We start from the raw sequence: 72089 nt of genomic DNA, 5'->3' as shown, positions 1-72089 counted from the left end.
TGCAGCCTGAGCTCACTGATACGCTTACAGAATCTTTTCTTCTTCCTAGGTGAGTTGGCCTAGCTGTGAGATTTGTTAGGAAGACAAGGTAGGTAGGGCAGTGATTATGGGCTATAAAAATCCACTGTGCCCTGTGCTTGTATTTAATGGATTAGTGTACTCATTTTCACTTCACAATCTATATTTCTTTGTTTTGGCATTATCATCTCTTAGAAATGATATATCCAACATCACTTTCATAAGCTAAAACTCTGGAATTCTGAGGGAAAAAGCTTCCAGAACATCCTTCTCACAAAGACAAGTTAAAGATGTCTCTGAACATTAACCTTCATTATGATAAGGGGTGAGATAATTTGAGGGTGATAAAAGAACTACTGTCTTACAATAATAGTAGGACAATAATTATTATAAGCAAACTACTACCTATCTGCTGAGCCCTACATTGGGCAGTGGAGACTCAAGATAGATATGGTATCTGTGCTTCCAGTTCCTGGTCTAAGCCATTTTGTCTAAAAAAACAAAACAAATTGCAGTCATCCTTCAGATCCACTCTTTCCTTCCCACTGGCCCCAGCCATCAGGCAGTGCAGGTGTGCCTGGCAATCAGGTTCTCTGGCCTTTTAATATTCCTTCATAACATTTGTGATCAGACTTTGTGTGGTTTACGTGTCCTTCAGTATTCATTTGTATTGGATTTGCCACTCAGCTAAATCCCTACAGCTGAGACGGAAATGTGTTTATTCATTTAAATTGCTCTGTGCAAGGATCTGCTCAGCTGAACGCCTGGATGGTATTTTGATAATGATATTGTAGATGCTGAGAAACCTTGGAAATTTGGTAACTCTGTCTATAATAATGTGTCCTGTTTTTAAATAGGAAGCTTGGCTGGAGCCTAATTAAACAGATGAGGTTTCTTTAAAGAAAATGGTAAAAGTATGTCTAAACCACCAGATGAGAGAATGGCCCTTCTTAGCAGTTTTATCTGTGTTTGGTGCTGCCCATGTCACCTCCAGAATGACACAATGTCTCTGCAGGGCCTCATCCCATCAGTTTTTGTCTGTGATTGCCCAGAGCCAATCACTTCTTAAACCCACCCCTCCTGCCTCTCAGGTGAGCCTGGACTTCCCATGCAGCCAGCTGGTAGCAGCCAGGACCCACAGGGCATCTGAGTAGGAGTGTCTCAGAGTGACACTTCATCCTAAGCTTCAGTGCTCATCCAGAATAACCAGAAGGAAGCTGCAGGGTCTGGTTCTGTGCCTAGTCAAAAGCTATTCTGTAGCTGAAGCCATGGCTCAAATGGTAGAGGGCCTGCCTATCAAATATAAGCCCCTCAGTTCAAGCTTCTGTAGCAGCCAAAGGAAAAAGAAAAAAGGTGATAACTTTTTTAATAAAAAGTTGTCCTACAAATTAGCAGTGCAGCTGATGGTAAGAATTGCTTTCAAAGCAAAAAGTAAACCACATTAATACAATCTTAAGATATTCTTCTGGTTAACCTAGATATATCTACCTATGAGAAACAGCATTGATATACTAGAGGATTCCTATGGATGGCTTTGTGACAAGAGGTGATGTTTAGCTGGTTTTCAAGGTAGGGACTTTTTTGGGGAGGGGCGGTCCAGTTGTGGGGCCTGAACTCTGGGCCTGGACGCTGTCCCTTAGCTCTTCAGCTCAAGGCTAGCATTCTACCACTTGAGCCACAGTGCCACTTCCGACATTTTTTCTTTTTGCTTATGTGGTGCTGAGGAATCGAACCCAGAGCCTCATGCAAGCAAGGCAAGCGCTCTACCACTGAGCCATCTTCCCAGCCCCTGGTAGGGACATTTTTTATTGCTAGCCTCTCCTCTCTGAAAGCTCCCTGGAGAGGCTACCAAGAAGTGGTGAGCAGTAACCCTGAACAATTAGTGATGGATATATCTAGATCCCTTTTTTCTTTCCTTTGACTTGTAGAGCAAGCTGCTAGCAAACTCTCAATCTGCCTCAGTGTCTCTAGTGCTAAGTTTACAGGCATATATAGCCATGCCTAGCCTAGATCCACTTTTCATCACAGGACTTCTGATAGCTCTACAGATACCCCAGAAGTTTCTCTGGTCATATCTGTCTCTGACCTGTGATATTACAGATGGACAATATGGTAAAAGGTATTCGGAGAACCTCTGTGTTTCTATGATCTGGAAGGATCGGTCCCTCCTTGATCAGGGAGCTTATTCATGGCAGCCACAACCCTCTGGGACCACTTTTTCTGTAGATATTGCACAGAAAAGGCAAGGAACTCGAAAATTCTGAAAGCTAGGCAGCTAGAAGCAGCAGTGAAGAAGAGCAGCAAAAGGAAAAGGAAATAAAAAGGAGAGAAAAGCAACCAAGACTGACGTATAACAATAGAAGTGATTGACTGGCACTAGTTCCCAAGAGAAGGGTGGGTTATTAAGCACTGGTTCCACCCAGGGCCAAGACCCTGGGGTGGATTGTGAAGATCTGGTGTGCCCAGTATCTTGGGTGTTTTCATTGTCCTTTGATGGGTTTCAACTGTATAAACAGAGGGGAAAAAATGGGGGATGAGAGAGATGGAGAAAGATGTGGATATGAGAAAAAAAACTTCAAATCTAAAGCTTGTTATGAATGTTTTTGATAATTATTTTGGATTTTATTTAAAAGATTACTATATTTTCTCCTTTTTTCTTGAACTTAATTTAAATTTTAATTTGTTGAAATTAGTTTTTAAAGGAGGAATAGGAAGTAATTCAGTGGCAGACCATTTGCCTCACATGTATGAGGCTGAGGTCCTGAATTTCCATCCACAGAAAGGAAGGAACGAAGGGAGAGAGGAAGGGGTAGGGAGGAAGAAAGCTTCCAACTAATGTCTGAGATTTGGGTCAGACAGAGAAACATGAATTTTGCATTAATTTGGGTTGTTAGGGTCTGTAAAAGTCCTACAGGATGGTGTGGCTGTCTTCCTTACCCAGACATGTATTCCACAGTCCTAAGTCACCTACCAACAGTCAGAGGAGCTTGGCTCAGACATGACAACATAACCTGTCTTTAATCCAATTCCTCTTGGATCCCCTGGATATGCTGGAACTAAGCTGACAGTTTCAGAGTGGTTTGCTGGCTGAAGTAGCCAAGGGAATGGAAACTTGAAGAGCAAAGAACCAAACCACAGCAGTCTGCTGGCCATAATGAGCCCCACTGTCAACTAGCTTCTATGTAATTCAAATCATCATTTATTACTAGCTCTTCCCTGCTGACTAGGACGGGTCACCTGCTGACTGTGGCCTGCCATGTCACTAGACTGGTGGGAACAGATGGCCTATTGTGATGAGAGCATCACAGCATCACAGCATTGAGAGACCCAATAGCAGGACTGGAGGTCCCTGGTTCTGTACGTCAGAAGACTGAGGCCTGAGGAGGAAAAGTATATAGATATGGGTTCACATTTCTGCTTTCCCGAATAAATAACAAGGGGTCAAAGACTATGTTTTTCAATCCTAAGTCAAAGTGCTTAGCCTATAAAAGATGTCCAATAGTTGTTTATGAAAGGAAGAAAAAGAGGGAGGGAGGAAAAGAGAGAGAGAGGGAAAAAGGGAGGCAGGGAAGGAGAAGGACTTGTCAAGGTTATATTATGGTTATGCAGAGCTGGCCTCTTTCTGCTACTGTCCCTCTCAGACTAGTCAGCTCTTGTCAATGCTCTTGGTAGGACAGGCTGGTAATCTACATTGTCCACAAAGTGTCCCTGGTGCCACCAGAACCCAAGGTGTCTACTGTTCTGGGCCAGGTTCCAGGGTCCTCCCTGGTTCGTGCTGTGAAGAGCAATAGATGATCCAGTGTCTTTATCCACCTTCCTTGCTGAGAGATAAGCCCTTCTCTCCATCCACAAGGCTGGGTCTGAGGCTAGGAGGTGAGTAGGCTCCTGATCCAGGAAGTGGAGCCAAGTAGGGTCAAAAGTGAAGTCCCACAGGATGCAAGCAGTATGGATCCTTCCAGACTGTCCAGCAAGGCATCCATGCAAAGGGTGGAAAGATTCTAGAGAAGCTGATGAAGCAGGACCTGGGAAGCACGTACAGAAAGCATGGGGGATCTGCTCAACCTTATCTTCTGCCAGAGCCAGAGACAGATTCAAGGCAGGGTCTTGTATCTCCATGGAAGGGAGGGGTGGGCTCTGAGGAAAGGAAGCCCCAGCAATGGAATGCACCCACAAACTCTAAAGGGCTGCCTAGCTGGGATGTGAGATGAGGCACAACATCTAAAATGGACAGCATACACATTTCTTTCTTCTTTCATGTAACCATGCTGGGGAATTCTTATCAGGGAGAAATCTTTTCATTGTCTCAGAGACAAACCATCTCTAGTCACCACCTAGAGAGCTGCTTTGTCAAGCCCTGCTACCCAGAACCATGTTATGTGGTTTGTAAAGGGCCCTCAAATACAGGGTGTCAGTTGATCCAGACAGGTAAGACTTGCTCCAGAGCTGTTGCTAGTCAGCGTGTATTCAACAAACATCCATTTCCACATATGAATTTGTGAAGGAGATTTAGTATTACAACCCAGAGCACCATCTAATGACCTGCTTCCCAGATTCTTCCAACCTTCTACCAGACTCTTCCTCTTAAGGATAAGGATAAAAGTGGATTTTGCCCTGAAAGCAAGTCAATGACTTCATACAGCATGGACACTTCACAGCATCATCCAGGTAAATCTTATGTGAATCATGCTGCAGTTGAGTCACATAGCAGAGGGGTTCTCCAACCTGCAGCAGAAAGACATAGAATTATACAGTGGAGCAGAATCATTTATTGAACTCAGGGCTTCTAAACACGCATAAACCATTCATAAGATGAAAACCTTAGGCCAGGGCTATCACTAAGTGGTAGAGTACTTGCCTGTCTTATGTGAGGCTCTGAGTTTGATCCCCAGCACAAAGAGGCTGAGGCCTCACTTAGCTGCCCTAGTCTGTTTTCTGTTGCTATAACTGAATATCATAGGGTGGGTAATAGGCTGGCAAGTCCAGCACCAAAGGACCATAGCAGAGTTCCCAGAGTGCCACAACAGGGCAAAGCACATCACATAGCTAGACAGAGCTCCTAGCTCAGGTCACTCCTCCTCTTCTTATAAACCTGCTGTCCCACTGAACTAGGAGTCACTTGGATTAAAGGGCTCCATCACCCAAGCAAAAAGAAAGGATCTCATCTGAGAAATTACAATTAATAATATTGCAGCTAAATTCCCCACAAGCCAGTTTCAACTGGCACAGTTAAGTTCCTTATGTCTTAATCCTTTCACAAAAAACAAAAGTATCTAAAGTAACCTGACATTAACCAAAGAGCTATTTTTCTATTGTCTTCATCTCTACGTTACAAGGAAAGTAACATTGAAACGACCATCTGCTTTTTGTTTGTGATTCTGCTTTCTACTATCCTTTTCTGTCTATAAAACCAACCTCCTCTGCTTGGCTCCTTAAAACATTCTATGGAATGAATCTTTGCCTGATTCCAAAATGGAAAATACTGCTGATTAAAATCCTTAAATTGTCTGTAATTTCAGAAACTTGGGAGGCAGAGATTGGGAGGATACTTGTTCAAGGCCAGCCTGGATAAATGAAGGAAGGAAGCAAGAAATGAAGGAAGGAAGAAGGAAGGAAGGAGGGAAGGAAGGAAGATCCTATCTCAATAAAGACGAGAATGGAGGTACGCATCTATGATGCTAACTTTTGCAGGAGGTGGTGATAGGAGATTTGAGATCTGAGGCTGGCTCCAGGGAAAGACACAAGCCCTTATCTGAGAAATAAATCAACTAAATATGATGCTAACTTTTGCAGGAGGTGGTGATAGGAGGTTTGAGATCTGAGGCTGGCTCCAGGGAAAGACACAAGCCCTTATCTGAGAAATAAATCAACTAAATATGATGCTAACTTTTGCAGGAGGTGGTGATAGGAGGTTTGAGATCTGAGGCTGGCTCCAGGGAAAGACACAAGCCCTTTCTGAGAAATAAATCAACTAAAAAAGGGCTGGAGTGGGGGCTGGGAAGGTGGCTCAGTGATAGAGTACTTGCCTTGCCTGCATGAGGCCCTGGGTTCGATTCCTCAGCACCACGAAAGCAGAAAAAGCCGGAAGTAGCCCTGTGGCTCAAGTGGTAGAGAGCTAGCCTTGAGCCGAAGAGCAGAGTTCAGGCCCCAAGACCAACAACAACAAAAAAAAAAACGGGCTGGAGGTATGGCTCAAGCACTAGTGCACCTGCCAAGCAAATGTGATACCCTGAGTTCACTCCTCAGTTCTGTCAAAATAAAGAAGAATAAGTTTCTTAAATGACTGTAATTTTACCCTCAGACAAACTGAAAAGCTTCTCATCTTGTCGTCATTCTTAAATGTTCATCATGGAGGCCAACACAAGCGCCATGTGCAGTGGACTTTTGTTACGGGACTGTGAACACTGGCCAACAAATCAGGCCAACAAGGTAGCCCCTCATTTTCACCCTCTAGAAGGGCTCCATCTTTCCTCAAAACTGCTCCAGCTTCAGCCATTACCAAAAGCTAGGTACAGGAAAACGGCATTTATAAACTGCAGAAGGATTTTCCTTGATGGTCAACTTACCAAAACCTTCAGGAAAACATTTCATTCAATTTCTAAGTTCTTTTTTTTTTTTTAAATTGTGCAAAAACAAATATCTGGCTTATCTGAATGTTCTCTTTCCGGTGAGTCTCTTTGGCATTGCACCATTACAGGCTTCTTTCTAGCTGCTGGTCAGCCCTGTGGCTGTGCTTGTGTTTGTTGCTCTGGAATCAGCTCTGTGGATTCTGTTGATTTCAATTGAAAATGTTCCTTCATCTCACTAGGTAGCTTAGGCTGACCTCAAACTCACTATGTAGTCCCAGCTAACCTTGAACTCATAATCCTCCTGCCTTAGCCCCAATTGCTAAGATTATACCACTCTGTCCTCAAGCTATCTTTTGAGGATCTACTATGTTAGCTATTAGAGTTGAAGATCTTACTCCCATACCCTACGCTGTGAACTTATTAAGAATATTGATCAAAGCCAGGCACTGGTGGCTCACGCTTATAATCCTAGCTACTTAGGAAACTGAAATCTGAGGGTCACAGTTTGAAGAAAGCTTGAGCAGGAAAGTTCATGAGACTCTTACCTCCAATTAATCACCAAAAAGCTGGAAGTGGAGCTGAGGCTCAAGTGGTAGAGTGCTAACCCTGAGCAAAAAAGCTAAGTGATAGCATTCAAGCAGTGAGTTCAAGCCCCAGGACTGGCATGTGCACATACATACACAGAACATTGAGAGTAAAATCAACCTGGCTGAGAAAAAAGACAATCATTAATTGCCTAAATGTGCAATTAGGAATGCAACCTAGGAGAGACAAATTCAAGAAAATGGAAGTCTTACTTGAAACCTAAAAGTTCAAGGGTTACATCATTTGTTAATCAGAAATTATGACAGGTATTGTCTAACTTTGAGCAGAGTTGCATGTGGTGTGTGTCTCTGAGCAGCTTAGGGGAGAGGGTTCCATTGCACAGGTCAGCACACAGTGAAACTGGTTAAATCAGAGCACGGTGGATGTGCCCAAAACCAGATGCAGCAATGTCCTTCTGTTTCCATTTTAAATGCTTTAGACCAAAGCTACTCCATTTTGACTTGTTTTTCCTTGATAGGAAATAGAGCCTTCATAGATGTAATCAAGCTACGAGGAGGTCAGACTAGAGTAGAGTAGTCCTTACAAGAAGAGGAACCAGCACAATGGTGCATGGCTGTAATTCTAGCACTTAGAGGCTGAGGTGGGAGGATTGAGAGATTGAAGCTGACCTGAGCTACATAATGAGTTCCAAACCAGCCTGGGTTACCTTAGTGTGAGACTATCTAAAAACAAACAACAAACCAAAAATCAGAAGGAAAAGGAAGAAAGGCAGAGAAGGAAGAAGAGGAAGAAGGGGAGAAGGAGAAGGAGAAGGAAAGCTATTGGTGAAATGGGGACAATCAGAAAAGGCAAATTCCCAGGGTGAAAGAGGTGAACTCAGAAGTTCTTTTAGGCTGAAGATTCCTGTCTATTCCACTGTGAATTCAATGGCAAGATGGCTTCCAATTAGCATCCTTCACCCTGTCTGGAGGTGAGCTCTTTTAAACCATCAAGGCCAGCCTTTGTTTCAAAAGACTTCTCTCTCTACCCTGGGCTAAGCTGGGCATGGGCCCCTGGGAGGCTAAATCAAGTGCAAATACTGAGAAACTTGCTAAGCCACACTTGGAGAAGGCTGTAGGTAACCTTGGACAGCATTCCCTGGGCTCCAGGCTCCCAGCTGCTTGGCCAATTAAAGGAGAATGCTTTTGTTTTGCACAGTCTCACTTCTACAAAGATCTTGGGCAGAGGGGGGGGTGGGTAATACAAAAAAGAGCCTAAGCTGGGGGCAGGAGCCTCACCCCACACTGCTGACTCAGACATAGCAGCTGTGTGCACTGGCAGTTGTTGGCACAATCAAAGATCAATTAAAACATGCCATTCTGGTTTGCTCTTTCTCCACCAGCTACTCCAGGGCACTTCCTCTCACTTTCAGCTTCCCCCAAGAGATTTTTTTGGTACCTAATTAACTTGGAGCTGAGTGGCCTGAGAAGGAGACAGGCCGTGTAGAGGGAGGAGCACTGCAGCAGGAGTCCAGACCTCAGAACTTGTTTTGGCTTCATAGAAACTCTAGTCAGACTGTTAGCAAGTCATTAACTCCCAGGACCTCCAGTTTCCTGACTGGCCATCTTCCTTCCAAGGTGCTTGAGGTGGGGGTGGGGATCATCTTGAGAATAAAAAGAGAATACAATGACCACCCTCACTTATAATGGCTTCTATGAGATACAGCTATGCTATGTATCATAGCATATATGTAATATTGTGTATTACAATATGACAAAAGCTATCTTATCTGATGATACTGGGATTTGAAGGGCCTCATCCTTGTTAGGCAGATGCTCTACTACATAGGCCACACTTACAGCCTTTTTATTGTTTGTTTTGCTTTAGGTTATCTTTCAGATAAAGGCTTGCCTTCTGCTCAAGACTGGCCTCAGATTGTGATCTTCCTACCTATGGCCTCCCACGTAACTGGCATGACAGCTATGTGCGAGAATCCCCAGATTATTATTACTTTACTGTTGTTGAAATAGGGTCACAGGAACATTTTCCTCTGGGCTCGCCTCAAACTTCAATCCTCCAGATCTCTACCTCCTAAACAGCTAAGATATGAGCCACCATATCCAGCTCAAAACATATATTCTTAACCCTTCTTAAAAGCAACTTTTAAGCCAGGCACCAGTGGGTAAAGTCTGAAGATTAAAGTTCTAAAACAGCCCAGGAAGATAAATCCTTGCAACTTTTTTTTTTTTTGGGTCCGGTCGTGGGGCCTGAACTCTGGGCCTGGGTGCTGTCCCTCAGCTCTTCAGCTCAAGGATAGCGCTCTACCACTTGAGCCACAGCACCACTTCCGGCTTTTTTCTCTTTGCTTATGTGGTACTGAAGAATCAAACCCAGGGCCTCAGGCATGCAAGGCAAGCGCTCTACCACTGAGCCACCTTCCCAGCCCAATCCTTGCAACTTTTATCTCCAATTAAGCAGAGAAAAGCTGAAAGAGGAGACATGGCTCAATGTGTTAACCTATCAGCTGTGAGCACAAAAAGCTGAATAAAAGTGTGAGGCCCTGAGTTCAAGTCCCAGCACCAGCTGCTGGGTATGGTGGTGTACACCTGCAATCCCAGCACTTAGTAGACTGAAGCAGAAGGATTACAAGTTCTAAGCCATCCTGGGCTATACATGGTAAGATTCTGTCTCAGATAAGCATACCACTAAGAAAAGGAATCCCGGGCTGGGAAGGTGGCTCAGTGGTAGAGCGCTTGCCTTGCATGCCTGAGGCCCTGGGTTCAATTCCCCAGCACCACCTAAGCAAAAACAAAAAAAAGCCGGAAGTAGCGCTGTGGCTCAAGTGGCAGAGCACTAGCCTTGAGCTGAAGAGCTGAGGGACAGCGCCCAGGCCCAGAGTTCAGGCCCCACGACCGGACCCAAAAAAAAACAAAAACAAAAAAAAGAAAAGGAATCCCTTGTCAACTATAAATCTGTTTGGAAGAAAGGAATCAACAATCCCTAAAGTGGAGTGTCTTAAAAGTGGTTCTACTTCTGTGGTGCCTCAGTGGCCCTAAAGAGGCAGCTGGGTTTTCTGAGTGACTGCAGCAGAAAGCCCTGTGGGTCCCCAAAAGAGGGTTGTCTCATTCACCAATCACAGCACAGGACAGATAAACAATGAATAGTTTTTAGTGCGAATGTTCAGAATATTGCATAGGACACACCACTGATTTCATTGTTTATTTGAAATTCAAGTATCACTGAGCATCTTATATTTTATCCAGCAACTGTACAGGATACCTAGAACACCAAGCAGCCACTAATTAGCATGGCCCCCAACTCTCTAGGAGAGAGTTCTGCCCTCAGAGTAGCTTCTTCCTGCTCCTCAGCTCTCTGGATTAAGGATTGTCTCTGGTCTGTCCTTACTAACTCACTGTGTCTATCAGAGGGCTGCCTATATGTGAAAGACCATACATAGTCCAAACCTAACTCAGTCTGTTTGCCACACACTTCAACCTCAGAAGAGAGTGGTCTCCTCTGTTAGCCAGAGGGAATCTAAACTCATAGGAGACAAGGGGGAAAAGGGAGAGGCTAGGAGAAGCCAAGGAGGGATCATGGTCTACTGGTTAACCAGTCAGAGACTCAGCCTTTGCATGTCTTGACTTCATCCAGCTCTTTCCTGATCAATCTGTCATGGGCTTTGCACACAAGCTTTTCAGCAAGGTGAAGGAAAGAAGTATGTTGGGGGGTGGGGAGAAAAGAGAAAGAAGTGAGAATAACTCCAGATGGTGACTTACTGAGAGCAGTCCATTTTGTGTCTCTCCACCGTGACTTGTCATTTGCAGCCCCAGTGCATGCAGAGAAGAAGGAAAATTGCCTACTGACCTGCCACATCCCAGATTCTGTAGACGCCTGGCTTGGCCAGGAACACTGTCTCTCTTCTTTTCTCTGCCTGTTCCATGCTGCTGAAACAAAATACCACAGGCTGATAAACAATAGAAGTTTTAACATGATCCATGGTTTTAAAGACTGGAAAGTCTGAGATTTAAGGGCTGAATCTGGTGAGGGCTTTTTTTTTTTTTTTTGATGAATTATAACACCCAAGATGTATCACATGAAGAATGGGAGACAAAGAAGCAGAGACAGACAGATTGAATTCTTCATTCATCAGAAACCCACTTTTGGATAACTAACCCACTCCTGCAATAACTAACCCACTCTTGCTTTAGCACCATTAGTCCACTCATGAGGCCCAAACTCTTGTGACCTTTTCACCTCTTAAAAGTCCCACTTCTCAACACTGTTGCACTGGGGATTAAGTTTCTAACACAAGAACTTTGGGGGCCATTTGCAATCCACAGCATCTGCCTTCCTCCCTCTTCGTTATGTCCTGATCAAGTATCAGGACCAAGCCTTATTTTTGACTTGCAGAAGGCGATCAAACAGAGTCCACCCATACCCAAGGGTGTCTCCATCTTGAGGTAACACAGTCAAAAGGATGATAAAGGCTCGGAAATAATGAGATCGTGTCCAGCTGAGGAATCCTGAAAGACTTCCTGGAAGAAGAGGTCCTTTGTTCTGAGTCTTGAGAAGGATATTTAGTGACAGAGGGGAAGGAAGCATGCCTGACCAACAAAAAAGGGTGAACAAAGGAACAGAGATTGGGAAGCCCAGAATATAGGAGGGAAGTGGAAGTCAGGATGAACTCAGACCATCACAGAAATGCTCAGATAAACATTCTGGCTACTTGTTTGTCTGTTTTTTTTTTTTCTCTTTTCCCTCATTGAGCACATCTTTCTCTGTTGGAGACTTATTTATAACCCAGGCAACCCCCTTCAGAGGGAGCAGGTGTTTCTTTGGGATGAAACACCTTGGGAAGTAGAATGTACAAGTGGGAAAAAAGCATATCACAGCACAGCTGGACAGGAAAAGCCAGGGCAGAGGCAAGGGCAGAGGAAGAAGAGGCTGCGGGCACACGGAGGCAGTAAGAGAGCACCATGCCTTCCCGGATCTCTCCCACGGGGAGGAACAGCCACGGCCTCTCTGCTTTCAGAAAACATCCCCTCCCCAAATATAAGGAGATAAGGTGGGCTTCATACAAGCCCCTCTTCCACTGACTCAGATTGGAGTGCAGCGGTGCCTCCAAGTCACCCCAGTTCATTTTGGGCTGCTTTAGTAGGAGGCATATCCCAGGGGCCCTCAGTAAGCAAATACAATCCCCTCAAAGACAAGGCAGTAAAGGGACCCCTGAGGACCCAGCATTATTAATGGCCTATTCAAGCTGGGGAAATCAATACCTGTTTAAAAGGGCTTTGCAGAAGAGACTAGATTAAGAAAAAAGAAAACAAATACTTGCTCTCCAGGAGGATAGGGAGGTGGGGGTCATGTAAGCCAGGCTTGCCTTCACCCTATAGTGTTTCTATAACCTTTTGATGAGCGTTTGAGCCCCATGACCAACAAAAATAAATAAATAAAAGAAACAAACCTTTTGATGAACACATACCAAGAAGGAAGGTTTCTGTGTGGGAATTTATGACTTGATTAAGTCTTTTGTTGTTTGTTTATTTTTGTTTTTTGCAGTACTAGGGTTTGAATTTAGGACCTCCAGCTTGTTAGGCAAATGATCTATCACTTGGGCCATGCCCCTAACCCTTTCTACTTTACTTATTTTTGAGGTAAGGTCTCATACTTCTTTCTGCCTGAGTGGACCAAAGTCCTATCAGCTAGGTTCATATATATGTATATATATATATATATATTTTTTTTAAATTGATTTCTTAACCTAGGTTTCTCTTACCTATCCAGAGAGCCTAATTCCAAAAGAGAAAATACATGATTTTCTAAAGCAGATCAGTACTTTCTTTCCCAAAGCACTCAGGAAACAGAAACAGGCTTTGAAAGCTCTAGAGAACAGATTTGAAATGCCGTTCCTTTAGTCTGGCAATGAAAATAAAAACAATACTGGTTCCATTTGAATGGTCCAGTGTTTATCAAACACTCTTCTCCAGCTTGGCTAGCTGTAGACACGATCTGTCCTTCCCCCTCCCCCACAAGAGAAGTAGGGGTCAGTGTTATTGGCCCAATTTGGCAGCTAGGGAGGCAAGGCATGTGACAAAGGAATGACCTGTCCAGAAGAACACAGTGACAGTGTGAGGCATAATTGTCACCACTGTCAGTCTTCTTGATTAAGTTGCAGTTTCAGAATAGATACTATTGTAAAGACTCAGGATTAAGCACCATCGTGGCAAATCAGGGGAACAAAAGGGCACTATAGGTCACCCAAGGCCACTCCTTCAGTGTCTAGAAATCGGTTTGTGTTCATTTCCTTTGTCCCCTCCCCCTGCAGAGCTTGAGCTGAGCATTCATGTGTGGCCAGCCCTCCACTGCTCCAGCAATAGCTCCCCTGGGCCTCCAGTACCTTTGTCCCCATTCAGGGGAATTGGCATTTTCCCTAGTGACCTGTGACACTGTGGCTTGTGTCATGACCTAATGATACTTGAGTTCAATTCCCCTTTGTTTTTTTTTGTTGTTGTTGTTTCTTTTTGCTGGTCCTGAGGTTTAAACTCAGGGTCTGGGCACTGTTCCTGAGCCTCTCTGTGCTCAAGGCTAGCGCTCTTCCACTTGAGCCATAGTGCCACTTCTGGCTTTTTCTGTTTATGTGGCACTGAGGAATCAAACCCAGGGCTTCATGCATGCTAGGCAAGCTCTCTACCACAAAGCCACATTCTCAGCCCCAATTCCCTTTTGTTAAGGTCCCTCTATGTGCTAAGTCCTCAGCAGAGTGCTGAGTGGTAAGGTGACTCTACACTTGGCAGAGGCCTAAGGGAGATATGGCCTTCAGTGACAAAGGCAGGTCTGCACAGGGAACTGGAGGACCTGTACCACTCTGTCACTGGGGATCTGGGCCCAGAAACGAGCAGCAGATGGAGGAGAGATGCCTTGGCTTAGTGTCATACCCTAACTCTGTCATTTAAAATAGTTGATCTGATCTGAGAGAATGGGGTTGTTTAATCTTGCTGAACTTGGGCCTAATTCACTTGCAAAATGAAGGTCCTGTTCTCTACCTGGAGGTGGGAGGGGTGGGGGAGGATGTTGAGCTTCACATTAGGTATAAATGGCTGGCACAGAGGTGCTGTTCAGAAATTCTGAGCATCGTCATGACTGGTTTATTCTGAGTTGTTTGGGTGATCCTGTTTCATCAAATGAGAGGCTTGGCTACTCCCGTGGGTTCTCCAGGTCATTCCTGTTCAGGCTTGTAGCTGTCAGGGAGGTCCACAGGTGGAAAGTTACAGGCGTTCCAGAGTGTTCCTCAGAGTACAACCACTGTTTCCAGGAAAGCCAAAAAGTTTCCAGACTAGAAGGCCTGCCCCTGTGTAAAAAGTAATGTGAGGGGTTTGGGGCCAATCTTGTTTTTCTTTGTGGATTTTTCTGAAAATCTGAAATGGGAGAGCCTATTGCTAAGGAGACAAATGTTTTCCATCATTGTCTTCCTGGTCAGATGCTGTCTGTCTGTTGAGCCTGAGTCTGGGGGAAGGGAACCAAATCTTCAGAGATTCTGGGTCTGCTCTCTGATTTCCTAACTGGCTAGAAAGAAATTCCTCTAAGGAAGAGAACAAAATGCCAGGAAGAGGAGAACCACCATGGTTCCTGGAAAAGCTGTCCACTTCCTCCCCAGCCCCACTGCTTCCCACTGTTCCAGCAGCTGCTTTCAGATGCCTGCACAGCTGACCTTGACATTGACAAAGAAGCTCCTCCTTCTCCCTTGGGGCTTATTGAACTGAGCTGCCTATGCCCATTCGATTTGGTGGGGGGACAGGAGGTAGGGGGAAGGGGGAACACAGATGTGTGCAGCTTATGCACTGGAGTTGCGGGGTTACTGTCAGGCAGCTTGATTTTTTGAGGTTGCAAAGACACTGAATATCTTCCTCTCGCAAATTCCATAGCCAAAACTCTTGGCCTGATTGTGAAGGAGAAAGATAGCATCATAGGTAAAGCTCTGGTTTAGCTTCCAATCCCAGCTCTGCATTAAAAATAGCTGTGGATCTCTGACCAATTTACTCACTCTTTTATGAATTTACCTTTCCTGGGGGAAAATAGTGTATCTCTCCTTTTTTTTTTTTTTTGCCAGTCCTGGGGCTTGAACTCTGGCCTGAACACTGTCCCTCAGCTCTTCAGCTCAAGGCTAGTGCTCTACCACTTGAGCTACAGTGCCACTTCTGGTTTTCTGGTGGTTTATTGGAGATAAGAGTTTCATGGACTTTCCTGCCCGGGCTGGCTGTGAACCTCCATCCTCAGATCTCAGCCTCCTGAGTAGCTAGTATTACAGGCGTGAGCCACCGGCGCCCGGCTCTCCCCTAAATTCTTTGTTGAAGTCATAACCCCTAAGACCCCAGGCCCTGTGTGTGGAAACTGGAACATTAAAAAGGTGATATAGGGTAGGCATAGTTCCAACTGGACTAGTGTCTGCAGAAGAGGGAATATGGAGATAGAGAGAGATTCCTAGGGTGTAGAGAGCCAGAGGTGACCTGTCTATAAGTGAAGGAAAGGTGTTCAGAAGAAATCAACCCTGCTGGCACTGAGATCTCAGATTTTCAGCCTCTAGATTTGTGGAAAAAATAAATGCCTGAGCTAGACACAATGGAAAGCAGAGATCAAGAACACTGAGGTTTGAGGTAGCTCAGGCAAAACTTAATAAGACCTCATTTCAACCAATAAAAAACTGAATGTGGATGCCAGGCTCCAGTGGCTCATGTCTATAATCCTAGCTACTCGTGAGGCTGAGATCCAAGGATGTGATTCAAAGCCAGTCCTGGCAAGAAAGTCTATGAGACTCTTATCTGCAATTAACTACCAAAGAAACCCAGAAATGGAACTGTGGATCAAAGTGTTAGAATACTAGCACAAAATCTCAGGGACAGTGCTCAGGCCCTGAGTTCAAACTCCAGGACTAACATGAAAAACAAAACAAAAGAAACAACAAAGAAATAAACATCTGTCATCCCAGCTACTCTGATGTATAAATAGGAGGATCAAGGTCCAGGCAACAAACAAGATCCTATCCAAAATAACTAAAGCAGAAAGGGGTAGTAGAGTACCTGCCTAGCAAGTGTGAGGTCCTGAATTCATCTACCATGTTATGGTAGTCCTAACAGACTAATCCTCATATGTACTCTGTGTGTGTGTATGAACATTAAAAAATTCAGTAGTTTACAAAGAGGTTTCAATTCAACATGTCAGGTAGGTTAGGAGTATAGTACATCTTGATCAGTGTCAGTCCTCCCATCCCCCCATCCTTACCCTTAAGTTACATAGTTCATCTTTTACACAATGTGCATTGAGTATAATGACTGTGTTTGCTCACGCTCCCTCCCTCCATTCATGTGTCCATCCTCTCATTACTCTCAAGCTTTGTTGTTGTTTTTAATTGAACCTTTTTCTTGAGTTTGAGGGACATATTCAAAAGGAGCTTGTTTATTGATCAGTAGAATTTATCAAAAACCACCTCATGTAGCTCTTGACAAATTTGGAAAGGAATAAATGAAGGCCCATGCCCATGTTAGTGTCTTTGTGCTGTGCATCTTAACCATGGAGATTATGGAGAAGATGGATCTACGTGGACAGGCACAAAAGGTCATGAGCTTATGAGATTCATCCTCCAAGCAGTGCCAGCAAAATGAGCGATTACCATGGCAAGTTATTCATCTTAAAATTGATTTATAAGCATCATTAGAGAACTTGGTATTTGTGTCACTGCAAAGACTTTTTTTGATTTAATAAGAAATATGTTTCTGCCAATTGTAATTCTAGTTAACCTAATACAGTGTGTTCTGGGCTTTACTTTTTCCTTCAGTTGCTGATAATTTGATAAACCTTGATACTGATTGTAGTTCTTTCGAGCACTGGAAGATTCTAGAATTTCAGCTAATAACTTTTTTTTCTTTTTCTTTTTGGTACTGGAGACCGAACCTAGGATGTTGCACTTGGTAAGCAAGCACTTTGCCACTGAGCTACATCCTAGCCCATAACTCCCTTACAACAACAGCTCCTTACAAGCCTGTGAGTCAGTAGATGTATTTATCACTAATAACCAGTATTTATGCAGTACTTGATTGTTCTAAAATGGTATTACTAGATATTCATTTTATGTAATTGCCAGGAAAGGTAAATTTAGATGAGTAAAGATACACATAAGTTTCTAGTGTGAAGCTGAGACTGTAACCCAAGTCAGAGCTGTTCTCAAACAAACTGGCTTCACAAACTGGTTGGGAATTCTTGTTATAGAGTTTATATCATTATAGTAACACGGCAGTGTGGGGACTTAATGAGAGACAAAGCAGATCAATTATTCATTCATTCATAAATTCACTTATTCATTTATTTGTTCTTGTGCCAGTACTGAGGCTTCGATTCAAAGCCTTGCACTCTTGTTAGGCTTTTGCACTCTGGATGAGCACTCTACCACTTGAGCCATGCCTATCTTTTTGCTAGTTAACTGGAAATTAAGTGTCTCAGGTTTGTCTGTCTGGTCTGGCTCTGAACCTCAATCATCAGATCTCAGCCTCCTGAGTAGCTAGAATTACTGGCAGGAGCAAAGGTACCAGGCGTCCTTCATTTCTAGAAATTTAATATAGACTTATTTATGTAATAACTTATTGAATTTTTTTGTGTTTTTTGTTTTTGTTTTTTTTTGTCGGTCATGGGGCTTGAACTCTGGCCTGGTGCTATCCCTTAGCTCTTCAGCTCAAGGCTAGTACTCTACCACTTGAGCCACAGCGCCACTTCCAGTTTTCTGGTGGTTTATTGGAGATAAAAGTCTCACAGTCTTTCCTGCCCAAGCTAGCTTTGAATTGCGATCCTCAAATCTCAGCCTCCTGAGTAGCTAGGATTACAGGCGTGAGCCTGGTGCCTGGCTGAATATTGGTTTTTAATACTTCTACAGGTTGTTAGAAAGCAAATTTGTAATCTTACACCAAGAGTAGATGATAATCACAGATTTTTGAGTAGGTCCTACAGTGTGCTGTCATTTATAAGGCAATGTAATAATATGAACACAAATTCCTCAAGTTCCTGCAGTTGCCTACAGATTCTTTAGTATTCAGCCTTATTAAACAGGCACTTTGAAACAGCATGTGAAGAAATGATCCACGTACCTCATATGAAATGGTATATTCTGCTTCATATCAATTTTTAACACCAATAGGATGGGGTGCTCTTTCTAGGAGAAATTGTCCTTATTTGGAAATATATCATTCATGAGGCCCAGTACTAGTCCTGAAGAGAAGCCACCTTAGGCTACAGAAGTGCGCCAGTCTGCCCTTTCTCCTGTTTCTATATCCTTTAGAAGCCAGTCCAGGCAGAAAAATCACAAGACTCCATTTCTAAAATAACTAGCAAATAACTGGGGTAGAAGAGTGGTTCAAATGATAGAACACCACCCATGAGCATGCTGAGTATGAAACCTTGACTTCAAGGTCCAGCACAAGCAAACACAGCAGAACAAACAAACAAAAAAAGCGCTGGTGGCTCATACCTATAATCCTGCTATTCAGGAGGCAGATTAGCTAAGAATCCTGTGTTTGAAGCCAGCCCACGCAGAAAAGTCTATCAACCAGCAAGGGCCAGAAGTAGAGGTTTGGCTCAAGTGGTAGAGTGCCAGCCTTGAGTGAAAAAGCCAACCAGGAGTATGAGGCCCTGAATTCAAGCCTCAGTACCAGCACACACACGCACGCACGCACACACACACACACACACATACACGATAGACACAGACAGACACACACACACACACACACACACACACACAGGGACAAAGTTTCCATCTCCACTCTATAGTCTCTACTCTTACAACTTCGATGCTTTTTCTGTGTTTTGCTCTCCAAGTTAATTCTCTATCTGTGGAAGGAGCATTCATCTTCGTGATACTACTTCTTCATATGTTTTAGAAAGACAAATGTCAAGTGAACAGGAAAGTCATCTTTAATCAAAGCTGTCTGAGAGCCTGGGCTGATCCAGAGGTATAGTGAATTGCAGGTAAATCATCTGACTGTGCCCAGTTGGACTGTTGCCTCACTGTATCCCAAAAGACAACCTGGAACCCAATCACTGCACATGGTATTCCTAGAAACTCTTAACTCATAAGTTCTAAACCAGTTTTTGTAGGTGTCAACTCGGCAGATCTGTCGTTCGAATTTCTTATCTTCTTAAATAATCAGTTTGAAAATGTTATTAGATACCAGAAGTGTCAGAAAATTGCTTTTTTACTTCTCATTATCATTAGCTCAAGAGCATAGCTGTCTAGACAGAACCTAAGGAACGGAATGAAAGAGAGGAGGATCACAGGCAGCTGACCCATTTCGGGAAAGCTTCGCCATGGTCTTGTGCTGCTGCAGTGGCTGTTTGCTATTACTGATCTCCATCTTAGACCCTACCCAAGACTTTCTCTAAACACATGCTGGTCTGTTCCTATTCCTCTTTATCTAGAGTAACCCTGGCATTCCAGACTTGTCCCCTCACTGGGTCCTGTTACCTTACCACCATGCTCTCTCCTCCTCATACTAAAAGGGCAGGATGCCAGTCGACAAGGACCAGTTGCAGGAGTCTTGTTTGCAGGTATCCTGCCCACCCCATGATGTAAAAGTCCTGGGACTTGTTTGTACCCATTGTTTTAGGCTCACTTCAGAGGTTGCCTCTTCTGTACAGGCTCCTCTGCGACCACAAAACTCCTGTCTCCTTCATCTGTAGTCCCAAAGCATGTTATGGGGCCTTTCTCAGAACTCTCAATAGATTGATAAGAGGAGTTCTTCTGATCCCAATGCCTAGCCTTTGAGCCTATGGAGGAGGCTATGAATCACAGAGGCTGATCCAGGGCTGAATGGGAGATTCTCTCTCTTCCCTGACTATACATATCTCACCAGCAGGGACCACATGTGCTTCTCCTCATGGGAGGATGCCATACCTAAACCAACGCCATCTTCCTGCTGCTTGCTAGCTGCATCTTTACTTTGTTGACTTGATCTTTGTATTTTTTTTAGGGAATAACTTTCAGTGGTTCTAATTACTCATGCTACCGCCTATACCTTCCTTCTCTCCTCAGCCCTTGTCCACAAACTTTGACGTAAACTCCCAAAACAAAATGGCCTGCCTAAGGCATCCTTACTGGGCATGGTGGTACACACCTGTAATACCAGCAGAGTCTGTATAGAAGAGGCTGAAGCAGGAGAATCCCCAGTTCAGGGCCATGTTTCCTGAAAAAATAGTAATTCATTAATTTAAAAAAGGGTACTTTCACTGACCTTCGTAGCCATTCTTGGGCCTCTGAGAGATTTACCATGAAGCCAGGCATAGCAAAATAATCACTGGATATATCTCAGAGCTCTGACTACTGGCTAGATAGATACTCTACAAATTTTTTACTCCATTTTTTCCCCAGTTTTTGTTGTTGTTGTTGTTGTTGTTTGTTAGTTTGTTTTTGAGATAGGCAAGGGCTTACTATGTATGGCCCAGTCTGGTTGGAATTCACAATCTTCCTTCCTCAGCCTCCAGGGTGCTAGGATGGCAGGTGTGAGTTACCACACACAATAATTTTTAGCCTCTGCATTTTAAGGATGGCAGAAGGGAACTCACAAGGATCAACTTCAGCTGCTAAGCTTTATCCGTATAGATGTTTTCCATGTCATACCTGAATCTGTGAAGTTGTTAGATCAATAATGAGAATGAACATGCTCAGAAATCTTAACACTCCCAGGACTCAGTCCCCACCCAGATTGGACCCCAGGTCCTTCTCTGTTCCCACCAAAATTCAAACTCTCAATAACTTCTTTGTTAAGAAGAAGGTTTCTTACACCTGCAGGTTTTGCTGCTGGTTCCTGATGCCTAGGCAGACAGCACGCTGTATACCCTTCCTCAGGCAATTCACCCAGAGCAGGGAATGATCTTTTTGGAGTTGAGATTCAATATGTGGTTGCTTTGCTAAAGTGCTTTCTGTCTCTCACAGTCAGAGAAATCTGCTTGCCTTGAGCTAGCCTGGAGTTTCTTGTTAAGGGCTAATTTTAGAGCTAATTTGGGTTCCATTAGTATATGGTTCTTTTGCAAATCTGACATTAACATCGGTGACTTGATGAGTAAGGAAGGCATTGCCTTTTACCCTAAACTGCAGCGAGGCAGGCACATATGGTGTCATTTTTCAAGGAACAGATTTTTGTCTTTCATGCCATTTCAGAGCTGTTTCCCTCTGAAATTGCCAACTCTAATTTAAAACAGAACATGCCTGGATGTCATTGTAGAAATCCAGTTAAACTGAGAGCTGGCAGCTCCCTTCAGTTTGTAGAAACAGTGTTCATTTGCACATACAATGTCTCCCCAGCCGGTGCTCATGGACTGGGAATCAGCCATGAGCAAGTGTGTGTGTGTGTGTGTGTGTGTGTGTGTGTGTGTGTGCATGCACTGGGATGGAGGAAAGCACAGATCCCTTTTGGGCATCTCTTGCTTCTTGCCCTGACTCAGTGTGACCCAGAGCCCAGCCTGACATATGAAGAAGGAAGTACAGGGTCTTCCTTCCTCCTGCTCAGTACTAAATCCCCAGAATAGAAGCCATAAAACTATTTTCTTTCTGAAGCTTGGACTGTGCTTCTATAAACCCCCATGGAGGGATGGACGTCAGGGTGATTCCCTTTTTACTTTGTGGCCAGCTGTCCAGTTGTTTGGAGACAGATGGTTTTAACCGAGACTTGTGATTTCAACTGTGAGTGCGGCAGGGAGGATTTGAGAGTTGCTTGCTAATCTGAACTCTTATCTGTAATTGTCTGGCTGACCCTGTCCCTGGAGCCTCCATTTCCTCATCTGTACAATAAAGGAATTCTGGAAGTCTATTGTAGCTCCATAGTTCATGATAGTAACTTGCTTCTCCCCACCACCCCCACCTCAAACCTTCTACATTTTTTCTGGAGAATGTTGATATTTGCTATGCCCTGAAATCATCATAGCATCGTGTAAGGCATGATTTCTCTGATGCTTGGGAAAGTCTGACTTAGAAAGGTGAGCAAGGAAACCTGTCCAAGGCCCCACAGCTGGTTAGAGGCAGAGCTAGACCAAGGACCAGCTGTTCTCACGGCCAGTTCAAGTCTCTCCAACATTAACATACTAAATCAGAAGCTAAGCTTTAAGACTCTATCTAATCACTGGGCTCTTTGCAGAGGCAAGCATAGCCAACAGGCCTACACTGTTCAAACTTCTCCAAGATGCAAAGATTGAACAATGACTTGGACAACTGTGTTCTTCCTTTGCAACAAGCAGCAGCATAAAGAACTCCAGGAGAAGCTTAGATGTGGTAGGGAAGGCACTGTTGTGGTCTTAGCTCAAATTGTATGACTTTGAAAAAGTCACTTGGTTTCTCCTGGTCTTGGTTCCTAAAAGGAGCAGATAGGCAAGCTGTTCTCCCAAGTAATTTCCTCTGAGTAGGCTTTGGCTGTATAACAACAGGTTCAATGTTCAAACCAAAGAACGCAGTAGCAGGTATAAGACCTTTGCTCAGAGAACAAACCAAAGAACGCAGTAGCAGGTATAAGACCTTTGCTCAGAGAACAACCTCCATGCTTAAGACATTCAAAGTCTCACAAAGCAAAATGCTCCAGGAAGCAGTGGTTGGGGCACTGAAAATGAATGGCTAGTCCAGGTAAAGTTAGAAAGGCTATAGCTAAGAAACAACGTACAGTCTGGGCATTCATACCTATAATCCTAACAACTCAGGAGTCTGAGCTCTGAGGATCTGAGTTTAAAGCTGAAGTTGTCCAAGCAGTCAAATCTGTACAACTCTCTTTCCAATTACTCAGTAAAAACCTGAAAGTGGAGGCTCAAGTGATAGATCACTAGCCTTGAGCAAAAAAGCCAAGGGAACTTGAGACTTGGAGTTCAAGCCCTACCACACACACACACACACACACACACACACACACACACACACACACACACACACACACTACAAACAAAATGACTTGGTGTGTGTTTTAAGTGGTAGAGCATTTATACAGCATATGAGGGGTCCTGGGTTCATTTTCCAGTGCTGGGTTCATTTTCCAGTACAAAGGAGAAAAAGAAAAAAGATCCAGGAAGTAAAAACTACAACTACAATACAAACAGCAACCAAATCAAGTTACTCCTATGAGTGACTAGACAAATTCTAAAACAGATGTCACCAACTCAAGTTACTGTAGTCAGTCCGGTTAGTAATGGAGAGGCAGGCACAGTACAGGGCACAGGTTATGAGCTGATTGTAACTTGGGAAGCACCGCCTAACCAAAGGTGACCGTAACAGCTCAGCTCAGACAGACAAGTGTTGTCAGGCAGCACCGCCAATGCAGTGCCAGTAAGATTCCAACTTTTCAAGAGGACTGGAAATCTGAATATTCATAAGAAGGTTCCTAATTTTTAAACATTAGAAAGAAACCCAAAGACTTACAAACCCTTTCATGCCAAGCAAAAAGTCCCTGCTAGCCATATGCTGCCCCAAAACTTGTTTGCCAAATTCTGTACTAACATGTTCTCGGTTAGTTTGTGCTTGTCTTGCTTTAAACAATTCCAGAAAGCCTGTTTTCTGGCTTTCACAGAGGGATAGTGAAATAGGGACCTGCCTGGACCATTTCAAGTCAATAATATAGTTCATCACCTAAATCTCATTTTCCTATATGTGGTCATAGGGGCTGGATCTCTGATAGGGGTCAACACACATGCCTGATTGCTGCTGCAGTACCTGAACATAACCTTCAGCACAGAAACATACAGAAGAGAAAGGGAAGAATAGTTTGGCCTAGCTTGTTAAAGAATAATTTTTTTCCTGCCTTCATTTCAACCTTATTGGATCCCATCATCATTTTTATTGTTAATTTAGGTACAAATTAATTGCTATACAAATGAACAAAAGCACAGATGAACATCCTTACAGTGACTCGAAACTTAAATGGCAATTACTTGACTTTGTAATCTAATAGAGCAAATATTAGTGAGGCTGTGCTGCGTGCTCCATCCCAGTTCACAGCTAATGGGAAAAGTGGATGTCCCTGGAGATCTCCTAACAACCTGCATGGACCTGTGGGTAGGTACTGCAGCTCCCAGAGCCTGTCTGCCTAGTTCCTCCTTTTAAACTAATGGAAAGATGGGAAAGGATGTACTGCTTTTCTCCCTGAAGATTTCTGTTTTAATATTCTCCCTCACCATCTCCCTTTCCTTCTTCCCTTCCCTTTCATCCTCTTCTCTCTCTCTCCCCCTTTTCCAACTGGTACTAAGTTTAAACTCTGGGCCTTGCATTTGCTAGACAGATGTTCCACCACTCAAACCACATCTCCAGCCCTTTGTATTCTAGCTATTTTTTAGATAAAGCCTGGAATCTATGCCAGCATGGACGACCATCTTCTTATTTACATTTACTACCATAGCTGGATAACATACACGAGCCACTGCACCCAGCTTTTATTGGTTGAAATAAAAACTTTTTTGTTGGGACTTGCCTGGAACTGTGATCCTTCTGGTTTATACCTCATAAGCAGCTTGGATTACAAGCATGAGCCACTGCTGCCCAACACCCCTGAAGGGTTTCTTATCATGCTCTTGTGATTCCATACTTTTTTTTAATCTTCAGAGCCACATGAGAAATATCAGTCCTAGAAGGAACAGTCCAGCGACTCCCATCTTTTTGGTCTAAGCAGCACCCCTGTTGGGTGTGAGTACCTTCCATCCATTCCCACATACTGACTGGATTGGGGGTCCCCATCACACCACGCTTCTCCCAAATGAACTATAAGGCTCTTAAAAAGAGAGACTGCATCTGGTCTAGCTGGTGCCCCTCATCAAGGTATGGCAGCTGCTGGAGGCAGAGGTCACCAAGCTGAGAAACTGAACACAGCAGCTGGCTGAGCTGAGCCACCGCCCAGTGCAGGCTTCACCTTCTCAGTGAATTCTCCACATGGGACATCACGCAAGTAATTTCCTCCTCTGTGTCCCAGGCTTTTGTAATTTCCTGCCTAATTTTGTCCTTCTCCATCTAGCAGTGAAAGCCAGACTATCCATCTAAAAGTATCCCCTTGGTTTCCGCTTACCTGATCAATCCCATTTCTCCCTTACAAATAAAATGTAGTTACTTTTTGATCGAATGAAAAGATATGGTGTGAATAATGGAATTGTACCACATAAGAGTTGTTGTTTTTTTTTTAAAGAAAGGAAGAAAGTCCCTTCGTGAATAACAGCCAATACCAGACTCTAGATTATATCTGACAAATATTTTTCTCTTACCCTTGAGATAGTTACACTGAAACCTGTTTTGAAGTTTCTAAAATGAGATTTTAGATTCTGATCACAAAGAAGTGAATGTAAAATATTCCATTACTAGTTTTCTCTAAACACTCCAGCCATTTGAGGGCCTGATTAGAATTCAGGGAATTTCTGACTCACTAGCAGGACATTTTCTCATTCTGCATATTTTACATTCCAAAAGAACCTTTAACTTTTCTTCAAAAAATGGTCATAAGTCAGTCATAGTGACTTTCTGTAGTTGTTGATTTCCTTATACAGCTTAGTCCTATGAATTTGTATTCAGTGCACTTAAAAATTAATTAAAGGCCAGGCATCGGTTGCTCACATCTGTAATCTTTTTTTCCTTTTTTTGTATATATTTTTTATTGTAAAGATACTGCACAGAGAGGTTACACTTATATGAGTAAGGTAATGAGTACATTTCCTATCAAGCATTGTTACCTCCTCCTTTGTTTTTCCCCTACCATCTCTTCTCCCTCCCCTCCCCCTGAAGTTGTAAAGTTTGTTTTCAACATAGTGTCTTGTACATCTCATTGTTACAATGGGTCAACCTGTATCCTTATTTCAGCATTTTGTTATTTCCCTTCCCCTCTCCAAACTAGAAGTATATACAAGATGCAGGGCACCAACATCAATTACAGTGAAAACAGGGGTTGTACCGTGGGGGAAGAACATACCAGAGAAACAAACAAACAAACAAAAAAATCACATAGTAAATTTTAAATATGTTAAAAACAATAGCAAGAAAGAAAAAACCACTGTGTCCCTATTTTGGGGTCCATTTCACTTAACATCATCTTATATGGTCATATGTACATAGCTTTTGACCTTTTCTGCTTGTCCTAGACATATACTAGTTATTGCAAATAAGGGAAACCATGAGACCTATGTTTCTTTGGGCCTGGCTTACTTCATTTACTATAATTTTTCCAAGACTTTCCATTTCCTAACAAATGGGGTAGTGTCATTCTTTCTGATGGAGGAATAGAATTCCATTATATATATATATATATATATATATATATATATATATACCACATTTTCTTGATCCATTCATCTACTGAGGTACATCTGGGTTGGTTCCATATCTTAGCTATGGTAAATAATGCTGTGATAAACATAGTTATGCTGGTAGCTTTAGTATGGTCTTGTTTGTGATCGTTTGGGTAAATGCCCCAAAGTGGGATTTCTGGGTCATAAGCTCTATGTGTAGACATTTGAGAAACTTCCATATTGCCTTCCAAACATGCCTGTAATCCTAGCTACTCAGGAGGCTGAGATCTAAAGTTCGAGGTTTAAAGACAGGCCGGGCAGGAAACTCAGTGAGACTCTTATCTCCAATAAACCACTCAAATCCAGAAGTGATGCTGTGGCTCAAGTGGTAGAAGGCTCGCCTTGAGCTGAAGAGCTGAGGGATAGTGCCCAGGCCCAGAGTTCAAGTGCCCAGGCCCAGAGTTCAAACCGCATGACCAACAAAAAAATAAATAAATAAATAAAATAAAAATAAATTAAAATCCCAACACAGTGCCTTACATTCAATGAATGAATGAGTGGATAATAAATTAGTGGATAGATGTCTTATGAGGAAGAGTAACAAAGACATTCCCTTGTTCTAGTGGAATTCATTGATCTAGACTAATACAATGTCAAAGATAAAGTAGCCCTGAAATATCTAATCTAGTTCAACCTGCTTTACTTTTCAGGGTTAGAAATCCAAGATTATCTGGAATTCTCAAGGAGAATTTTAGGAAATTGTATCCAATATGAACCCTAAGGTTAGCATATGTTTCTATGGCAACTGAACATGGACTTGTTCTTGATTTTCTATAGTCTTTACTTTCTGAAATCTCTATGTACTAACTAGGGCTCTGGAGTATGGAATGACCAGTTCATCAAGGCCCTTAAAGACTTCCTGGTCTCAGCCTAGTGCCAATGGCTCATGCCTGTAATTGTTGCTACTCAGGAAGCTGAGATGTGAGGATCACAGTTCATAACCAGCCCCGGCAGGAAAGTTTGTGAGGCTCTTTTCTCCCATTAACTACCAGAAAGCTGGAAGTGAAGCTGTGTTTCAAGTGGTACAGTGCCAAAAAATTCTAAGAGACAGAGCAAAAAAAATCTAAGAGATAGCACCCATCTCCTGAGTTCAAACCCCAGGACTACATCTCTCTCTCTCAAAAAAAAAGAGAAGACTTCCTGAGTCTCTTCTTCTGCTAGTTACTTTGGCATGACTTTGAGTCTCAATGGCCTGGAGCTTTCTTGAGGGATTAATTACCAATGCAGAGGGGCAGAAAGAGTTCTGGGTCCCCAGTTAGAGATTGGGCCCTAGTCGCCAGCTTTCCTAGCTCTAGATCCTGTGACAAACCAAGCCCCCCCAGTAGAAATGGTAAAAAGAAAAAAGACTTTTTCCACTGGAGGGGGAGCCAGTGAGGGCATAGTTGTGAAGATGGTTTAGAAGTGGTAAAGTGTGCAAGGCGTTAAGACAATACCTCACATGTCCTTAGGGACAGAGTGAACAACAGATTCTATAGGGGAGGCATGCCAGCAACTCCAGGGGTGCTGAGCCTTACTGCTCAAGAACTTAAGAAATATAGAAATTAACTCTCAGAGAGTCAAACCAGTGGCTCTCAGCTTTTTCTAGTATACATCTTGCTTTTTATTAGAAAAATGTTTCCCACATCTCTCCTACACGATAACTTTTAGACTTTAAAATATTTAGTATTAGATTATGTCTTTGTTGCCTTGTATGTCCCTCCCCCATGGTACAACCCCTGCTTTCACTGTATATGATGTTGGTATATGTGGAGGAGAAGGGAAAAAAATTGTAAAAACAGGGATACAGGAGGACCCATTGCAACAATGAGATGTACAAGTCATTATGTCGAAAAACGAACTTTACAACTTTGGTGGGGGAGGACGGGGTGGAGGGGAAGATACAAAGGGACGGGAAGGGGAAACAAAGCAGGAGGCTACAATGCTTGATAAGAAATGTGCTCATTATCTTACCCCGTAATTGTAACCCCTCTGTACAGTATTTTCACAATAAAAATATATTAAAAAATAAAATAAAATATTTAGTATTGTGAAATATATATTGACAAATTATTATGAATTATGACCATTCCTTAAGTTGATTATATTTTAATAATTGTCACATCATATTAATACCTCTGACAAATATCAATATTAGCTTAGAGCAAACTATGTTAGCTATTTAATCCCCAGACACGCATGAGTTAGATGGCTACTCAGAATTATGCCCTCTGCTCTCAGATCAGGGATTCATCCATTCAACTGCCAAGTGTAAATATAATGGATGAATGAGAGCCAAGAAACGAAATCATCTTGCTTGGACCAGAGTCCAATGACATTGACACATCCCAAGAAAGAATGCACTAGTCATAATAAGGCTTAGATGCCAATGGTAGCTTTGAAGAAATAGATGTACCCAGGTGAGTGTGGGCAGTGCCTGAGGAAGTTGCATGCTGACTAGGGTTCTATCTCAGGCCTGGATATATCCAGACATTGTGTGGCACACCCACATAGCTCCCTGTGTTTCACTGCACACTCGGCTGTGCATCCCTGTTGCCAGCACAGAGCAGACTGACATCCTGATGGCTATATTTCCTAGCAGCCCTGGCTTCAGCATCTGTGATGATTCTGAGACTGGTAAGATGATAGCAGGCTCCAGTGATGGATGGCAGAGCAGATGTCTGGGCTTGACCCTGAAGCCTGTGAGCTAACTTTGAGGCCAGCCACCCTCCTGACCCTCACTAGGAGCACATTTATTTTTGTATCACCATGAAGCATAGTCTTGAGAATTTGTTACCCAGCTAACCTTGAACCACAATCCTTCTGTGCTTAGCGTCCTAAGGAGCTTGGATTCTGGATGTTAGAATTCTTCAAAAATCAATCTTAAGGAGCATGTGATTAATTTAAAAATTCTATCAGGCTCCACCTCACTATAATGCAAACAAAATGGGGATTGTGGCCTTTGACTGAACAGAAACTTCTTTTGATGACCTATTGACCTAGGACCATTATACTGAACATTTGTTGTCTCTGCTACAAAAGTAAAACAGGAAGAAAACAAATGTGTGCTAGGGATGTTGGCACTCACCATCTGTGGACTCTTGGGGAGTCCCTGGAACTGTTGATACTTAGTTATTCTAAAATAAGAAATGATTGATTTTTTAATTCTTCATTATTTACCCATCCTTCTAAAAATAATGCAACAAAGATGTTCTTGTCACTTGAAAGATTCAATTAGTTTTGTGCTCATGAGTTGAGGGTTTATTTTTGGTTTAGGTTTTGTTTTTTGATGAAATGGTTCCAGCTTTTTCTTTTTTCCTTTTTTTTTTTTTTTTGGTAGGTAGTAGGGCTTGAACTCTGGGTCTGGGTGCTGTCCCTCAGCTCTTCAGCTCAAGGTGAGTGCTCTACTGCTTGAGCCACAGCACCACTTCCAGTTTTCTAGTGGCTTTTATTGGAGATAAGAGTCTCATGGACTTTCCTGCCTGGGCTGGCTTTGAACCGCGATCCTCAGATCTCAGCCTCCTGAGTAGCTAAGATTACAGGCATGAGCCACCAGCGCCGGCTGAAATGGTTCCAGTTTTTCCTAAAAGATCCTTTCCTCAGGAATCTCTTCATCTGAGGAGTGCATCCTTCCACAATCAACTCCTCGGCTATGGAGGGTCCATCCTGGTTTCTGGCTTCATTCAGGGGTGTATTCTCTGAAGGCTACCATTTTCTGTTTCAGGTTATGAGTGCCCTAGCACTGTTGCTGGCCAGGGCCACATGTGGGAGTAGGGGTGTGGGGGGAACACAGGTGTCTTTACCTTCTCCTGTGTCTAGTTGCCTGTCCCTGCTTGTCCAAGCCCAGTGTTTTCTAAGTCTTTGGAAGAGGAAAATCTGGTTCTGCAAGCACATTGCCAAGATCTGTGTCCAACCTAGCTCTGTGGTTTCTGTGGGTGCAGCAAGAGAGCAGAGAGACTGGACAACATGGGGACAGGCTATCAGAGACACGCTCCTGTGTGTGTCTTAGCAACTACAGCAGAGCAGACAGAAAAGGGCAACCCTCATGGCAGGAAGCCCCGGATCCTGAGCTGCTGCAGCTCCTGCTGAGGTGCTGTGGCCTCAGGAGCCTGTAACTTCATCTTTTAGATTTTTCATGTTAGAAGAAAGGAAAACTTGCTCTGTGCTGTGTCTGTAATATTAAGAAGAGTCTCACATCTGCTTCTTACCGGTGGTGTTTATTGCCACGACTATTTGGGAACAAGTTCTCAAGCAAGAAAGGTTGATTGAGAACTAGTCGGGGGCATTGATTAAGAAGGGGGGAAGCTGAGGAAATCTTTCCTCCTCTGAATCCCATCGGAGTTTGCGAGGAACCCCGAGATATGCAAACTGGTGCAACCATGGTGCAAAGCAGTTTGGTGATTGCTCAGAGAATTAAACAGAACGACCCTAGGATCCAGTGATGCCACTCGAGCATTTATCTAAAAGATTACAAGTCAGGATACAGTAAGGACACCCATGTTCACTGCCATAGTAGTCACCATAGTCATGTTGTAGAATCAGCCCCAGAGACCCTTCAAGGACAAATGGATCCAGAAAATGATATATGTATATACACACAATGGAATTTTACTCATCTAGCAGGAAGAATTAGATTACGTCATTTGCAGGGAAATGGATGGACCTGGAAAAAAGTTGTGTTTAGCGAAATAAGTCAAGTGCAGAGAGACAAAGAGTGCACATTTTCTCTCATATGTGTGAGAGCTACATCTAAATATAAATATATACATAAATATACATAGGGTCATAGGCATATATACACAAACATGTTAATTAAAGCATGCATATGCAGGGAGGATTTCAGTGATGTAGCTCCTTTGAACAATTAACATTTTTGGGGCTGGGAAGGTGGCTCAGTGGTATGAAGTGCTTGCCTTGCATGCATGAGGCCCTGGGTTCAATTCCTCAGCACCACATAAGCAGAAAAAAGCCAGAAGTGGTGCTGTGGCTCAAGTGGTAGGGTGCTAGCCTTGAAATGAAGAGCTGAGGGACAGTGCCCAAGCCCAAAGTTCAGGCCCCACAACCAGACCCAAAAAACAAAAAACAAAAAAAACTCACAATTAACATTTTAACAAAATGAATACCAGGAAGCTAAAACATATGTGGTTGGTAGGGGAGGGGGGTATGGTGCAGGGGACAGGGGGAAATGAGTAGAGAAAGGGTGGACAAATGTAGACATTCTATTCAATGTACATATGTGAAAATAGAACTAGGTAAGTAGAAGGAATGGATGGGGTTGGGGGAGACGAGGGAGAGCGATGGAAGAGGTGACGTTGATTAAGATGAATTGTACTCACAAATGGACATGTTGACTTGAAACCCCTTTGTTCAATTTCTTATGGAGAATAACAAATTAATGTTTTAAAAAAGAAGTAGGCTGGGTGGTGGCAGCTGGGAAAAAAATCCCAGATTCCCTGAGATAGTAAGACCCCCGAAGAGAGTAAAGGATGGGCCTGGCTGAGTGAGTGGAGTCTCTGTAGGAGGCTTGTGTGCCAGTCTGCCTGGCCAGCATCCTGTCAGAAGCACAAGTATGTAACTCCTGGCTCGGGATGCTGCAGCTGTGCTGGAGATCTGCACAATTAACATTCTCCCAGTGCCAGTGCCCACAGGAATCCAGTCACGTGGGGGGACGAGGTACCAGGGAGCAGGGTCCATGAGCACTCAGACTAAGAGAGTACATTTCAGCCCTCTGAAGCACAGCCTGCTCAGTGGCTTGCTGGCTTGCTGCACAATCTCACTTCCTACAGAGAGCAGGTCTGGGAGTAGCCCAACCTAACCGGTCCTTATTGGTGCCCTCTGCCCTTGATCCCTTCTTCTGTCTACCAAAGGATGTCTTGTCGTCAAGCATGCTAAGACCTGGTTCTGCATAATTTCATGGCTACAGCTTTAGGGAGGTCACTGATGTCCTATACTGCCCGCCTCACTAAGAATATATGATCAATTAAGACGGAAGAAACTTCTATTAGAATTTCCTGAATGAAATCCAAGGCATTGTTATTTCTGTGCTTAGGGGACTGAGGAAGGACCAGGTTCTTCACCTCCTAGCCTCTCACTTGTGTTCACACCTATTGCAATAGGAACTGTGCAGGCTAGGGAAAAGAAATTTATTACTCCGCAGACCTGCAGAGCAGGGAAAAGTAAGTGCTTCAGCCTATCTTTGGCATACTGACATGAGATTTAGGTTTAAATAGAAGAATTAGGGTGGGGAGAGATCTGCCTAATTAGGCAGTCCTGTGCAAAGTGTGGCCTGGCTGATCATTATCTCAGATCCAGTTTCACCAGGGGTTCCAAAGAAACTGTTATGATCGCCACTTAAGGGGAGCAATCTGGTTCCTAAAAGACAATTGCTCCAGTTCCTGGGTTCACCCTCATTATGTATAGGTAGATAGTTGTCTTCAGTCTTTATTTGGAAGGCTGTCTGTCCTGCAAGCTCTGTTGTTCCTTTGCTTGGATGTAGATCTCTTTCTTAAATTTTTGTGTTTTTTTTTTTCCTTCTTTTGTTTTTTCTTTTTTTTACTTAGCCACTCAAGGCTGGCTCTCTACTATTGTAGCACGCCTCCACTTGTCTTTTTGCTAGTTAGTTGGAGATAAGAGTTGGTTGTATTTGTCCTCTCAGGTTGGGTTTTAACTGTGATCCTCAGATCTTAGCCTCCTGAGTAACTGGGATTACAAGCATGAACCACTTGCACCTGGCCAGCTTAGAGGTAGTTTCAAATCCTTGTCATAAAGATGTTCTTGTTCAGTTCTTGCCCTTCCTGGCAGGGATTACAAACTTTTCTCCTATTTTAGTAAATTGTGGGGTCAGCAAGCAGTTGGTACTGCCTAGCAAAAACAGTTTCTATTACGAAGATCCACTCTGCATCCCATTCTGCAAGATGAGATACTGGACCAGGACCATGGCCTATGCAAACCTCTCCTGCCCACCTCAGCCCCTTGCCCTTGTCTTCTCACTGACAAACCTCTTTCCATATCCATACTCAGCCTGATTCCTCCCTGTTGCTCTCTGGTGTGTTCTGTGCTGCCACCTTTGGTTCTTCCAAATAGAAATGCTCATTCCTGTCTATATGCTTCTGTAAGAAGTCACCATTCTATGTAATGTTCTGCCAGAAATCACTCTGCTTTTGGAAATCACTGTCCCAAAAAGAACTCACTACTCATGGTAGAGATCCCAATTCTCTTGTTAGAAATCCGCTTAAAGGAAGCCATCATTTTTGTGTGTGTGTCTAAAATCTGTTTTCCTTCCATAAAGCATTGCTCTCCTGTCACAGACACCATTTCCACGTAGAAGTCATTCGTTTCCCATAGGAAATGTGCTCGTTGCCTGCACCTTCTTTTCACAGGATGTTCAGGGTTATGTGTCATCCTCTGACATGGATGGCTTTCCTGTGACTCTCACTGGGAGAGGAGCAGGGCCGCTGCTAGCCACTACTTGCCATTTACATCTCTTCTGCTGTACCAGGTGCAGTCTTTTGGCCAGGTAAGTCATATCTGCCTGTTGGACCTTTTTCTAAACTCTTTTAGAAGTGACAATGTCCTCTGCTTGCCTGCTTCTCAGTACCATTTAATTGTGACTTATGACAGAAATGATGTTTAGAAGGTTGCTACCCAGTGTTAAGCAAAACAACAACAAAAGCCCCCCTCCCACCCAAAACAAAACAAAAACCACACACACAAAAAGATTTTTTTAAAAACCCTCAAAATCACAATTACAAAAATAACACTTGTGCTGAGCACTGGTGGCTCACACCCGTAATCCTAGCTACTCAGGAGGCTGAGATCTGAGGTTCCTGGTTCAAAGCTAGCCCAGGCAGACAAATCTGAGAGACTCATCTCCAATTAACCAGCAAGAAGCCAGAAGTGGAGGTATGACTCAAGAAGTAGAGCTAGTGTCAGCCTTGAGTAAAAAAAGCCAAGTGAGGACACAAAGCCCTGAGTTCAAGGCACAGAACCAACACACACACACAAACACACACACACACACACACACACACACACACACACACACACACAAACCAACAAAATATTGTTAACTTGTGTTGCCCCACAGAGCAAGTCTAATACTTGTCCTAGAATACAGACCATCAGCCTTTGCCTCTACTGCACGTTTCTCTTATGTCCACATTCACCTATCAGCCCATTATTATATGGTCAGCTGGCTACCCTCCTAACTTCACATTCTAATTTTCCTGGGATTTTCTTAGTGGGTGGTATGAGCAGGACCACCATCTACCTCTTTCTAAGTTGGCCAAGACTGCACAAGCTTTTATATTTCAGATCAAATACGTATTTCCCACACTGAATCTCCCCAGTACTCTACAATCAAGCTACACCTCTAGCCCCTTTGGTTTTTTTCTTTGCAGTGCTAGAGATTCAATCCAGAGCTTTACACCAGCACTTTAGTCCTAATTTTCTTTTGATTAGGTTGTTAATTCCACCATTCTTTATATTTTTGATTCTTCAGAGAATGAGCTCTTTTCTTTTCTTTTCTTTTTTGAGCTCTTTTCTTTCATTGTCTTTCTTCCCAGTCTTCATTACTGGAATCTATCATTGGTGATGATTTAATTTTTTTCTCATAACCTGCTGGACTGACAAGTCATTTCTACTAATTTCTTTAGAGTTCCCTGTGGCTTTCTTGGGGTGCTTACCCACTCTGACTTTCAGAGTCAGGGACCACTTTATAATAAACTATAGCATGTGCCACATTTTCCCCTTGGAAGCATTCAAGAGGGTGACAACCACCCGCTTACAAGGGAGATATGCTGGCTGTACCTTAAAGCATTTATTAGAGACTAAAGAAAAATGGGGTTATACTGTATTATTAGAGGGATGTGAGAACAAGCATTCTTTTTTGTCAAACCAAAGCATCTGCATCTTGTAACCAGTTACCATTTTATTCTTATATTTCCTGGATTTTATTTGCTTTTCAAAAGTCTGTGAACTGTGTTGTTTGTAACCAGCCAGCCATGTCAAGGGCATGTATCCTTACCAAAGGGTTAGAAAAAAACGGATCCCTTTCTCCACTCAGGAAGAATTTTTTCACTGACAGACACTTTCTAGCTTCTTTACTCACTCTATCGCCCTGAAAACTAATCACTAATAGCATGTGAGCCTGACTCCTACTGTGAAGGAGGGACAGCACCAATCCTTGTGTTAGGACCAAAACAGAGTGGTACACTCTGCTTGATGTGCCTGCTTATTTCTGGGTAGAGTGGCTATGCACCCTTCTGTGCAGAAGCAAATTTCCTTGAAGAGATCTCCTTTATCTCTTGTGTGTTCATCTTTTTCTGACACTGAAGGGTTAATTTTTTTTAATTTCTTTTTTATATGTGTTTTTATTGTAAAGATACTGTACAGGGGGTTACAGTTACATGAGTAAGGTAATGAGTACATTTCCTATTGAGCATTGTTATTCCCCCTTTGCTTTTCCCCTATCATCCCTTCCCTCCCTACCTCTCTAACAGCTCCCCCACTCCCAAGTTGTAAAGTCTGTTTTCAACATAGTATCTTGTACATTTCATTGTTACAATGGGTCAACCTGTATCTATTTAAGCATTTTCTTTTTTCCCTTTCCGTCCTCAAATTAGAAAAATGTATATACAAGATGCAGGGCACCAACATCAATTACAGTGAAAACAGGGGTTATACTGTGGGGGAGGAACATACCAGAGAAACAAAAAAAAATCGCATAGTAAATTTTAAATACGTTAAAAACAATAGCAAGAAAGAAAAAACCACTTGTGTCCCTATCTTAGGGTCCATTTCAGTCAACATCATCTTATATGGTCATATGTACATAGCTTTTGACCTTTTCTTCTTGTCCTAGACTTATGAAGGGTTAATTTCTTGAGTATCTCCTTTAAACACTAGTGAGTCATGGACTTCAAACAAAGGATGATCTTTGATTTTGATTTCAAATGCTCTCACTACAAAAATGAGAGAGGTATTTGGGGTGATGCTTCTGTTAACTAGTTTGATTTTGTTATTCCCCATTGCGATCACACCTAACATCACTTTGTAGCTTTTTTTTTTCCCCAGGGCTGAGGACCGAACCCAGGGCCTTGCGCGCGCCGGGCGGGCGCCCTTCCGCTGGGCTTAACCCCCAGCCCCCTAACATCACTTTGTGTGTCAATTCATACAATTACCAATGATCAATTTATAGTGAAAAATAAATCATTCAATAGCTCTGGTACTCCAGCTACTAATAGCAACAGATTACTTTGCACATACTTAAAAAATAAGCAGTGATCACACCAAATACCTAACCTAGAGCTTAAAGCAGACTTTTTAAAAATGGAATTAGACACTTTCAAATAGTTGATTTTAAGGCATTTAAATTATTCTCTCACCTTTCAGAAAAAAAATCTGAAAAAATAAAAAAACAGGAAAATATTTAAAACTAGGCTTGTTTTAGTTCCACCCTGAACATGTCCTGTGGCCTTAAGCAATTTCTTGATTCCTTTGAGTCTCAGTTTATTTCCATGTCAATGAGGTGGTGAATTGCCCTTCCAGTCTTTCTTCTAATAAGCAAAGCAGCCAATCAACATATCCCATTCTCTAGTAGGTGTGGAGGTGTACACCTGTTATCTCATCACTCAGGGTCATGAGTTGGAGGCCAGCCTCAGCTACATAGTGAGTTCCAGGTCAGTCTGGACCACTAAACGAGATCCTGTCTTACACATAGACACACAGACACAGACAGACAGACAGACAGACAGACACACACACACACACACACACACACACACACACACACATTGGTTTCTCCTACATTCAATGACGAGTAGATATGTTCACATGACACAAAGAGGCTCAGTGAGGATTCTTGGGTAAGGCTGAAGTGGATGTTGGGTTAGAAGAGGGCTTTCTCTGAAAGAAGTAAGACTCACAGGAGTCAAACTACTTGGGGTTACCTTCTCCATCACATGGAAGGAAACTGCTGGAAAGTGAATTACTATGCACAGGAGAAAGAGGATTTCATGCAATTTGGCATTTTTCTTTATGTTCACTAACAATTCTTGTGTCTTCTTATGCTTGTTTCACTTTCTGTCATAAGCAATCCAAAGAGGCTTAACACAGCAATCTATTGTATAAAAATCTTGTGAAAATTACTTACAATAATACATGTGAAGCCTAGTGCTCATAGAGTAGGTACTTGAATACAGAAACTTACTATTACCTCCAGTGCAATGGATAGGGACACTCATGTGTTTGCTTTATCTTATTACCTTTTCATAGCACAAATAGTACTAAGGATAAAGTAGGATGTCAGTAGACATATACTTATAGACAGATGGATATATTTTTCCCTTGGTAGACTTTACACATGGATTAACCCGAAATCTTCTCTGCTTTCTACTCTTAGGAGATAGGAATGAGTCTACAAAAAGGAAAATAAAACTATTTCACTAGGAGTCAAGGGCTCAGGGTTGAGGTGAGGATGTAGCACTTCCCTAGTATGTGTGAGATCCTTTAATTGATCCAAGACACCACAAAAATAAATTAAAAAAATAAAAGTCTAGGTGCTGATGGCTCATGCCTGTAATCCTAGCTACATAGGAGGCTGAGCTCTGAGGATGGTGATTCAAAACCAGCGTGGGCACAGAAGTCTGTGAGGCTCTTATCTCCAATTAACCACCAGAAAATTGGAAGTGGCACTGTGGCTCAAAGTGGTAGAGAAATAACCTTGAGCAAAAGATCTCAGGGACAGTATCCAGGCCCTAAGTTCAAGCCCAATAAGAAAGAAAGAAAGAAAGAAAGAAAGAAAGAAAGAAAGAAAGAAAGAAAGAAAGAAAGAAAGAAAGAAAGAAAGAAAGAAAGAAAGAAAGAAAGGAAGGAAGGAAGGAAGAAAGGATGGAAGAAAGAAAGGAAGGAAGAACAGAGAGAAGGGGGATAGAGAGAGAGAGAGAGAGGGGACAGAGAGAGAGAGGTATCAGGGTTCTAATTCTGACAACACTGTTCATATACTTCTCCAGTCTTATTTTTGCTCCAGTTGTCAATTAGGAGAGACAGAGAGACAGAGACAGACAGAGACAGAGACAGACAGACAGAGACAGACAGAGACACAGACACAGAGACAGAGAGACACAGAGAGAGAGAGAGAGAGAGAGAGGTCCTGAGGCTGGAGGTGTGCTTCAAGTGGTAAAACACCTGCCTGGCAAATTCAAGGCCCTGAATTCAATCTTCACTACCATACACAAGAGAGAGTGGGTGGGAGAGAAGGAGAGAAAGAGAGACAGAGAGACAGACAGAGAGAGAGACAGAGAAAGACAGAGAGAAAGAGAGATATCATGTTTTGTGGGAGTTAAGACATATCCAGTCATATATTCCTCTTGCTTCTGCCCTACAGCCTACCACCATGAGCTGTGATCAGTGATGGCTCCCTTAGGAAAATGCAAGCAAGTTCCACACTCCACTTAAAAGTGATACTGAGTATGTTTTAGGATGGCTTTCAACCACAGGGTCTAAAATATAATTTAATATGTGGAAAAATCAGTTGAAGCCAATGCCTTGTTTGTCATTCATCACACATTCATTAAGGGTGCTCTAGGAACACACTGTGCTGGGTAGTAGGGAAATAGGGATCTAAAGCCCTGCCCCCAGGTCAAGGAGAACACTGCCCTGCAAGAACTGTTTCTGGAATATCTTGTTCATCAACATTTCACTGGAGTTGAGATTCCAACAGAGATTTTACAAACCTTATTAGGAACACACTATATATTAGGCACTAGGTAGACAAGTTCATTGACATTGTTTGAACACTTGGCTATAACTTTCTGAACTTCCTATTCCCAGGGGTCCCCTATTGGCTGACACACAAAGGCACAAGCCTCTGTCCACTGATTCTCTCTCACTGAAGCCTTGGCCTTACAGTCTTGTACTCTTTCCTTCTTGCTGTCTCATCATAAGTTACTGTGTCATGACCCTAAGCTGTGGTGTGTGAGGGCATCTGAAGGCCCAGTATTGTGGAAGACATGAGACATTGATTGTTTAATTCAAGCATTTGGATAAAATCATTTCCCCCAAACATTAAATTATTTTACATTAAAACAAATGCTGGTAGATTACGGAGCAAATTTTGAGACTGGAATGAATTTCAGATTCACTTGTTTTCTGCCAGATGTGGTAGTTCAAGTCTGTAATCTTAACCTACTTGAGAAGCAGATATTGAAAGATTATGGTTCAAGGCCAGTCCAGGCTAAAAGTTCATGAAAATCCCTTATCTCAATCAATAAGAAAAGCTTTCATCTCAGTTATGTAGAAAGTGCAAACAGGAGGATTGTAGTCCATACTGGCCTGGTATAAAAAATTTGAGACTTTATCAAAAAACTAACAAAGCAAAAAGGATTGGGAGAATGGTGTGGCTTTCCAAGTGGTGGAGCACTTTCCAAGCAAGTGTAAGAACCTGGATTCTTAACCCCAATACTGCCACATACACACACACACACACACACACACACACACACACACACACACACACACACACGTGTATATACAAATAGAGGTGGCGGGGGGACAGGGAGAGATTTCTTGACTGCTTTCTGGGGCAGGCACTGTTCTAGGCCCTTTGGGATTGAGCAGTAAAGAATACAGTGGAAATCTCTGCCCTTATGAAAGGAAACAGGAAAAACAAACAGCATTCCAGATTGTCTGGTCTTCAGTCAGAGGAAAGGTAAGTGCAGCTGCTCGCCTGTTCCCCAGCCTCCCTTAGCCCAGGAGACAATCAGAGGCAGCAGGGAGTCAAGTCAAGCAGGAACTCCTTTATTAACACAGAGCAGCACTTTTTTTTTTTTGTCGGCCGTGGGGCTTGAACTCTGGGCCTGGGCGCTGTCCCTCAGCTCTTAGCTCAAGGCGAGCGCTCTACCACTTGAGCTACAGCGCCACTTCCGGTTTTCTGGTGGTTTATTGGAGATAGGAGTCTCACGGTCTCTCCTGCCCGGGCTGGCTTTGAACCGCGATCCTCAGATCTCAACCTCCTGAGTAGCTAGGATTGCAGGCGTGAGCCACCAGCACCCGGCTAGAGCAGCACTTTTTAAAGCAAAAAAGTGGGTGGCATGGCAGGGTAGGAGAAGGAACCAATCACTGTCAAGGTCACACCCTATCATGCACCTAAGCTTCCAAGGGCTGGTTAGGCACTGAACGTAAAGCAAATTGGGCTCTGCCCACTCAACTCCCTCTCAGCGCCATCTTTGCTGCCCATGTGCTCTACACCAGATGCTGACAAGGGCTCTGGAGGACACAGCCAGCAGAGGGCTGCTTTAAGCTTTTCCATCAGACCTTGGGCCTGTCTTCTAGTTTCCTCTGCCACCAGGAGTACCTGGGCAGATACGAGGGCTGAAACACGATCTGGCTGACAAATTCGCCTTGAACAACTTGACCCATAGAGAGGAGATGCTGGAGGGAAGAAGGCGTTGTGAGCACACCCTCCTGATGATACCCCCAGCTCAAAGCCCAACACCTTAGCTCTCTTCTGCAGGCCTCTGTCTCTATTGTTCTGCCTTGCCTTTTACCACAGTTCCCCAGTTGGGTGCCCTGGGAGAACTTCCTTCAAATGACCCGTCTTTCTCACTCAACTTTATTACAAGCAGTTACCTCAGCTCCATATTTTTGCCCTCTGGCCAAGGCAGCCCTGTTCCCTGTCACCATCCCACCTCTACCAGGGCTTTATAGCTCTCCAGACCCTCTCCTAACCATCCCCTATGGTGGTTTCTCGTGCTTGAATCGTGAAAGACCACAGTAAGTAGGGCAAGTCAGATGGGAAAGGGGTTCCTGCACAACGGACAGGCTGTTAAGCCAGTGGTTCTCAACTTTGACCACGGATCAGTGTCATGTACAGAGCTTGTTACCATAGATAGCTAGGCCTTCCTGCTAGTGCTTCTGACTCAGTAGGTTTGGGATGGGGCCTCAACATCCATGAGTCTTACTGGATACAAGATGCACCCCTGGCACCACAGTGGAACCCACTGCTTCAAGCCAACTAGTGAGCTAGCTAAGTGTGCCCCAGCATTGGTGGGAGTCAAAGGCCTGGGCTCTGTGTTATATGGTACTGTACAGGTGACTGTCCCCCTCCCTTTCCTCTAATTTGTGGGCCCTTCTTTCTTTCCCTCCTCTCTCTTTCCTTCCTTAGTCATCATTCTCTCTCTCTCTAAGAAAAAAATGCTTTGGGAGAGTGGAAAGCAATTATACTAAGTTACAACTAGCTAGCCATAGCTATCATCCCTCCCAGGATTGTTTGAATTTTAACTGCCCAATAAACTCCAAAGTGAAAGAAATAAAACTCGGATGGCAGCTGGGGGGATCAGCTCATGAATGTTGACTGAGCCCCTGAAACTGTGGGTATCCACTTATCCTACCCGACTTGATGTGCCTGTGGGGAGACAGCTTCTGCCTAGCCAAGGTGAGGAGTTCAATTCTGTGTCCCTCACTCCAGACTCGGCTGCAAGGGAACAAGTCCTTTCATTGTCAGTGACTGAATTCCCCAAGGAGACAGCTCCACTGCTCTGTCAGTTGTGTTCTGGGACTTTGCCCCATGGGAAGAAAGGAAAGCTATGGAGACAGATTCTGAGTCTCCTGCAGAGGGAGGCCCTGCTGAGCTCACATCCCGCCTGTGGTAGCCTGGCCAGATCTGTTTCAGCAAATCAGCTGGTCAGACTTTTGAAGAGTGGGAAGACTGAGGCATTGGCTAGTGGTACCAATGCAAAGTGGGTCATGCTAAGATTCTGGAAGGGGTGAGTAGAGGGAAAACTTCTAGAATTTCTCTCCCAAGCACTTGACCTCCAACCCCAAGAGGTTCTCCTTGGCTTCCCTGCTCTTCCCTCTCTCCTGAGAAGAAGAATGTGGAAAAAGGAGTAGAGGAAGAGCAGGGTCTGTTGGGGAGGGTGGAAGGCTGCATTAAAGAGCATAATGGTGTGTCATCGGAACCAAAGCCCAGGGCTCTTGCCTTGTGTGGCCTCTCTACTGGCCTGGAGAAACAACCTCCAATTCTCCCCCTAGAGTCTCTAGAGCTCTAAGAGCTGAGTGTGCTTTGAAGCCATTTGCCTTATTCTAGATTCTTGGGGGCCCCTTTTGATCAGGAGTAATTCCTGATTCTCCCAGTTATGACAGGATCCTCCAGGGCTGCACCAGACCAGCTTCTGAGGCTAAAAAAGGACAGGGACTAACAAATTAATTTTGTGGCAGATTGTTCTGCAGCTTGACCTTTTCATGGGTAAATTGAGCCCACAAGGATTTACTGTCTTCTATGGGCAACTGCCTCCGACTAGTCTCATTTGTGCATTCCTTTCTCACTTACTTGTTAGACTAGAGGACTAGGGAAATAGCGTAAGGCTGATGTGATGGATATGCTGGAAGACCAGAGCCCGCTGTCAGTGGGCTATTCCAGAAATAATGGCTGGAGACCTGTAGACAGGGCCATCCTCTTGGAAGCATGCAGATAGAAAAATGAGGCCTAGAGGACAGGATGGGGTTAAAGGAGGGTCTGACTGAAGACCCTCACTGAAGCTGGGATCAGTCCACAGCAAGGATGTTCACAAGACACCACGGAATACAGTGGAATACAGCAGAGCAGGAAAATCAATAGATGAAAGAGGCAGAGGTTTGTGCAATGATAAATAGGCAAATTTATCAACCTGCCCTTCTGTCGGAGCCCTCTCCCTTCCTCTGTCCTTTTGTCTTCTTTTCTCTAGTGCTAATCTCTCTGCAATTCACAGGGAGGAAGGGGAAGAAGCCAGGAGACATTCCTGAGGGGACAGCAGCATAATCCACGGGGGGGGGGGGCGGGGGGGGGGGTTGTGGGGGGGAGGAGGAGGGGGTCACCTGTGGTTTCGCATACAGCCCCTAGAATAATGATACTGGCTGAAGTACTCCTTAAAACAGCTGCTCATGTTGGAGTCATATTCATTTGCTACATGGCAATTTTAGAAAAAAAAATTAAAGATTTTCAAAGACATTCCAATGTTTGATGTCATTGCTAGTCATAACACCTCATTTTAGTAGAGCTTTGGTTTAAGACGGAGCAAATAAATGTGTATTTGGATATATATGTATATGTGTGTATATATATATATATATATATATATATATACACACACACATGTGGGGTATGTGAGAGTGTGAGTGTGTGTGGCACAAGCAGGAATTGAGTCAATGGTGCTGCTCCACCCCAAGGCAAGGGCAGCAGAGTGGATGTGGAGGAAGCTCATGCTCAGCCTTTACTGGGCTCTACAGGTGTCTCCCAAGTTTCTTCTGTGGACCATGAGGTTCAGTCAGGGCCCAGGGACCCCCTTGCTGGCTCAGAGCCCCTTGGCTCACAACTTTCCCCTCTCTATTTTCCTACAAACTCTGTCTTTCATGGTGGAATCCTACATAAGACCCACTGTCTTATACCTCAACCACCATCTCTATTTTCACAAGGGTATACGAGAACCTATGGTCCCTCCAAGCACATGAGACTTGAGGGAGGTCTGGAAAGTACTGAATACTAAGTACTCTCCCTGCTTCTCCACCTCAGTTGATTGTTTAGTGAGGCTCCCTCCCATTCCTAATGAAGCCTGTAAGCTGATCTTTTATACATCTAAAACTATCTATCTTGGATTTCACACTATAAACCCCAAGTCGGATCATTTCCTTTCCCTGGTATTATTTCTGTTTCTCCTCCAAGTGTCCACTGGAGGAGGAAAATGAGGCTCCCCCCCTCTTGTTACATCCTCCACCTTGCATAAAATAGTGTCTTGGGGGGGTCATAAATACATATACACATTTATATGCATATGTATATATGATACTTCTTTGGGGCTTCTGTACTGAGCAGAAGCAACCTTCTAATCATTAAGGTGCATTGGGTTTTTCGTCTGTACCTACCTTGGATTATTTCAATGTATTGTTTCTGATCTCTGCAATTTATTATGTATTTAGCAGTAATGCAATAATCATACTTGTCTTGTGTTCTCCCAAACTCCTATTAGATTGTATTAGGATAGTCCTTCTTTCTCAAATTGCAATTAAGTCAGATAGCCTTTCATAAAGAGCAATTTCCATGAAGAAAAATGGAAGATGCAGTTCACTGAAGAATGAATCAGGAGACAGGAAATGGAGGTACTGGGTATAGAAATACAAGCCCATGTTGTGAGCAAGTTTCTCATTTATAGTTGAAAAGAACACTCTACCTCCTTTCTTGTGTTTGCATAAGAGCTAGTACTCAGACATGGGTCATTTCCCCCTAAAATACTCTTTCCCTGAAAGGATCCTCTTAAAAAATATACAATTCTTAATAGCTTTACTTAGCCACTCAGAAAGAAAGTCCTGTTCCTGACACCCTAAACCACTTATGGTTTCTGAGATACTGAAAAATTTCACATAAGAGAACAAGCCCAGGGTAAAGGTCAGCGAGTGCCAGCTGGGAGGTTGGTCTGGGATGGAGTGGAAGGATGTAGCCATGTCCTCCCCTTGGGAGGACAGCTTATTAGCTCTGCTCCATAATTTAAAAAGCGATCGATATGTCTGTGACATTCAGGTATTTCTGAGGAATAGAGTTTGAAATATACTGTTTCTGAGTATTTTATCTTAAAAGACGGAACTTAATAGAGAATGGAATAATATATAGAAATGAAATGAGACTTCACTGGAGCAATGTTTCTTTAAACCCCATTATCCTTTAGATCAACCATGTAGTGCTCTGTTGAACATTCTGCTTCATTTTTTTCTCTATAATGAGATTTTAACTATTGTTTCTCATGTGTCTATGACCAATGGGAACTACAATAAGTAAGTAGTCACCAAGTATAAGTCAGTAGCTTCAACTCACAGTACCAGCTGGGAAGGATAGAGACTGATTCTTTCTTTTGGTCCAGAGAAAATTCTTGATGACTTAGGAAGGAGAAATCTAGGTAAGGATTTGTGATAGGTATCTTCTAGTACAGAGACCTATAATTTCGCCTCAGGTGACTAGAATTCCCAAGCCAGCAGAAGGAGGAGCACTAGGGTAAGAGAGCTAGGGAAGAGAAAAGAGGGCTTGGTGGTCAAAGGAAGTCACCTTCTTTATGCCATTGGTCTGGTGTCAGAGCGGCCATCTGTGGAAATGCAGGTGGTTACATATCTGGTGGTGCTGGCCTTCAAGCCCTCTTCTGAGAACGAATCCCTTCGTTTCCCACCGGCCTCTTCCCCCCAACAATATACTCATCATTCACTCCCATACCATTTGCTACAGCTGATTTGACCACAACTACACATGTGATTTCAGCTGGTTCAATCAGAAGCTTTTTCTTTGGCAAATGTAACGGAGTCTTAGAAACAATTTAGTTGTTTTGTACGAGCTATTTGAATTGTATATGGGATGATGCTATAGTTTGAACACATATGTTTCTGTAAAAATGAAATGTTAGAACCTATTGCCCTATCTAATACTACTGGGAGTTGATGAGTCATGAGCACTTCACCCTCATGAATGGAATTTGTGAAGGGTTTTATTTGTGTGTGTGTGTGTGTGTGTGTGTGTGTGTGTGTGTGTGTGTGTGTGTGTGTGTACTAGGGCTTAAACTCTGGGCTTAGGTGCAGTCCCTTTGCTTTTTTGCTCAAGATCAGTGTCCTACCTCTTGAACCACAGCTCCATTTCTGGCTTTTTGGTGGTTAATTGGAGATAAGAATCTCACAGACTTTCCTGCCCAGGTTGGCTTTGAACCATGCTCCTCAGATCTCAGCCTCCTGAATAGCTACTAATACAAGCAGGAGTCACTGGTGCCCAGCTCGGAATCAGTGGAGAGAGAGAGAGAGAGAGAGAAAGTAATTGAAGCTGGGTACCAGTGGTTCATGCCTGTAATCCCAGCTACTCAGGAAGCTGAGATCCAAGGACTGCAGTTCAAAGCCAGCCCAGGCAAGAAAGTCTGTAAGACTCTAATCTCCAATGAAGCACCAAAAAAGCTGAAATGAGAGCTGTGGCTCAAGTGGTAAAACACCAGCCTTAAGCACAAAAGCTCAGGAACAGCACCCAGGACCTGAATTCAAGTCCTAGGACCAGCAAAAAAAAAATATGAGGAGGAAGGAAGGAAGGAGGGAAGGAAGGAAGGAAGGAAGGAAGGAAGGAAGGAAGGAAGGAAGGAAGGAAGGAAGGAAGAAGAAAGAAAGAGAGAGAGAAAGAAAGAAAGGAAGGAAGGAAAAAAGAAAGAAAGAAAGAAAGTAAGAAAGAAAGAAAATTACTAGTTCTATTTGCCTTTTTTTTCTCTTCTGCCATGTAAGGACATGGCATTCAACCCTTTCTTTGCTTTCCATCATGCCACACAAGGATACACTTGGACACAGACAGTGAGCCATCACCAAACATTGAATCTGCTGGTGCCTTTATCTTGGACTTCCCAGTTTCCAAAACTGTGTACAATAAATTTCTATGACTTATATGTTCCCAACCTGAAGCATTTTGTTACAGCAATCCAAACAGACTAAGATAGATATAAAACAAGGATCAGAGCACCCGTATTTGGACCTGATTAAATAAGCAAAGAACAATGAAAGCAAACACCTACAATCTGCTGGCACTGTTCAAAGAACTATGCATATTTTGACTCGATTTCACAATTCCATGAGGTAAGTTCTATTATTATCTTTATAACCACTTCATAAATGAGAAAACTGGGCAAAAGGAGCTTAAGAAATATACTCAAGATCACAAATAGTTTAATGGGAAGGGGGGCGGGCAGAGAGAGACAGAAAGAAAGACACAGAGACAGAGACAGAGACAGAGAAAGCATGTTAGAGTATAGGGAGACAGAACAAGAGGCAGTATGAGTCCAGAGAAAGAGATTTGGAGAAGCTAGCTTGGCTTCAATCTGTCATCAATTCTGTCATCAATCCCTACAAATCCTGGTCTTGCTTTCTACCCTTGGATTCCAACAAATCCTTTTAGTTCTAACCAATTTTCTTTTTGGCTTAAGTCAACTTGAAGAGTTCTGTTCATTACAACCAAATGATGTCTGACTCAATAAGGTTGGAATAGGAGGGAGCGTTTTCCAGCAGGGGGTTCTGTAATTAGCTAGAACTGTGTTATGTTAATCAGCTAGAGAAGTATGTTTTAATTTTGTTTGTTTCTTCTATGAATTCACACAGTAAACTAAGCAGGGATGATTTAACGGCTTTAATAATCAAGATTAAATTTCATCGCAAAAGTATGCTTTAGTAAAGGGAGTTCAAGCTCTGCCCAGTAACTAAGGCCCAATGCAATCAGGATTCACTTCTATCTGACAGGATTGGGCCTAAATTACAGGAAGAGGTTGTTAGAGTGGGGGTAAAACAAGTATTGATCAATCAGAAGAAGGGCAGAGATGATTCATTCTTAATTAGTCTTCATTTTTGTTTCTTGGCTAATGTGTTTTTAATTATTGCATGAATTTTTCCATCATTGCATTACCAACCTCCCCCCCCTCCCCCAACTCAGTAACTTAGCAAACCAATAACCATTTATTCTCTCTTGGTTTCTGTGGACCAGAAGTTCAGACAGATCTCAACAGAGTTTGCTTTGCTTTACCATGTTTGGGACCTCGACTGGGGAGATGTGAAGTCTGGGTGGCGCTGGGAGTGGATTTATCTGGAAAGTGTCTTCGCTTCTATAACTGGCTATTGTTGTTGGCTATTGGCTAGAACTTTGCCTGGGCTGTCATCCAGAACGGCTCCATGTGGCTTTTCCATGTGATTTCTCCACATGACTGAGTTTGCTTTTCCTCACAGGATTGCTGCTGGGCTATAGGACAGGCAGGTAGATACTTCATCACCATTAGGATATAGCCTAAGAGGTTGCATAGCATCATTTTGATCCTTGCCACCAGCCTGTCTGTCTCAAGAGGTGAGAATGCAGATCCCACTTTTTGAGGGGAGAAATGGTATGGTTACATAGTAAGAGAACAACATTGGGAGATATTATTGCAAACATCTTTGGAACACTAGCACAGAAACAAAATATATCACAACAAATGTTGACTTAAAAAATAGACATTTTGTGGGCTGGGAAGGTGGCTCAGTGATAGAGCGCTTGCCTTGCATGCATGAGGTCTTGGGTTCGATTCCTCAGCACCACATAAGCAAAAAGAAAAAAAGCCGGAAGTGGCACTGTGGCTCAAGTGGTGGAGCACTGGCCTTGGGCTGAAGAGCTGAGGGACAGTGCCTAAACCCAGAGTTCAGGCCTCACGACCGGACCCCTCCCCCCCCCAAAAAATAGACATTTTGGGCTGGGAAGGTGGCTCAGTGGAAGAGTGCTTGCCTTGCATGCATGAGGCCCTGGGTTCGATTCCTCAGCACCACATAAGTAGAAAAGGCTGGAAGTGGCACTGTGGCTCAAGTGGTAGAGTGCTAGACTTGAGCTGAAGAGCTGAGAGACAGCACCCAGGCCCAGAGTTCAGGCCCCACAATCGAAATAATAATAATAATAGACATTTTTTGAAAGTCTGTAAGTCTCTTAGTTCTTTTTTAAAGCAGAGCATTTTGTAAAGTCTAAAGTGGCCTGGTTGGAAGTTTCATCCCTTGAAAGCAATAGGTAATAGCAAGTGCTGCTCAGGCTTTCCTTTGATCAGAACAGACCTGTTAATGATGTGCGGTGCTGAGAGATTGGGATACAGTGAGCCCATCTCTGAAGGCAGGCTGTGTGTCTTCAGACTTAAAGCTTGGGAAAAGCAGATTTCAAAAGTCTAAAATAGATGATCTCATAGTGAGAATCTCTGAAATGGAGTAGAGCTAAAATAAGATGGCTCTAAAAATAAAATCCAGAACCTAAAATTGCAAATTATTCTGATGAGGAAGAAAAAGAGGAGGCATCCAGAGAAAACAGCCTTTTTACTGATGAGCCCAGATTTGAAGAGGAAACACACAAAGATGAAAGGAAGGATTCATGATCAAGAGTATCTATAGAAAATGTCACCAACTTTTCGGGATGTCAGAGGTCAGCAAGAACACAGAAAAAGTTGAGTTTTTTTAGATTGTGAGCATAGGAATTGGGAAAGAGGAGGCATCCAATCTGTGTCAGCAACCAGAGTGGTTTCCTTTTTCTCACATGGGAGGAGAAAACCTTCAGAGCACACATAAGATTGAAAAAATTTCCTACAAGTGACAGAAAGAAGACAAAATTACTTCACCTCTAATTCACTGTGTCCTTTGCCACTATGGAGTCTCTGATTTAAGATGACCACACATCCTAGGCTGCTTAGCGTGGGCCCAATTTATACATATGGTCCAGGTATAAGGATTGCTGGTGCTCCATATCATTCTCAGAAGTATCCCAATCTGACAATCATCCAATTAATAAATGGATAATTAAATTGAACAGTTAGTTCTCAAAAAGAGTAGTGCAAATGGCTAAGAGAAACATGAAGAAATGTTCAACATCTTTAGCCATAAGGAAAATGCAAATCACAATCACACTGAGATTTCATCTCACCCAGTCTGAAGAATACCAAGCATCCAGAAAACAAACAACAAGGGGCTGGGAAGGTGGTTCAGTGGTAGAACGCTTGCCTTGCATGCATGAGGTCCTGGGTTAGATTCCTCAGCACCACATAAGCAAAAAGAAAAAAGCCAGAAGTGGCACTGTGGCTCAAGTGGTAGAGCGCTTGCCTTGAGCTGAAGAGCTGAGGGACAGCACCCAGGCCCAGAGTTCAGGCCCCACAGCTGGACCCCCCCCCCCCAAAAAAAAAAGAAAAAAAGAAAACAAGCAACAAATGTTGGTAAGGATGCTGGAAAGGAGAAGACTCATATACTGTTAGTGAAAATGTGAGTGAAACACTATGGAAACATAGTATGATGATTCTTCAAGAAACTAAAAGTAGAACTATCATATAATTATGCTATACCACTCTTGAACATATATCCAAAGGAATGTAAATCAACATACAAGAGAAATACTTGCACACCCATGTTTAAAGCAGCACTATTTTCAAAAGTCAATCTATAGAATCAACCTAAGTGCCCAACAACTGATGATTAGATAAAGAAAATGAAGAACATATAAACAATGGTGTGTCTTTCACCATAAAGAACAATTGAATATACTGTGTGCAGGAAAATGAATGGAATTGAATGCATCATATTAAGTGAGATAAGCCTAGCTCAGAAAGACAAAAATTGTGTGTTTTGGCTCATATGCAGAATCAAGCTTAAAAACAAATAATATGGCATAATTGTAAAAGGGGTATTTCTTGGGGAAAGTATTTAACAGTTGGAGAAAGGGGGAAAGGAGAGGGTGATGGAAAGGAATAAATACCATGGAAATATATTATATATGTGTATGAAAATACCATAATGAAGAGCACTAAAAATTGTTGAAAAGGAAGGGGGAGGAGGGAGAGGAGTGAAGAAAATAATACAGATGGGGAAATTTTGATCAAAGTACATTGTATGCATGTTACAAATATCACAATGAAGCCCCTTTGTACAATTAATCCATACTAATATATATACATACATATATTCAGTATATATGTATTCAGTATACTCTGTAGAAAATGAACTATGCAAATTGTGGGCAGAGATAGGAGGGGAAACTGGAGGAAAGTCAACAAAAGGGTGACATTGTCTAAAAAAGAAATGTACTCATTACCTGAAATATTAATATTATAAAATCTTATTAAATATAAACATATCTTACAATCTTAATAATGATAACTTATACATTAAAAAGACAACATATGAAACTTTTTCTTCACTCTGCAGCCAACCTTGTAAAACCTTGCATGATTTTTTTACATTGTTGTTCTAAGTAAAGAGAAAGTAAAAACTTAAATGACTAATGAGAATTTAGCCTCTCTCTTCTTTATGCTGCATGATGCCACTTTTAAATGCAGATAAGCAAACATTTATTTTGGATGTAGACTCACTAAGATAACAGTGGGCATAACGTGTATGTGTATTTTGTTCTTATCAGAATGGTGGAGATGCTGCAAGAAACTTACTCCATAATTTTTATTCATTTCTTTGACACATTTTACCCACATTCCTCTCCTTTGGCTTGCCACGCCACTAAATAAATAAAAGCCTGAAAGCAAAAGGGACCCTAGGTTGTCTTTTCTGACTCTGCTTCTGCGTTGTAGTTTCTAGGCTGTAAGTGGCTTCTGTGAAAAAGGATATGACAAATTGTCTCTTAAAATGCTGCTGTGGCCTTCTGTGCACAAAGCAAGTGCTCAGGGGAAGTGTGTTTCAATGGATCTGTCACCATTCCTTGGGTGCACACTGATGGATGGAGAACCTGGTACTCCTTGTGTGTCTGGTTGAATTCCCATGCCTCTTTGATCTGCTGAAATTTCTGCCCACAAGAGGTTGAGAATGTCCTGAGTGCAGGGCAAGGATGACACTGAACACACACACACACACACACACATATGACTCATTAGCTCCCCTGTTCACACTCACGCTCTAAAGTCTCAGCAGACTTCACTTGTACTATGTAAGTTCAAAGACAAAATTAAGAATCTCCAGACAGCCACACAGAGCATTAATCTGTGGTCACATATCCATGAGGCAGACCTCAGGAGAGGATAACAACTGTGTTTGGCATCTCTGACCTGGGAGAGTCTTGAAATCACATAGAAGGTGTGTGAAAGCAGAGGGTTGTATTCAGCTTCCAGTTTCCCTATCAGAGGGCCTGGGGTGGAGTACGAGAATTTGCATCCCTAACAAGATAAGGCTGATACTGCCGGTGAGACCGGGCACCACAGTTGAAAATCGCTGATGAAGAGCAGGCTTGCTCACACTCACTTGTGCTTGCAGTGCCAGGATATCTTGTTAAAATGCAACTCCGATCAAGTTGTTCTGGTGGGGCTGATACACCTAGTCTGAAGCCCCAGTTCCAATAGGAGATAAAGGGTTTAAAAATGGGCTTGAAAGCTGAACCAGAAATTGCTTAAGAGGAGGGGAAAAGGCATTCCAAGCAGAGCACTGGAGAATGTGCTGAGCGAGCTAGTGAGGGAGCTGGAGAGCATGGAGGAACTGGATTTGAGTGGTGTAGAGTTCTTACTAGGTAGGTGGCCCCTGAGGATGGACACACACCTGCAGGGCCAGAAGGCACGGGTGGCTGGGTGGTATAGTCTTTGGAGAGTTCACCGTTTGGGGGAATGTTTCCAAGATGCAAATCTCTTCAGATTCATTGTCTTTAAACCTTACCAAAGTTCATGTTAAACTAGCAGTCCCGGTCCCTTGTGAAGGTGCCTTGCCCCAGCTTACACTCGTAGCAGAGACCTTCCCTTTTCTTCTTCCTTTCCTCTTCTTTCCTTTCCTTTTCATTTCTTTTCTTAGATGAGCTCTCAAGTCCCTTGGAACCAGAAAATTCCTTGGCTAGAACTTGTGTGTTTAAGCATTACGCCCACCTTTGGTCCTCAGCTCCACCCAGACCTGCTGGCCCCTCCCTCTTTCCACCCAGACCCACCTGAACTCGATCTACCTCACTTCCTATCCCCAGACCCTGCTGCTACCTAGATAGTGGAGGGCGCCATGCACTCTCTCTCCAGGAGAAATATGGCTGCTCTAATAAACCTTATAATAATCTTTCTCCTGTACCTTCCTGCCTCTGCGTGGTCCCCTGGGCTGGATGTGACGGATCCTTTCAGTGTGTTCTACCTCTGTCAACACCCTTAACTTGAGTGTTCCCTGCTGTGCTCGGTCAGGACTGAGTAGGAGTGGGAGAAGTGGGCCTGAGGGTCCCAGAGCTAAGGGTCTTAGGACCTTCCTGCTCTCTCCTGTCTCCAGGTCTGCCCCTTTGGGGCTAGGCACAGAATATCTACAGACTGAGGCAGTTCCAGCCTTCCAGGAGCAATTCCCCTGTATCCAGGCAAGGCCAGGGTGTGCTGTTGAAAGCAAACCAAGTTGACAATGCTGTGACTTGACACTATACAGCATACCTTGTAGTTCCTGCCACCTTCCTCTCAGATCATTGCAGCCCAGTATTGGGAGTGTACTGGGGAGCTTCCCATGCCCAATGCCCTGAAACAGTGCATATTCGCCTAGGCTTACCATGGTCTAGAAGGAGAGGTTTACTGATAAATAAGCAAACATGATTTCCTTAATTTACATGATTGTAGCAACTTGTAAATATTAACTGAAAGTGTACCCAAAAGATCAGACAATATTTCTTTCTTAGCAAGAGCAGAGAAAGAGCACCGGGAATTTATCCAGCCTTTGTCTTGCTCTGCTTCTAAGGGGTGTCCAGAGCCCCCTCCACACACACACCCCTGCTGCCTGTCCCACCAGGTGGGCAAGCTCACTTGACTGAGGTTAATTCCAGGGTAATCCCTTCCTTCCGCCAGGTGGGGTATGGGGAGACCCTTGCATCCAAGCCTTTGATCTGGGTTAGAGCAAACAGAAAGACTTCTATAAAACTGTCAGGGAGGTGGGATGGGGCCTTGAAAGAGGTCGTAAAAGGGCGGCTCACCTTTGATCAGTGGACCTAGATCCTTTTTATAGCCCAGGATTAGGGGTTTCTAGGTGCCCTTAGTGTGTGTTCCTCCCATGTGACTTCATGGTAAGATGTGATTGGACTGAAAGTTTAAAGAGATTGCACACAAAGGATTTTCTTTTTCATGAAAGAGAGAGAGAGAAAGAGAAGAGAAAAAAGGAAGAAAGGAAGGAAAGAAGAGAAGGAAGGAAAGAAGGAAGGAAGGAATGGAGGTGGGTCAGTTCAAATCATAAAGTCAATCCCTGACTTAGTGACAAATTGAAAATCCAGCCAAGTTTCTTTCTATGTAGTAGGGTAGTTTCCAGCTTGGTAACTCCACCAAAATCTACTCAATGATGAAGGTATAATGTTTTTATTCCTACTCTTTCACCCACCCCCACCCCAAACAAAAGAAACAAAGTGTTCACTGTCTCCCACTGTTGGATTTTTATTTCAAGCTATTAAATTTTCAAAAACGCAGAAACTTAGTATGACCTTTTTTCACATGGATATAAACAGCTATTAGAGCTGAGTGGTTATTTTCAACAATTTAGTGTGTGGTCAGACTTTCCATACACAGACTAATGCATCCTGACTGGATCTGGGGCCCTGTGTTTCTACCGATGTGTCCATGCCCTGCCCAAGCCAATACCATGGCAAGTGAGAGCAAGTTCACAAATCTGTTCATAGTCCTCAGATTGCCAGAGAAAGGTCCCAGACACCACCCTCTGTTTACCCACACACTCCTCTGTCTCTGGTGGCAGGGCTGTGAGCAGTGAGGTCCTGGCAACCACACTGGCAGCCACACCCAGGAATGTCCCATTTCTTGCCACAGTCCTGGCTTCCTGCTTGTATATCAGCTGAGACACAAAACTATGTCTCTGGGAAGCTAGTGGGAAGCCTGTCATTCGTCACTCAGACTCATCATAAGCTCTATTCAGGCCTATCCAGAGCCCTCTGGAGCCGCACTCAACAATCTCTTCTTTCTCTTGGTAAATAGCCTTGTCTGATGGCCTGTGGGGCTATCTCCTTCTCCAGTACCTTCAGCACCCCATGAAATGAAAGAAGAAGGCCACTCCATTGATCCTTGTGGTAAATGTGCCGCTGGTCTAGTCTTCATTTCTCAGCGCAGCACCCTTCCCTGAGTGGAGATCACAGGCTTTTGGAGGACATTCTTCTTGCTGTGAAAGAAGCCACAGAATGAAACATGGCTGTTGTTTCTGTCCAAGGCCCTGATGTCTGTGCAGAGGGCTCCTGAGCCAGCAAAGTACAAGGCAACTTGTGGGGAACTGGAAGTACCCTTCAGACTCACAGCAAACACGGGAAGACTGACCAAGGGGTGGGGCCTGCTTCAGATTGCTGATGGGGAAGTGCTCAGCAAGACAAGTATTTACAACTTGAGATTTTCCTTTATATGGTTATTGATCCTTCTATCTTCCAACACTCACACTCACACACACACACACACAATTCCCCATCTTTCTTTCATAATCAACAAACTATAAAGAGTCATTGCCTATGCCCAATGGCATACAACATCATACGTAAAGCCAAGTGTCTTCATGTTTTAATTTTTTGTTTGGTTTTACTTTTTGATGATACTAAGGTTTTAACTCAGGGCCTCATATTTGTTAGCCACCACACTCAAGACACTTATCACCTGATTGAGATGGAGTCTAATTTTTTTTTTTTGGTCTGGGCTGGTCTCAAAGCTTCATGGATAGCTGGTATTACAGGTAGGAGAAACTGAATTCATCCATTTTTATGTGTTTAAATATTCAGTACATGAGTTTTTATGTCTCCAGACTATGGTCAGAACAATCAAAGCTTCAGGCAGTTTGAGACAAATCAGCCTAAATATTCTTGTGTTTATTATTTATCTAATAAATATATAGTGAGTGTCTTGCACATGCCGAAAAGAATCTAGGAAATACAGAGAAGAAAACTATATGATTGTTCTTTAGGGGAGAATAGATAAGACGTTGGTGGGTTAACTAGACTTTTCTCTTGCTGTTGATTTAATGCTCCTTGCTGTTGTTTTGAGGGGTTTGTGTGTGTGTGTGTGTGCTGGATTTGCTTTGGTTATTCTGCAGTGTTAAGGATCAGAGCTAGTGACTTCTTCTGCTAGGTAAGTGCTCTATCACCAAGCCATGTCCCCCGTCTGACTTTGGCTTTTCAGAAATTCCCTATTCTGTGTCGTCAGCTTTGCTTCAAACCATCTCATGTCTGGTCCACACACTGTCTGGGCTGCTTATAAATGGACAGCATTCCATCACCCCAGGATCGATGCGCATGTTATTTTCCATTCTTCCTGCTGGACGTACTTGTTAGCTTAGGCCTGTGGCTAGGAGAACATCCCAAAATGACAGGCTTCCAAAGGCCAGTCGTGGCTGGCAGTGGGCCGGTCAGAGGACCCAGTCCTGTGGGGACAAGAGTGGTGGAGTGAGCTAGAAAAGGCAAATCCTTCTGGCTATTAATTCGGTGTGACCACATGTCCACAGATTGAGTAGAACCAGAAGCTGGAATTCTGTCAGTTCTTCCTAAGAGAAAGTATTTTTCTGGAAATCTTGGAAGTAGCTCATAACAGGGTGGGGGGGCTAGAAAAGAGAGGTGCACTGAGCCCCATTCCAGGGGCATACACTTCCCAAGGGCAGGAGGCAGTGCTAGGGCTGCACTGGGCACAAGGCTGGACAAGGGAGGCCAAAGCAAAGGTCTCAGGCCTGAGGCATAGTGGGACCAGCTTCTTAGGTTCTTGGCCATATCTCAGTCCCACTGGCTTGGGCTCCTTATCTAGGGATATTTCCACAGCTTCCCATTGCTAGCATTTACTTCCTTAGGTCTGGCCATTCCTTAGCAGCTATCAGTGGTCAGCCCAGAGGAGTTGGGAACACAAAGGGAAGCCAGGTGACTTCTCATCCACAGAACCCCTTCATATGTCTGCTCCAGCGTCTCAGCAAATCCAAGGGGAAAGTGTGGACAGGATTCCAAATCCTTATAGTTCTACATCCTATTATTACTTGGCAAAGGCTCAGCGAAGACTTACAGAGCTCCTGCTACTGGGCTCAGGGAATCAGCTCTCTTCCAAGTCTCCTCTAGGCATTTCTTTCACTCTTCATGCCTCTCCTCAGGCTTCCGCTTAGAGACATCGCTCTACACCTCTCCATTGCACACAGCCCTACTCTGCTCCTGCCTTCACAGCCCTTCTTTGCATTAGAGGCCTGGAGGGGATCTCTAGGTTTGCTCCTGTACTGGATTATTAGCCTAGTGGTGAAGACTCTGGCCTATCTATGCCAACCTTCTCAGTGCCTAAGACCATGCAGGGCCCAGAGTAAGGAACTGTAAAGGTTTCATGGGTGAATGAGCGAGTAAATGAATGCATGAATGAGCACAGACAAGCATCTGGATGCATGTGGATATCAGGTGACAGGGCAGGCATCCACAACCTAGACATAATATGCAAGGTTCCCATTTGGGCTGGATATGTCGCTGGAAGGACTTTCTGCTACTCCCTCACCCAAACACAAAGGCTTGCCACTTGGGCTTTGCCCTTGGTTACCCACAATTCCCTGCATGACAAGTTCAGGATGAATGCCTTTGGATGGCATTGGTTTACATGCAGATTGTCCTCCTTGGAGTCTAAACAGCCTTTTCTTCTTTAGGAGGTATAATAATCCTGCAACAGATGGTTTCCTATTGGATAAAATGACTTCCTTTGCTTACCACATCTCGCTCTGCATTTCCTTGTCTCCCTGTTTTCCACAGTTCTTCCTTTGGTGTCTTCTCTTTCCAATAAACATCTTAGCCCTGAGTCTGAGCCCAGCTCCCCTGTCTTGCCCTTAAAACCATTGCCTAGCCTTTGGCAGCTCTTACCTCTCCTCAGCACACCTGAGCTTTGTATGTAGGTATGAAGAGAGCAAACTCACTCTTCCTGCATTCACAATCTTCCCCCTGCCACTATTCCAGGCTCTCAGCTCTCCAGGAATACTCGGAATGGGTACTTTCTTCATTTCCCCAAGAACCTGGATCAGACAATTGAAAATCCATTGGGGGAGGGAGATATACATGCTGTCCCAAGGGATCAGTTTCCTTAGACTGAACACCTTAAACTGAAGGAGATTAACCCAACCTTCTTAGGCACCTGTCTTAGGAAGCTGTGGGTTCCTAGGAGGGCACTAGGCCTTTGACCAGCAAGAAGTAGTGCTGGAGTGGGGAAGGAGGGATGGGATGGGATAAAGAGGCTGGCATAAGTGGGAAGAAGGTAGGAGTCGAAGGAACCAGGCTGCCAGCCACACTGTGGTAAGCTCTGCAAATCCAGAGGAACACAGTCCCCTCAGTTCCCACCCAGGGCTAAGATGAGACGAAATGGGTTCTGAGAAGCCTGGGATCATACACCACACATGCAGGCACATATGGCACACACCATTAAACAGGACCCTCTAGATCTACCCCAGGCTAAAAACCCAGACAGGATTTAGGAATTGGGGTTATTGGCCTATAAACTGTTCCATACTGTATTCTCTGTCATTGTAAGGACTAGAGCTGGTTGCATATGGAAGAAACTAGGGCTTTTCACCATGACTTAGGATAAGGGCATGTGATTAGCCCTTTGCTTCTCTGCAGTTACTCTCCCCACCCCATGCTGCTTTCTGCTCTGAGAGCTTACAAGCTAAAGCAGTAACAGTATCGGCAGATCTAGATGGAGTTAGCTAAGGAGAAGCAGATGGGAGAAGGAGGAGATAAATGTCAGGGTCCATTCCTGTGACATCATCTTACTTTGGCTGTTTTCTTCCTTTCAGAGTGCCCCAGTCCTACAGTTCTCTCTCCTGGTTCAGATAAAGTCTCCCTCTCCTGCCCCCTTCAGACCTAGGGTGGGCCACATGCTCCATCATTGGCCCTAGGTAACTTTCCTACCCTCCAACCTTGTTGGTTATTAGTCAGATTTTTAGAAATAAAATTTTGAAGCTTTGTAGTAGAGCATTTGATTAGCCTGCCCAAGGTTCTGGGTCCTTCCCCAGCACCATTTGGGGGAAGAAAAGAAAGAAAACCTGTTTGAGTTTTCTTAATTTGACAGGGCTATGTCTCTCCTCAGGGACACTGACTAATACAGACACAGATGCTTCTCGACTTACAAAGGGGTTACGTCCTGATAAATCTAGTATAAGTTGAAAACGCATTTAATATGATGAAACACCAAACACCATCACTTAGCCTAGCTTCCCTTACACATGCTCAGAACACTTCCAAATAGCTTATAGTTGGATAGATCCTCTAACACGAAGCCTATTTTATCTATCTATCTATCTATCTATCTATCTATCTATCTATCTATCTATCTATCTATCTATCTGTCTGTCATCTATCAAGTCATCTACCATCATCATCGATCTATTTTATGATGTTAAGGACCAAACCCAAGGCCTTGAATATGCTAGCAACTATACAAAATGTAAAGTGTTAAATATTGTGCTAGTACTTTTCTGTCACTATAATAAGCACCTGAGACAATCACCTTATAAAAGGTGAAGGTTATTTGAATCACATTTTGGAGGTCGTGGATTGTGATTGGTTGGTGCCTCGGCTTTGAGACAACCAATGAGAGTACATTGTGGCAGGAATGCATGGCACAGCAAAAATCAGCTGACCTCATGGCCAGAGAGGTAAAGAGAAAAGGAAGCAGCTAGAGGTGCATAATCCCCATCAAGGGCACACACCCCCCAATGACCTAAAGATCTACTATGAGAATCTAGCTCTTCAAGGTTCCACCACTGCCCAATAATACCATAGTATTGGCCTCAAGCCTTTAATACGTGGATCTTTGGGGATATATATTATTAAAGTTACTTTTATCTGTGTCTTTTCCTTTTTTTAGTGTGGCTACTAAAAATGTAGACTTAGATATAAGACATATATATTCTTTCCCACATACATTGGTGGGACAGAAATCATTATCAATAGTTTAGTGTATTTCCCCTATTTTCTGTGTCTATGTATCTGAGGAATATAGCACCTAGTTAAAAGCCCATGTGTGAGAGTTTTCAGGACCCATCATACATGATGGCAAAGGTTGACCTGGCCAGGCAGTGAAGCATTGCCCTCTCACACCAGCCTCAGCCTTGGCACCCAGTTAGGGCACAGCTATGGGAAAGTCTCATGAAGGACTCTTGAGAACTGTGGACCCTACAGTCCATGCTCCTCATCTTTCTGCAACTCTAGCCCAGAATCCTCATTCTTGGGTGTCTTTACCTGTGTTCAGGTGTCTGCTTTTCAGAGGAAGGAGTGGGAAACTCAAAGGCATTCTGTCCACTTGAACTCACTTGATGTCCAGGTCTTTTCTACTCCTACCCTACCCTAATGTTGCATCTAATATCTCTCAAATAGTATAATTTGGGACATGGAGGGAGCTTATTTAAAGTATTAATGATATATTTTACAGTGCCTTTTTTTTTTTTTGGTTTGTCGTGGGGCTTGGACTGGGCACTGGGGCTGTCCCTGAGCTTTTTCATTCAAAACTACTGTTCTACCATATTGAACCACATTAACACTTCTGGTTTTCTGGTGATTAATTGGAAATGAAAGTCTCACTGATTTTTTCTGCCCAGGCTGGCTTCAAACCTCGATCCTCAGATCTTAGCCTCCTGAGTAGCTAGGATTGCTGGCATAAGCAACCTGGGCCCGGCTTTTACAGTGTTTTTATTGTACTAACTCTTCAAACTTCAGTGTGGCTTTTATACCTACAGTGATTCAATTCAGATTCAGGGCATGTGGGTAGTGGCTACTATATTAGATAGCACAGCACTGGGTGATGGGTTTATAGAATCTTAAAAATATGTTTTTCAAGTTTTCTCCTGCAAACATGTTTTCAATCTTATTTTAAAAATCTGTAGTCTACAGATACTATTGTGTCTAAGCTTTGTGTTATTTTCTGAAAGTAATTCTCTTATAGGTGGGCATGGTAGTCTCTGCACTTGGGAGACTGAGACAGAAGAGACAGAAGACTCTCCAGTGCAAGGATCCCACGTAGGCTATGCAGCAAAACCCTGTTTTAAAATAAAAAGGCTGTAGTAGTGGCCTTAAAGAGAAGGGCCTATTTCTATTTACCTGAGTGAGCTCAGAGAGCATCGATTGGGCCAGGGCTCCTTTTGGGCCAGCTTTGGAACCTCAGAAAGAGGAGGTAGTGTAGCAAAAGACCAGATTGCATCTGAGTGCACCTAGGCTGGCTGAGACTCCACTGCTCTGCTCCCTGCAGAGGTCTGAGCATAACCTGCACTAAAGCCACTCTATGCCAGGACTAAGATTTGATTAGGCAGCTCATTAAAAAGATGCAGTTCTTGCTAAGTAATTTTAGATGGCTTTTGTTGTTAGTGGTTTGTTGTTCTGTTTTCTGTTTTGTCTTGTTTTGTTTTTGGTGTACTAGGGTTTGAGCTCAAGGCCTTGAGCTGATGGCAGATGATTGAGCCACTACGACAGCCCTCTAGATATTTTTAAAAAATAAGTGGGATTCTACATTTGAGTTTCAGAATTTGAAGGAAGGTTCCCAGGAGCACTACTCTACTCTAATGGTAAGTATTTACTGTTTGTTGCTGAACTTTGGAACAGTTAAAAAATTATTTGTAGCTGGGCACTGGTGGCTCACACCTGTAACCATAGCTACTCAGGAGGCTGAGATCTGAGGATCGCAGTTCAAAGCCAGCCTGGGCAGGAAAGTCCACGAGATTCTTATCTTCAATAAACGACTCAGAAAACTGGAAGTGGCACTGTGACTCAAGAGCTAGAGTTCTAGCCTTGAGCTGAAGAGCTGAGGGACAGTGCCCAGGCCCAGAGTTCAAACCCCAAGACTGAAAAAAAAATTATAGCACGTAGTGTACAGTCCTAGGTTCTAGGAAGCGTTTACAGATTGGTTGGTATGGAAACACCTGCCAAGGGAAGGGAGCAAAGGATCCACCTTGTATCTAGAGGCCACTGGGGCCCCGAGATCCCTCCCTCTGTCTTATGTGACCTTGACCAAGGCACTGTCCTACTTGAGATCTCATGGTGTCTCTCTACAGATGTGATTAAACAAGATTCATAAAATAATCCCTAAGACTCAGTGAGAGCAGTTTGGCTTTTGTGTCTGAGGAAGCATTTAAAGGCCAGTCTGTACAAAGAGGAATTTGGAAATGGTTTCCAAGTCTGGTTTCTGCCACTGCTGGGGCCAGAAGAGGAAGACAACCTTCCTTCATCATTAGGACCAATGTCTGGTGGAAAAGAACTGCCCAGAGCCGAGGACCTGAGTAGGCAGGATTCAGTGAGAACCACCTGGGCAGACAGCATTATCAGACACAATACTGCTGATTTTTTGTTTCCACTGGAAAAGACCTTTTTTTTTTTTTTCTGAGGCAATGTTTTCCACGGCTCCAGGGGGCTGTGGTCATTTCCTAACAAGATTTTCCTATTTTGTGCAGCTGCGGTCTGGCATTTGAGATTCTGAGTGTTTTGGAGCTGAAATTCACTTGCATCCTCCAGGGCTGACAGCTGGTGGGCAAATTCAGGGTCCAGTGCACTCTGTACTATGCCCTCAGCCCTGAAACAATATGACACTGCTCTATTCTCCAAAGCCTGAGGCTTCCTATGTGAGATGCATGAAATTGCAAAATGCCAGGGATGTAATCTAGTCTACTTTTCTTACTTCTATATAAAAGGAAACTGAATACAAGTGGCTCCACATAGGTAAAAGACAATTTCTGACTCTTTGTATGTGTGTGTGTTGGGGGGGGGGGATGGGGCACTGGTACTGGAGCTTCCGACTCATGGCCTCATGGATTTTTTTGTTCAGTGCTGGCTCCCACACAAGTTACATGGTGACTTTTGGCTTTTTCCTGGTTAACTGAGGATAAGAGTCTCACAGACTTTCTTGCCTCAATTGTCTTTGAACCAGGATCCTCAGATCTCAGCCTCCCGAGTAGCTAGGACCAATGATGCCAAGTGTAAGCCATCAGCATCAGGCATCACTCATGACTCTTGATCCAGATCCTCTGGACCTTCAGCCAATGGCTGCCCACTGTCTTTGGGGTGGTAGACAATGAGAGGACATAGACAGAATGTAACTTGGCGTGAGTGGTTGAATAGATTTCAACCTTCTTCCTCCACTGCTCCGTCACAAGATGCCTTTCTCTGTCTCCTGTTACTTCAGCCCTGTCCTTTGGCTTTCAGTGTATATCAGAGACAGTAGATGAAACCTGTAGACACGCAGACTCATTCAGTAGACATTGGCTGTAAGCCTCCCTCTGCAGAAGAGGTGGGATGAGTAAGACACAGGTCCACTGAAGTCAGGGAAGCTCACTTCCCCTGATAACCACAGCCCTAGGCAATAAACCCATCAGACTCCAGGAAAGGCATTGCTTAGAAAGCAGGGGAGAGTAGCTCCCGATCTGGGGCAGGTGAGAGAACCCTGGCCTCCACATAGGGAGGGAGAATAGGCATGACTGAGCGAGCCTGTACTTTTATTGTGTTGGAGGCCACAATAGGCCTAGGGATTCCCTTTCCATCAGGATGCTGAGAGGGAGCTTGATGCCGGTGAGAGTTGATCTTGATGCTAGTGAGAATTAATCTTCTGGGTCTTTCTGGGAAAGAACGAAAGAATGAAAGAAAGAAGGAAGGAAGGAAGAAACACGTCCTGTTGGAAAATGTCAAGCTCATTCAGTTCTTTCTCCAGGTTGTTGTTTACTTGTCAAAGAAACACTATTCAAGCCTTAAATGTCAGCTTCTGGCCTGAAAATGTGGGATCAGGTAGCCCCTTGCCTATGGCAGCCAGCACTCCTGCACCCAGCCTGGTAACTCCTCAGCTATTAGTGGAGGTATCCAGAAACTGTCTGAGAATCAGCCCCAGAGAAGTAAGTGCCCACTGGGTACTGAAGCTTTGTTTTTTATTTGGGCCTATGAATTTAATCCATCCCCTACCTGAGAGCAGTTCCTAGCTTTTTACCCTGCTATATTCAAAAGATGACCACTCTTTAAAAATCACCATTAGACCAGAGCTTCCTTCACAAACATAAGCTTCCTTTTCCTGGCAGCTCTTTCCATAACCAGTGCACTTGCCGGCTCTCCAGTGAGCTAATCCCTTTCTTGGCTCCCTTTGTTAATGGCCTTCTTTCTCCCCCTTCCCCCTGAGGCACCATATGCTTAATGATATTCTACAAAGAGGACAAATCTCCCTTAGCTCTCCTTTAAGTTTTGGAAAGTATTGTCCCCTTCATAGTTTTTTTTGGGGGAAAAAAACAAATTAATCTGTAATGCAGCTCGAGAGCTAATGGACATGTCTTTCCCAGGATATAGAACACAAAGGTTCCAACCAATTGCAGCGCCTGAAAATCCTGCTGAGAGGTGAACAGTCCCTGCCTGGGCTACCTGCTGAGGAGCTCAGATTCGCCCACTCAGTGATTTTTCTTTGTTGGGTTTCCCCCGTTAGCTGAATTGTCTCCCCACTGTGCTTTCAGATACTTCAGACACCAGAACACCGCACCAGAAGTTCATCTCAGGGGCATGAGATGGTGATTGAGCCTTTAAGTCATCATAAATCACCAGAGTGATGTCTTAAAACTCAAGGCAGTGTCAGTCTATGCTACTGGGCTTATTAAGATCTGGTATTACCAGAATTCACGAGGGAATTTTACAGTGCAGATTGTTTTAAATAAGAATTCTTTTCATTGTCTCTTTTCTATCCCAGCTAGTATGATTATTATTGAATATTATTGGGCTCTCTGCTCACAGAGCATGTGGCTCCTGCCGGGTAATTCCACATTCTAGTTCTCAGATGCTCTGGATAAAATTCACATACAGTAAGGAGCCAGGTTGAGATGTGCTTTAGCCTCCACACCTTATATAACTGCCTGTGATCTTGGCTTTGTGCCTCACTAGATATTAAGCTGAATGCTGACAAAACAAGCCAGCCAACTCACACTAAGATCTCATTTGACTGTCTTCTCCTAAGCAAATTAGCACATTTCTCAGGCATCATTTAGAACAATACTTCTCAATCCTGGCTGCAATTAAAAATCATCAGGGAGCTTTTTTGAGAGAGAAAGAGAGAGGGAGAGAAAGAGAGAGAAAGAGAGAGAGAGAGAAATCAATGCCCAGTCCCATTCTAAGTCAATTTAAATAGATTTTCCAGGAGTGGGCCTCGGGCTTGAGTATTTTTTTAAATAAAGCTTCCACAGTTGTACCAATGAGAAGCCATAGCTGGGAATCATTGTTTTAAACACAACCCATACTAATGATTATTGGTTTTGTTTGTCTACCAATCATTAACTTCATATTTGTATAAAACTTAAGATACTCACACCTTAAATCCAATGAAGTATGTCAGAAGCTACATCTATCCAGTGCAACCAAGTTGTACAGGGAAAGGACAAAAGTAGAGATACTTGTTCCAGTGTTACTAGGTTAGAAAGATCTTGGGAGGTCTGAAAACAATAACATATACAAATGTAGCTAAAGAAGTTGGAGAGATCCATTTCCTATTTGGTATGTTTATAGGAGAGTCAGAATGTATGAATGTAAGGGCAGCCATGGAACAAAGGCCAGGTCTGGCTGTAGTACAGGGAAGAAAGGGCTATGAGGGTAGCCCTGGCACCCAACCTGCGCTCATTGACACTGAGAACACCAAAGACTTTTGAGCATCCTTCAGAGAAGTCCAGTCGGAAGTGTCTCTCTTAAGAATGCTTTTCCTTCCTCTTCCCTCTCCTCCCAAATTCACACCTGAGCCCATCCTGCAGACAGCTCTGTTCTCTAGGACAGAAAAGGCATCCTGGCTGCCATGGGGGCTACAGCATCCTTGATAAGGCTGAGCCTGCCTTCCTCAATTTGTTTGCAATATTCCAGTGTCTGCAAGGGTTCTCACAAAGAGCTCCGACCTGCTAGCCTTACAACATCTTCATTGTGCTTAAAGAATGGGGAAAATGTCAGCTTCTAAGTGAGCAGCACATTTAAAGCTCCCTTTTCTTTTTGATAGAAAACAGACTCATCTCCTTTTTGAACAATTGCAAATATTTTTCGCATTTGTCTGGAGAACAGGTTTCTTTCCAAGTTTTTGGAATGCTGAAGTCAATGACACATGGCTTCTGAGGGGTAGCCTTGGGAAATGCAAGCATCACTGGCTCCTAACCCAGCCAGACCTGCCCACCAGGCCATGGTGGGGGCAGGGGCAAGAGGGAGCAGCACTTTCTGTCTAAAAGACCTGGAAGGGTAGAAACCCAGTATTCTCTCTTGAATCCTCTTACTGTCTCCTCTCCTACCTAACCCCCTTCTCCCCACCCCAAGCATCTGCTGGCTCTAGTTTATACCTCTAAGGAGCATGGGACAGTAGGCACACCTTGTGCCTCTTTGGGGAATAGAAGCCATACGACAGTGCAAACTTCACTGCCAAAGCTCCAGTCTGAGTTTAGTCCCTCTTTCCCTTGGACACTAATCTGAGAGATCCTGTTCTCTAAAGAGCACAGGCCAGGGCATCATCTACTCTAAGCTAATCAGCTGCGGAGGCCTGGTGCTTCTGATGCTGGTCCTATTGGGATCACCCGTGTCTTTGGTTCAAGCCTTCAGGATGATTAAGGGGAAAAAATACTGCTCAAACTCATAAGACTACAAAACCAATTACTATAAAGCATAGACTGTTCACTTACGAACTTACAGAGGGGATCACAGGCTCAGCAAGGAGAAACACCTTTGTCAAGGTCACACTAGTTAATGACAAAGGTAGGGTGAGAACTCAGAAATCCTGAATCAAATCAGTGTTCTTGCTGCCACACTTTGCTGCCATTTATACTGGCATTTGAACTTAGAACCTGGCACTTACTAGGCAGTTGCTCTACCACTTCAGCCATGTCCCTAATCTTTTTAACTTTAGTTATTTTTTAAATAGGGTATCGCTTTTTTGCCCAGGTCAGCCTGGACTTTCATCTTCCTCTCAGTGCTTCCTGTGTAGCTTTTTCCTTAGGTTGGCCTCAAACTGTGGTCCTCCTGACCTCAGCCTCCTGAGTAACTATGATTATAGGTCACCTAACCTGGCTTTGCTGCCTAATTTTAATAAGAACTGGACCAAGTAAGCTATTTGAGGAAATAATATTGTATGTAGAATGTACAGAGGGTGAATCCAGAGTTTGTGCTGGAGAGAAATAGGTGGAATCTGGAATCAGGGTACAGTTGGCCCAAGGAGACACTCTATTCCCACAGTAGGAGCAAGGAAGACCAGCACTGCCTGGAAGTATCCCATAGCTGCATAAAGAACCAGGAAAAAAAAAAACAACAACAACAGGACTCTTAAGAGGTGATCAGATCCTGGAATTAGGAGTGGAACTATTCTGAGAAAGGAGAGAGAAACCAACAAAGAGAAAAGTTAATCCCTTCTTAACTGCAGTTTGTTCTGGACACAAGCTAAAGCAAGTAAGAGGAATTTGCAGAACCCTGGGTGAGAAAAGTCTGGTCAGTTGATTCATTTAACCTATTGCCAGCCAGAGAGGAAACCTGCAGAAAATTAAAGGGACACTGTCCTTTTATGTGGGAGGGAAAAAAACACACAAAAAACAGCTGCTGGAATGAAATTGCAATTGTGTTCACTTCCCAATCAATGCAGTGCCTCAATCCGGAGGGTAAAGATTCCCTTGATGGCAAGCATAGGGCAGAGGTCCCAGGGGCTGCTGGCAAGATACGGCTGCTCCCTCCTCCCCCTACCTTCTGGAAAAATATAAGCCAGGAAATCTGAACTTGGCTCTTGAATAGGCTCAATTTATATATCAGTGTAACCTGAGCAGCTTGCCAGCCCCAGGGCTTGGTGTCTGATGACTGGGTCCTTCCTTGCCCCTCAAGACTGCCAAAAAGGGCGGGCTGCTCCAAGCCCAAGCCTGGTTTCCCTGGAGTTCAAGCCAAAGAAAAACCAGAAGCACTGGGAATACGATGGGCTGGAGGTCACGTCTAGGCCACAGCCCTCTCCGCCCATCATGGAATCAGAGTCATGTTTGATGGGGTTCCTGAAAAACAGTCTTGTCAACAATCCAACTGAAGTAACTCCATTTAATATCTGGATCCCATTTTGTGTGGACACCTACCTAACCTTTCTTATCTTTTTCAGACCCAGACTCCTCTGTTCTTTTCTGAGAAACCACAGTGCCCAGAAACTTTGAAGATATGGGTTAGGGCCAAGCCACACCCTGTTCAGTGTGCTGGTCTAATCCATCTGTCAAAGGGATGGACATTGCCTGCCTGTTCTACCCCATCCCCCCACATCCCTACAAAAGCCCTTACAAACTCACCCCCACGACCCCACAGGCTCACACTACTTATGGTGTTGCTCTCTCCTCACTTGGAAAGTGAATAAACCTGGGCCTCTTTGCTTGCCATTCAGAGTCAGTGAATTCTGTCATACTCCAAGCTTCTGCTGAATCACCCGGACTTAACAAGAAGAGACTCTGATGAGTTTTATGTCAAAACAAGAGGAAACTAGAGGTCCCTAAAGTAGAGCACTAGGGAGTCTCTGGAACCAGACAGTAGGACTACATGGGTTGAGACTCTAGGCAGCCATTGCCATAGGCTGATTCCCCAGGCACATCCTTCACTGAGAACCCTTCCCCAGCTCCTCACAGGACAGACATCAGGCATGCTGGTTGTATTACACAGACCAGGCCTGAAACCAGATTCGTACTTGGACCCTTTGTTCTGCCTATGTTCTGCCAGGATAAACTCTGCCTTTCCCTTGCCCCTCCCCCTGATCCTGAGTATCAGAGCTATAGAACCCTTGTCTATTAAAGAGCAGTTGCCAGCTACAAGACTGTCAGATCATATAGTAAAGGCCTACACAGAGAAAGAACTGGTGGGTGAACCCTCTCAGTACATATACAGAAGATCTTCTAACAGGTGTTTAGAAATTGCTTTTGCTACATAGCACTGACTCTTCACATGGGCCTGCAGGTAAATAAAAACAAGATAAAAGCCTGGCATCTATGTCTTCACTTTGTATCTATCTGTCACCCTTACTTTGGGTTTGATTTCTACTCAGTGCTACCTGTAGGCATGTTAATTAATTAAGTGATATCTGTCTAAAAACTGGTGATATGGTGTCAGTGGCTCATGCTTATAATCCTAGCTACTCAGGAGGCTGAGATCTGAGAATCACAGTTTGGAGTCAGCCCAGGCAGACAAATCTGAGAAATTCTTATCTCCAATTAATCAGCAAAAAGCCAGATGTGGAGGCATGGCTCAAGTGGTAAAAGTGCCAACAGGAATGTGGGAAGGAAGCCAAGCAAAAGCACAAGGTCCTGAGTTCAAGCCCCATAGCAACACGCACACACATACAAGGTTGATTACCCCAAATTTTACCTAATCTACCATGTCCCCCTCAAAGCTGAAGGTACAAATAGTAACCAAGATATTTCTGTCTTTTTTTTTTATAACATCCTATTTCACAACCCCAAAAGGCACCTAAAAGTCTCCAGTCATTGTGCTAATGTACAGTCACCTTGAATTTCCAAGAATAGTAGAGTCTCATAGACAGATCCCTATGATGAAATCACCCCCTAAGTGGAAGCAATTAACCCATAGTAGAAATTAAGACTGTACCACCCCCTCCCACTAGCAGTAGAAGTCATTTCATGGGAATGGAATTGTCCACTCAAGTCATAAATCACTGTGCAGAGCCAGGATAATAATGACTAACGAGACATGACCAACCAGATCATGGTTTGATCAAGACTTTTTTTTAAAATGTATATTCTCACCTCTGCCCCAATCCTTCCTCTACTTTAACCTAAAGCTCTTCTCAGTTCTCAGAAGAAGGGCTGAAATATTTGACCACCATTTTCTAACATAGACATGTTGATTAAAATCCTTTCCACCATTGCTTTTTAAAAAATTTGATTTCTGAAGCACCTGGTTCGACCAAATTTGTTGGGACTCGTCTCAAGTCAGACTACTGGCTAGGACTCTGATTACATTCTCAGCAATGCACACACTGCTCCATGGCCAAGGAAGCAGCAGAAGGGACTGCTTATATTCTGAATGTATTCTGGAGATGAGAGGACTTGGGCTCAAAGCTAAAGTTCTCCTATAAGGTACTCTCAGAACCCTTTGTGACAGCACCTTATTAGTCACTCAATGTTGATGTCATGAGCTTCCACTCTGCCTAACACTCTGTTGGCACAGGCAGACCACACAAAGAAAGACAGACAGTCTTACATTCTTCATACCGTTACACCCTCATAGGAAATATAGATTGCAAACCCCAAATTACTGGTACACCATGCATTAGGAAGGAAGTATAAAAGGGGTTGTGGGAATATATGATGTTGCTTGGAGGACTAGGGAAGGACTTTTCAAGGCAGGTGACATAAACCTGGGACCGAAAGACATGAAAGACTTAAACAAAGCTGGGAGGTGGTAGAGGTTATGAATTGTCCCTCAGTATCAATCTCCTCTTCTTCTCTAATCACAGAATTTTCGGGCAAGCATGTGGCTTTCCAAAAAACAACTACACTTTCCCACCTCTCTTCCAGCTAGAGGTGATTTTATGACTCATTGTGACAAACTGAAAGTGGAAGGAATTGGTATATAGACTTCCTGGTTAGGATGAAGGGGCCTTACTGTTCCCTTGTCCCTTCTACCAGCTGGAGTGCAGCAGAGCTGAAAAGAGATCGTGGAGCATGTGGAGGAAGGAGACACCCTCAGCAACAAGATTAAAGGGCCTCTGATGACTTCACAGACCAGAGTTGGCACACCAGCTTGCTGTTTTATATGAGAGAGAGTAAATGTCTATCTTTTTAAAGCTATGGTTATTTTGATCTCTCTGTTACAGCAACCAAAACAATATCCTAACTAATTACAGACAGAGGAAACAGCCAAAATGCTTCTGCATATCTTAACTCCATATGATCTTCCCAAGAGCCCAGTAAGTAGGGGATTATTATCATCAGTTTAGCATTACAGCATCTGAGGCTGAGAGATTCCCATCTTGCACAAGGTCACACAGTAATGGAACCAGTGACTCAGAGCTTGTCTTCTTCATTCCAGCCGACTTCAGGGAATATCCACCATACCACACTGCCTGTCTCCATCTATGACAGACTTATTATTTCTTCCATGAGTGAGATGAGTTTTCAGCAGTAAATCATCTATATTTTCAACTATGTCTCCACCCCCGAGCCAGTCTACTTAGTGACTCATGGTCTTGATGGCATAGACCCTAAACAGCTCCAGCAATAGATACAAGGACACAAGACTATTGTCAGGACATAAGACGGTCATCACTTTTGCAGAGCTCAAAAAAATATTGTACTCTTCTACCCAACATGTTTCCTGGTGCAGAGGACCCATGAATTCTAGACAACACCAGCACTTGGAGAGCCCAGAGGACCCTCAACCATATCATTAGTACAGTTTCTTCCAGTTAGGCAGTCTAGACTTCTTAGCAGGAGCAGCCCAGCTCCCCTGGGCTCTCCTCGGGACTCTGTGTAAGAACAATTCTGCTATTTCATCTTTTGTCAGCCCCTTTGACTGATTGCATGGGGGAATTGCGAGCTAAACCATGTTCACACAAATCCTCGGTTGCTGTTCTCCTACTGAGACGCTCTTTAGGTTATGAATCACCTCTGGGGTATAGCATTTGAATAATTCATATTTTAAATATTGATTTTTATTCCTCACAGCTAGGAGACAGCTTTACATATGCCTTCGACCCCACTGGGCTGATGTGTGGCTTACAGATGCTTGTAATTTGCAAAGCTTGGCAAGGGCCTTTGCGTCTATAGACTGAAGCAGACAAGGATACAGGCTCAGGTAGACACTCCTGCCATCTTACAGCTTCATGCCAGACCCAGGAGCAGGGGCGGAGTTTACACATCATGCACAACCATCATCTCAAATAAGCAAAATCACAAGGTTCAATAGTTCTCATCTGGAATCCCTCCTCTTTTCATCGAAGAAGCTCTTTCTGTGGGCTTGTTGCTGCCCAAAGGGACATCTAAAAAACCAGACTCCTCTCTCAGAATTGCTGTTTTTCCTCTAATTGCTTTTCTTATGTATTGCCATATTTGCTTTGGGGATGGGAATCTGCTCTTAGTCACAATTCAGAGGCACCCAGAGAATTCTTAGCAATGTTCTGAACATTTTCACAAAAGAGTCTGAGACTCCCCGGTGTCTCTTTCCTCTTCTCATCCCGCACCTTCTCCAGGAGGCAGGAAGTTTCAAGCTCCCATAGTTCCACCTTCTGCTATGTCCCCTGTGCT

The sequence above is a fragment of the Dipodomys spectabilis genome, unplaced genomic scaffold (assembly GCF_019054845.1).
Source record: "Dipodomys spectabilis isolate Male_0828 unplaced genomic scaffold, ASM1905484v1 ptg000017l, whole genome shotgun sequence".
NCBI classification, from domain to species: Eukaryota; Metazoa; Chordata; class Mammalia; order Rodentia; family Heteromyidae; genus Dipodomys; species Dipodomys spectabilis.
Note: the sequence above shows the minus strand (reverse complement) of the source record.